Raw genomic sequence first — 72089 nt, 5'->3', positions numbered from 1 at the left:
GATGGTGTAAGGCCCGCCTAGTCTCCATCTTAGTTTCTCAGTGAAAAGTATCTGTCCTTCCCATCAAGCCTGGCAAACGAATTGTCTGTAAGTAGGCCTCTATGATAACATTTTATGAAGAAGCATGTAGGAATATTATGCATTAGATAGCTAGATGTAAGCTATATATTGCTGTACTATGTATACTGATATATATCTGTTTGTATTGTATTGCAGTTTCATAAAATTAAAGTAAATGAGGAAAGACAATAAAGTTCAGAGAATCTCACTCAAGAAGCAGATTTCTCCGCTTATTGGCCTTATTTACAGTGTTTAGCTGCCTGTCTAGCTGCACTACACAGGACAGTGTTGTGAGGACAGAACAGTTAAGCTGACTTGTAGTCAGGTTTATTTGAAGATGTTCCTGTCTATCAGCTGAACGGCTTCTCCCTGTCACCTCCAAACAAAGCTTTCAGCAACCTTTTACTCAGGTTTCCGTTCATTCACATAGACAAACTTTCCGTGTCCCCAGGCAAAGAGCTCCTCACAAACCGACTGTCTGTGCCTCCAAACAGAGCTCTCCCACACAGTCCACAGCCTTTCCAAACAGAGCGGCACTGACACAAACCCCTGTCTGTGTCTCTCCAAGCCAAGCTGAGCCCGCACAGACCCCTGTCTGTGTCTTTCCAAGTTAAGCTGAGCCTGCACAGACCCCTGTCTGTGTCTCTCCAAATTAGACTGAGCCTGCACAGACCCCTGTCTGTGTCTCTCCAAGTTAGGCTCCTGACTGAGCTCCTGGCTCTGTGTTATATCCCCACCCTCAGTATTTCATCAATAATTATCTCACAGGTGAGAGTCTTCCACCTGCTACTTCACACAGGAGAGGAATCTTGGGCAAATATATCTCCCTTCCACCTCCGATCCTGCCTTGGTGTCACTATATATATATATATATATATATATATATATATATATATAAGCATTGTAAAAGTTGAGCATAAGGCTAGCCAACCCTCCTGAGCAAAAATAGCAAGAGTAGCAAAACAACAAGGGAGACAGGTGAAAGTGGAGGAGCTGCTGCCTTGATCTCTCTTTTCCACCCTTCTTCTACCTTGTTTCTCTAATTTCCATTCTTCTTTGCACTGTCATTCTTCTCTTCTCCTTTTTACCCTGTGACTAGCTCGTCTGCACATTGCTTTCCCTTTGATTTTCTCTTCTCTGTTCCTCTCTCCCAAATCCCTTTCCTCTCCACTCTTCCTCCTCCATGTCTCTATCTTCCCCATTCTTCTTCTCCTATGTCCTATTAGTTTCTCTTGGATTGACTCTCTTTTTTCCAACCCTTATCCCTGTGTCTTTCACCTCTCCACTTTTCTTTCAGTGTTTTTTTTTCCTTTCCAACCTACTTCAGTACTGGTTCTCTCTTCTCTTCCTTTCCTCTTTTGTGTATCTTTCTTCTTCACCATCCTTCTACCATGTGTCCACCCTTTTACCCTGATTCTCTCTTCTCTCCACCCTTCTTTTTCCATGTCTCTATCCTTTTCACCTTCATTCCCATATGTGAATTTCCTCCCCACCCTTCTTCTGCCACGTCTGTCTTCTTTTTGCCCTTGTTCTCATGTGTGACTTTCCTCATCCAGAGTTAGAAAAAAAAGCTAGAAAAACAGAAAGGGTGCAGGTTTTAAGGTAATATCCAGGTCCCAATCAAAAGCTTGTATGACCTGTGCTTGATAGTGAGCTACCCTTTGTACCCCTGATGGTGGCATTTGACTTTTGAATGCTGAATAATTTTTAGGGGGCTGTATTGCTTGAACAAGAAATAAGACTTGCCACCAAGCAGCAAGGACAAATTCCAGTCTTCTTTAAAAGGGATTATGTTTTAGATTTTCCTGGGGGACAAAACAGAAATCAAGTTTTTTCCCCTAAAATTATGGAAAGATTTAAACCTCTGTCATAGTTCTAGTGTCCACAATAAAGATACTGACAAATACTTTAAAACCCTATAAGTGCAGGTGCAGGGCAGACAGCAAAAGAACGTTAAATATATTGATATGCTTGCACACCACAATTTATTACCAAAGAATCAATGTACTGGAGATATACATGGCTCCTTTACCAATATGTAAATGTAGATGGATTCTGTAACTGCAGCATGACAAAGGAGATCTGGGTGTCTCGTACATAGTACATTGTTTTTTTTCTCCTATGGATCTTCAATAAACTCATACTTTAATACTGTGCTAAAGTGTGCTGATGTGTTTGATGGGTGTTTTTTTTTTTTTTTTTTGTCTGTACCTTACTTTACCTGCACTTGAATTAATGGCCTACTAATGACTTCCTTTCTCATAACCTCATCACACGCACAGCTCCAAGACTTTTCTAGAGCTGCTTGAATCTCTGGAATGGTCTTCTATGTCCTATTCAGTCTGCTCCTACTTATTACTCATTTAAAAGAGCATCTTTTCAAACTCACCTACCCGTCTTCTTTCTCTTAAACATTTACTACTTTCCACCATTTTATATGCCCCTCCTAGTGTGTGCTAGTTACCCCACCTCTTAGATTGTAAGCTCTACTGGGCAGGGTCCTCTCCTCCTCCTGTGTCACTGTCTGTATCTGTCATTTGCAACCCCTATTTAATGTACAGTGCTGCATAATGTGTTGGCGCTATATAAATACTGTTTATTATTAATAAAAATTTTGATAATTAAGCCATGATTTTTGGTGCTGTCTAGATTCCCTATTTTGTCACCCATATCAACAATTAGGGCAATCTTTGTATGTTTACCACATTGTCATCATTTGCCATATTCCCTTCTTGCTGTTTTTTTTTGAGTGTGGAAGGGCAAAGCCACTGGTTAGCCATTACGTGATCAGAATGATGTTGTGAACATCCAATTACCAAAGTGGCTAACATATCGAAGCAGAAACTAATTTTTTTACCTAATTCTAGAGCATAATCTAAAATTTTAGGACCTCAAGGGACCTCTACATCAAGATAGCAAAACAGAAAAGATTTGCCATGTTCCTCACAACCATCAGCTAATTGATGTGCTCCCCTCTATTTGCCGTAGTAATAGGTGCCCATCAGAGCTTGTCCTAAGGTTTGCAATTTTTGGGTTCATAGCAAACCAATTTGGAACATTCACCAAACCCTAAGCAAACTAAACCTGGGCAGGATTACCTATCACTAATGAAAACATGGAATCCTTGTAATACTCACTTGTGCTGTCTGCATTGGACGGACTCCATCCACAACACAGAAGGAGCAAAACCTTAAGGGTTCCTTTCATCTTGTCTGTTGGTCTGTAATGACACTGAGGTCTTCAGTCTCTGTTTATATTACAGTGGCAGATCAAATAAGCCATTCTCTGGAATTATGACTTTCCATGGAAGAGTACAATCAGTCTATATAAACAATGTTGCAAATATTTCTTTAGGACAATATTCATAACAGCTTACAAACTTTACAAAGCTTGGCAGGTCTTGAGATGTTTCATATTTCCTCAATAACTTCTTCAGCATTGTTAGCATTGAAATACCACATTCCTAATATTTAACAAAGGAAAGGTAACAATTTACTGAACAGTTTATAATCCTAAAAGTAAATCAACCCTGTTGTCAATTAATATCCACACTAATACAGCAGTAGGCTTATTATGTAATGTGTGTTGAACTAAGTATGTACTTATAACCCATTTTGATATGTGTGGTTGTTGGATTGGTGGAGCCAATCCAAAGTAAAGTTCCTGATAAGTCTAAATATACTTGGCTAATAAAAGCCAATTCTGAATAAAACCCGCCTCTCTGGGGAAGATTTTTCTTTCTTCTTGTTCTGGTATCCATTGTCAGGAGGACTGAAAATAAGGCATAATACAAAATTTGGAGTTGTCATAAGAACAGGTATAAAAGGGGAAGTTTTCCAGTTAGGACTAGTGTTGGTCAAAGAGCTCACTATTCGATTCGTCAGCTATTCTCTCGAATAGACCAAAATTATTCGGGTGGTCGAATGTCAGATTCGAACACCATTAAAGTCAATGGGGGAAAAATGTTTTTTTTTTTTTTTTCAGAACTGTGTAGAGCTTTTACAGCTTCCAAACACATGTAAAAAGATGCATAATAAAGGGATACATTATAAAAAGATACATAATACTATTACATACCCCTATCCTTCACATCAATAATAAAGAGCACCTGTCACATCAATATTAAAGAGCGCCTGTCACATCAATATTAAAGAGCACCTGTCACATCAACATTAAAGAGCACCTGTCACATCAATATTAAAGAGCACATGTCACATGAATATTAAAGAGGACCTGTAACATCAATTTTTAAGAGCACCTGTCACATCAATATTAAAGAGCACCTGTCACATCAATATTAAAGAGGACCTGTCAAATCAATATTAAAGTGCACCTGTCATATGAATATTAAAGAGCACCTGTCAGATTATTATTAAAGAGCACCTGTCACATGAATTTTAAAGAGCACCTGTCCCATCAACATTAATAAGAACCTGTCACATCAATATTAAAGAGAACCTTTCAAATGAATAAAAAAGACCTGTCACATCAATAATAAAGAGGACCCATCACATCAATAAAATAGAGGACCTGTCATGAATAATAAAGAGGACCTGTCATTATTTTTTATTATTCATGTGACAGGTCCTCTTTATTATGCATGTGACATGTCCTCATTATTGTGCATGTGACAGGTCCTCTTAAATTATTCATGTGACAGGTTCTCTTTATTATGCATGTGACAGGTTCTCTTTATTGTTCATGTGATAGGTCCTCTTTATTGTTCATGTGACAGGTCCTCTTTATTGTGTCTTTATTTAATATCGATGTGACAGGTGCTCTTTTATATTGATGTGACAGGTGCTCTTTAATATTGATGTGACAGGTGCTCTTTTATATTCATGTGACCGGTCCTCTTTAATATTGATATGACAGGTGCTCTTTAATATTCATGTGACAGGTGCTCTTTATTATTCATGTGACAGGTTCTCTTTAATATTCATGTGACAGGCGCTCTTTGATATTCATGTGACAGGTGCTCTTTAATATTCATGTGACAGGTGCTCTTTATTAGTGTATATATATTTTCCTCTCCCCATCAGTCACAGATCAGTAGAGTTGGTGACTGGGGATACTTATCCCCATTAAACCTCTATTGCCCTGGTATCACCTGAGGTTACAGCTAATTTGAAGGCACGGGCCCCCAATTAGCTGTAACCCCAACCTTCCCACGGTCCGAGGATCCCACAATGACATTTTGATTCATAACGTCAAAGTCGGATAACCTGTAAAAAATAAAAAAAATAGTTAAAATAAAAACACACACTAATTAAATTATTTTAAAATTAATTTTTTTTTTAATTTTTTTTTTCACAAAATTTCTGCAGTTGAATTCCGTGTTTTTCGGGTCGGGTCTATCCGAATTGGAACAGCAACACTAATTAGGACACCTCTTCTGAAAATGAAATTTGTCTTCAAGGGGATTTACATCAATTTGGATAGATTTGTCCTTAATGTTGTTATGTGATAGAAGTTCTAACTATTCCCTACTCCTCTGTCCTCATCTATTATTGACCTCTAAATGTATCTATTTTTCTTTATAATAGTTGGTCAGGTGCAGAACATTTTTCTATGTTACAATATTGTCCCACACACAGGACATTTGGGCCCCTGCACATGTTTGTGTCACATGTGCCACACTCATGATAACATGTGCTACACGTTAAGTGCCCTATTTATAAAACGGGGAATCCGACATTGTTTCAATCATTCCCTTATGGGAATCTTCCAGACCCATGTGTTTCAATGACAGAATCAGGCCCATGTGTTTCAATGACAGAATGTTTTAAGGACTTTCAGATTCCCTGTTTTAGAAATAGAGCCCAAACACGTTTTGCATTGATATTCATATGAATAAATGAACAAAAAAAAAAAACATTTACAACATAATTATCAAAATAGAATTTTTTTTGACAAAACTTTATTCTCAAACCAAGTATAAATTTAAATCAAACTCACGTTTGCAAAGTTAGAAAATCACCTCTCCCATGAGTCAATCCAATACTTTTACCACGCATGCCAATTTTTATTTGGAAAGTTATGTTGTAATTTTTTCTTTCTTTTTGTTTGTAGAAAAATTTTCAAAGACTATATTGTCTTGAAAAAGTCTCATGAAGAAATGGTATGCTAAAACTTTTTTCAAGATAAGTGGATGCAAAATTGAAAAATTCATTTTATATTGTACATATATGTGTTTTTGGAATAAATATATTGTTTGATAGTCATTTGAAATGTGATGATTTGATGCCTAAAAAGGCCCATGAAATCCTATTTTGTTTTCTTTGTATAATTTGCTTCATTAGCTGGTTAGGCAGCAACCAAGACAATCTGGTGCTGCCTGAAAGCTGGCATCCGGGCAATCATCCTTTGGATAAAAGCAGGCAAGCTCCCAGGAGACCAGGTTCTCTACCCCAAGGCACTTTACCTCCCCCATCGATGGAAAGAAGGTGCAAAGTAGCATTAAGATACTGCCTATTTGTTATAATCTAGGTTACCTGATGCTTTCTGGAGTAATAAATTCTTCTTCTTTCATTGGGCACCATGGTACCTCCTACTGACACCTATCAACTTCTACCATGAGCTTGGGGTCAGCAGAAGAAACCGCAATGTATTGGGGACACAGTATATGACATATCCAGTTGTATCATATAGCAATGCCAACCTGAGATCATAATGTACTCACCACCCTCTGGCCTGGACATGCTTCTTTCATGAGCTGCCTTCATTCCTCTTTCTATACAGAGGTGATGGGTCACTTTCAAAAATACTCCATTGAAAATACTCTACAATTGGCTGCACATACTGTAGTAATAAAATTCATGTCAAGCAGTGCCAAGTTTTGCTGAGCTGTTATTTAGAAAATCAAAATGTTTTGTGGTTTGCTGTTTCCTTGTAAGTTACAAAATGCTAATGCTTGTGAAAAAGCAAATCATAATAAATATTATGCAATTCCATGGAAAGTCATTGTTTCCAAGCAGGGCTTGCCTGGTCTGGTGCTTTTAAAAAAGCTGACACTGAAGACCTCAGAAGCATTATTGATTAGGAGACAGGATGAGGTGCCGCTTTAGTGTTGTGCTGCTTCTTTGCTGTGGATGGGGTCTGCCCTATGTATCCAGCACAAGTAAGTATTACTACAACAACATAACATTATTTTTTTATTAGAATTACACTTTTTTCTCGTTTGAAACAAAGAAGAGTTATATTTTTTTGCAGATTTGTATTGCTTATTTTTTTATTATTACTAATATTATATTATTATTGAAATATATTTACAAAGCGCCAACATATTATGCAGTGCTGTACATTTTTTAGGGGTTGCAAATGATAGACAGATACAAACAATGACACAGGAGAAGGAGACGACCCTGTCCAGAAGAGCTAATAATTTAAATTACTTCTTGTCCTGTTGACAAATCTATTGGGAACACCTGTCCAGGTGGAAAATGTTGGGATGTCCTACCAGTAGAAAAACACAGTCAATCTTTGTTTATTGTGTACTGCCAAATGGGCTATTGTAATATGTCATCAGCTTCTATGGCCATAGGAAACTCTGATCAAGAGTTATATAAAACATGCTGTGAAGCTCCAAATTAAACTTACCGTAAATATTATTTTCATAGTCCAGTTTAGAGATAGTACAAGATATGGAATCGTGATACTATGTTAAAAGGTTCTTCTGTGTTTGGTTTGCTTACCTGGGTTTATTCATATTTCTCTTTTTAGATGGGTATGTATATTCTCTTTTTGTGTTTTTTGGCTTTTTTATATTCTCAGCTTGTATTTCACTTTGTTACATTTTAAAAAGGCTGCTTGCCTGTTTTTTTTTATAAAAAATAAAGTTAAAAAGATTCTGTATTATTTTAGGTAATAAACAAGATTATTTGAGGCTCTGCTTGAACTACTTAAAAGCAGTAACAAGTTGAACATACATGACAGCATGGCTGTTTTTCAGCAAGGAAAATTGAGGTCACAACTTTTTAAATATAGTCCCCACAGTGTATGAGTGGGGGTTTTAACAATAGGGACCAGTCACTGCTGTTCTCCCCATATGTGCAGGGTGATTGGTCTTGGATCTGCTCTCTGTAGTTTTCTGCAGGCAGCCTGTAAATGGAGGAGCTGCCCTGTCCCTCTGGAGCTCTGCTATGTGCACAGGTAATGTGCAGCACAGTGTTGATGCCTCTGCTACTTTTCCAAGGTTATACTTAGGTTGCAAAAAGCAAATGCATTTGTTGCGCACAAATATATAATGGATGTATTAAAAGATGTTTGAATCCAAAAAAAAAAACAAAAAACTTTTAACTGGTGTAACAAAATTTGGAAAAAATGCACTAAAATTATTACCATAAGCCTTTGCTTTGAAAAAATTCTAAATCTGTGTATTGTTGTCTTTGCAGGAGAGGATAAGTCCATTTTTTCTGAAACCCGGAGATGTATTTCAATGCCAGGTTCAGTATTTGATTTGTGTAAATAGCAACAATTAAGCAATTGTGACCGATCTGTGTTTTATATTTTAATGTACAAGGTAGTTCAAGTATAGTCAGGTTCAGGAGCTACATTGTTGTATTCTTGATACAAGCTGAATTGAACTTGAAAACATAGCAGGAGTTTACAAATGCTTTTTTCTCCCAACTTTGATTTACAGAAAAACTCCAGATTTTTGAAAAATGTTTCATTTGAGATATATGCCAACAGTCCCACTAAACCCTGAACCCCCTTGTCCCCACACACAGAGAATTGTTTGGTTGCAATACTCACTTTTGTGGCCATAAATTTGTAAATTGTTGTAAATTAGCTTTATGTTTACAAAAATAGCATAGCAAAATGGATTTCTTGAATGTTGCCTGGACCAAACTAATTTTTTTTTCTTTAAAGGGACTGGCCAGAGAAAGTTTGTAGGAGTTCCCATGAACTATTCATACATACCTGCTCTGTCATTCCAGCTGTATATTGTAACATGTGATGAAGCTGCCACAGCAACAGTTACAGTATCCCAGTTCAGGTTCAACAAAACTCTATCTATTCCTAAGCACAGCAGCGGTACGGTGACCCTGGGCCAGTTATATATGGTGCCTGAATCCATTATTACTTCCAAGGCTGTGCTGGTGACATCGGATGTTGCTGTATCTGTCTTTGTCTATCACCATCAATCTGGCAATGGTGACGCCTTAGCCCTTCTTCCAATAGAAGATCTAGGGACAGAATATTTCATATCTACTCCTAATAACTCAGAATCAAGAAAGCAATTTGCAATAGCCAATGGTTTTCAAGAAACTGTTGAGGTGACGATAACAGTTTCAGGATCCATTAAATATAACGGACAAACTTACTCTACAGGAAATAACATTTTTTTATCTCTTGGTTACCAGCAAGTTATCCAGCTTTCCAGCTCCAGTGACCTCACAGGTACCAAAATCACATCCTCAGCTCCAGTTGCTGTGTTCAGCGGCCATAGCTGCTTCACTGGTCTCTCTGGAAATTGTGACCCTGTTGTTGAGCAGCTCCATCCTGTGAATGACTGGGGAACGTTGTTTGCTGTATTTCCTCTATTCAATCACACTCAAGACATTGTTAATATAATGGCTGCAGATCTGGACACGGAGGTAACCGTAAAAGATGTTGGGAAGACAATCCAGCACAGTCTACAGAGCGGATCTTGGGTCCAACTCACATTAAAGAATACCATGGTGGTGAATTCTTCCAAACCCATCATGATCACCTATGTCTTCCAAGACTCAAAGTCACGGAGCTTTGCAGCATCCTATGACCCTTTCATGACTACTGTTCCTCCTTCTCTACATGGAAGAAATTACTACCAATTTTACACAAGAATTATGTACCGCAACTTTCTGATGATTATATCTCAGACTTCCTCATCCTCTGGATTTTACGTGGACCAGAAGCCGCTTAATTCATACAGTTATTCAGTAAAAGAATTGGATGGGTTCTGGGCCTGGGAGATCTCCATAGGTAAAAGTGATGGAAGACACGAGATATACAACCTTTTCAACACATTTACAATCTAGATTTATGGTGCTGGAGTTCAAAGATCTTTTGGGTATTCAATGGGACAGGGAGCTCCTTATCCAGGTAAGATGTAGGGATGAGCGAGAATACTTCTGACAAAAAAATTTCCCTGAACTTCCGATGGGTCAGCAAAATTTCGGCGAACTGATTTTGCCAATTCCATTGAAGTGCAGATTCCCACACTCCCTAGGTTGATAGGTACAGCCCAAGGAGCAGGGAACCTGCGGTCACAGCTGATTGGAGGCGCGCCATTGTGAGTTCATCTGAGTTCAGTTCCCACGGTCCCCGGGCTGTACTTATCATTGATAAGTACAGCCCGGGGAACGTGGGAACCTGCTGTCACAGCTGATTGGAGGCACGCAAATGCTTCCAATCAGCTGTGACTGCAGGAAAACTCCATTGAGAGTTCATCTGAGTTCAGTTCCCACGGTCACCGGGCTGATAAGTACAGCCCGGGGAGTGTGGGAACTTGCGGTCACAGCTGATTGGAATTTCTCCATTGAGAGTTCATCTGAGTTCATCGAAAACACAACCCCGTGGCCAGGCCGTTTTCGCTTACATGTTCTGTACTGCACATGGGAATCATTGATCCCTTTATATCTTCTGTTAATTGGCCCGGTGTGTATTCAGAAGCCAGGCACTCTTGGTAATCCCAACCAGGTTTTATGTGGAGATCTGGTTTTTAAAATAGTTTAAAAGTGACAGACTAGGCAAGATTTTAAAAGCTTGTTACAATGGTTATCTAATCAACAACAAAAAGCTGTACCATCATATCTATTCCAGTGACTCAGACAGTACTGATGACAGACAGTCAACCAGCATTTTAAGCAACTATGTTAGGTTTTCTTTAAAAACAAAAGCATTATAAGTCCACCAACTATTTTTAATAATGGCTGAGAGTAAAATCTTTATTAACCTGTCTAAAATGTTTTTTCCTCCCTACCAGCCCTCTCAGCACTGCGATGCCATCCACATGGGGCTGAGTATATCCTCCCCTATAGTATGGCAGATGAACGTCATGCACCTGATATTAACCTCAAAGACCCACAATGCAAAGCAGAACTGCAGGAGAAAGCAGTGATTGTGAAAATACCACCTAACCAGTGTGAAACTACAATTCAGGTATGAATTACGCCATATTTATGCCTTTCTTCAAAAAATAACAGATGAAAGACCTTTTAAACCCCATTGAAAACAGTGATAAGAGCATAAGGTCAGATTAATATCGACAAAAGATCAAACACAAATTCTGGATCCAATATATGTGAACCATTATTGGCTGGTGGTATCATAACAATGTTTTTGTTTAGCGGCACTAAACAAAAAAAAAATCTCATCTTTACTCCTGCAGATTCTACAGGAGGTTTCCTGGATTGGGTCCACCCATTTTAGCCCCAGGGTGGAAGAACTGCCGGGGACACCCATCATCTTCTTTTTACTGCTTTTGCCTACGTCACCCAATCCCACACTGCGCAGGATTGAGATCGCATGACCTAGCCTGCAGTAAATGGGGAAAAAATGCTGATCTCACTGCATGTGTGGGATCAGCATTTATTTCCCCACATTGAAGAAAAAGCTCCTTCTGTGCACGATGTTTCAAGTGACAGTGATTGGCTCACCAACAGTGAAAGTCACATTTACTTTTTATAAGCATAAAACAGGTTGAAAGTTCATTCAATTATCGATGAAGCCTATAGAAACATACTGTTCAAAACCCCTTGGGTGTTAAGATGATTTACCAATATTTCTTTGTACTAATACCCTTTCTGGGTGGTTTATGTTTGGCCTAGAATAGATGATCCTTTTACTTTTTTCTCAAATTGCTCATAAATATTTGTTTCTTCTTACCCCTTTGCCAGAACAAGACCTTCTTTCTTTTCTAAAAGCCCGTCCATCGATAAATAAATGAGCATTAAACCTCTTTTCTGTTTAATACTAGGGGTGGCAGAATTACTCTTCTCCTGGAGCTATTGGTCCTCCCTTTATTAATTAGGTCTTTTTATATGCTTCATGAACTTACAGTTCTGGTTTTCTTTATGTTATTTAATTTATTCATTTAATTTTGTTTGCTTTTACAGCAAAATGAGGATGGTAGGGCATTCTACAACAACACCATCTATGGAGCAATCTCAAAGGCCAATGTCCACTATTTTGAGATCCCAATAAAATGTGAGATGGGCAATAACCAGAACATCAACATACACCTTTTCCCTCAAGTCACCGGCTCTGTTTCTCAAGGAAACTACACTGTGACAATGACATTATACAACAGTGACACTTTCACTGATCCAATTACAGAATTTCCATTTGAAATCGATCTACCCAGCATTCTATATGTGGAGCTGAAGGTTGAGTCAGCAGAAAAGGACGTGCAGATTCTTGCCGAAAATGTCATAGCTTCCCCATTGCCGAATTACAAAAAGAAAAACTATTATATCATCCAGCCTGGGTGAGGAATTTTATTTCTTGGAAGTAAAAGGAATGGAATCTAGCACAGTGTAGGGATTATCAGCTTGGAAGTTTTGGAATTCAAAGGTATTAGAAAATTAGAGTCACATCCATTCAACATTTTTTTTTTATATTGTGGATACATTGGAGAAGGGTTATAGCCTCTGCCAGACTTAACTGCGGCTTGTGAGCCCACTGGGGTTATTGTATGAAGTTAAAGTAGACCTTCCAATAAAATGGAATGTTCACTTGCATTCTTTGGTCCTTACCCCCTTCTCAGATCACATATTCTTACTAAAAAATTAGAATGAATTTCCTTACCTCAGTTTTCCTCATGGCTGGTCATGATGTCATTGCTCTTCTGGAAAGATTCCATGTAAAGAGCTTGTAGAGCTGGTGAGAAGACACTCAAGTCCAGAATAGTAAGTTCTCCCATGATTTTGGATGATCTACATCCTACAGGAATCTTCTCTAAAGACACTAATAACTAGTGTTGGTGTTCGAATTCGGGTTGTCACTATATTTGACCTGAAAATGTTGATTCGAAGTCGGGAAGACCCGACCCGAAAAATACAGAATTCGACTTTGTGAATTCATGTTTAAAAATATGTTTAAAAAAAAAAGGCGAACTCCAGATGAGTTCATCTGAGTTCAGTTCCCATGGTCACCGGGCTGTACTTATCATTGATAAGTACAGCCCGGGTAGCGTGGGAATTTGCGGTCGAAGCTGATAGGAGGCACGCAAGTGCTTTCAATCAGCTGTGACTTCAGATGAACTCTCAACTCCATTGAGTTAAATTAATTAACCTCTGGTGCCCAGGGATTGCAAACAGGAGGTTTCCCAGGGATGCAAGAACGATTGATAAGTACAGCCCGGTGACCGTGGGAACTTTGCAGTTACAGCTGATTGGATGGAGGCACGCAAGTTCTTCCAATTAACTGTGACTGCAGATGAAATACTGTTCCTTATGTGTTCTTTTGTTATGCTAGGGCTGCAAAAGCAATCAGGGGAGCGGTTCAGCAGTTCTAAACATAAATTCCGCACCCCCCCCCCCATAGACTTTAATAGTGTTTGAATTCGGCGTTTCATCACCCGAAAATATTGGGCTATTCGATCGAATAGCTGCCAAATAAAACACTCAGCTATTTGACCAACACTGATAATAACACCTTTGCCTTGATTCAGATGACAGAAGATGGGGATAAAGTAAAAATCTGGAGGGGTACATTTTTTTTGTGCCAAAACCCAGGCATGAACTGGGAGGGTGATTTTTCATCTACTGAATTTAGGTCATTATGGAGAAGTGGCCTAATGAATGTATTGGGGATATTTCTAATAGTTTTATTTTAGTGAAAGGTCTGTTTTATTAGCTGTGATGTTAGTATTCAGTATATGAAATCCTTTTTTAATTTTGCAATTTATTTGTAGAACAAACTGTCCAGCAAATATACCTGTTACAGGGATTTCAGAGCAAACTAAAAACTGCTTGCATTGATGCTTACCATGTGTATCCTATATTTATCTGAAATATAATATAAAAAATATATTATATTTTATAATAAAGTATAAGAAAAATTAATTCAGTAATGGGCCACATTTTTTGGGCTTTGATTTTTTGTTCCTTTCTTTAATTCTATTTCAAACTTCATGGCTAGCCTATTCACAAGGTGACAAGGCTGTTGCATTGTAAAGAGTATGAACAGTATTGTCACCCTGTGCATAAAAATAAAAAAAATGAACAAAAATAGATCTACTGTCACAATCAATAGGTAAGGTAAACTGAAAATGTTGCTGTGTTATTGCAATTGACAGACTACATTATACATTTTTTTGGCCATAGTTCCACTTTATCAGTTCTAAACTTGGAATATCTTTCATATCTTGTTTTGTCAGATTTGTGGTCTAATGCAGTCAACAAATATGACATTTAAAAGCAACTTTTTGAAAATTTGTAAAGATTTATGAAATAGTTAGTTGATATTTTCTACAACTTTCCTTCAGGTGTCCCAAAGACTCCACCTTGCAGAAATATCCCACTACTGACAGCCGGGTACAGAGGTTCAGCTTCCATGCGTTTAAGTTTGAAGATATCCCAGGAGTGTATCTCTCCTGTAATGTTGTTATCTGTTGCAACGGAACTTCTTCGAATCGTTGTTCTCAAGGCTGTATTTCTGCACGAAGGAAACGTGAAATTTCCAGCTCAAGTCTAGCAGCAGATTCGCCCAGGTTGTCTGCAGGCCCCGTTACATTCCGTAAGTTACGTTAACTTTCTTTCTTTGAGTATTACATGTCATGATATCAGCTAAATTATTGCTGTATTCTGTCTTTGCAGGAAGTCATCCCAGTTCAGGTCTAATTTTTCCGCTCGCTCTCTGCATTGTTGGGGTCCTGGCATTGACAGGTCTGCTGGGTCAGAGGCATTACTATAGGAGGCAGTGAAACATGTTCTTACTTGCTCAGAACTTAAACAAGCCGAGTTACCCTCTGGGTATTCCTTGGCAGGGAGGGGAGACAATGTATTGGGTGATAGGTAATCATTGGCTGTCAATTAGTCATTTGATAGCCTAAAGTTAAGGGTGAGATTATAGAGAGTGTTAAAGAGAACCTTTTATCTTGGCAATATAGAGTAAAGTAACACTGGCTTTGCAAAGGGACCTGTGACCCATTTATACTAATAGTTACAGCTCTCCTCTTCTGCTCCTTCCTCCACTGCAACATGTAGCAGTACTTTTTTGGTATGGGAAAGCATTGAACCTCCGATAGCTAAGCCCTTAGCACTGTCACATGCAAATGGGGTGCCATCATCACTCCCCCTAGTCACGGCATGATGACAGTGTCTCTTCAATGTGTTGCTAAGCCCAGGAACAACATTCAATATATATTGCAACTTAACAAAACTTGTGGTGTGATGTGGTGGATGCACCTATTCTCCTTTTTTTGGGGATATTTCTTTCTTTCATTTTCACCTGATTATTCTGCCACTAAAATGATTCTGATTATAAGGTGACAACAGTCACTTAGTGTACTGAATCAATGGTGGAGCATTGCCTTAGGACAGAAAAGGACCAATTTATTTAAAGATCTCGAAGACTGAAGAAGATAAACTCTTATTGGAGAACCCGGGTGACCCAGCAAACCTGTAATGGATCTGGTCCAGAACTGAAATGATATGACAACTAATATCAAAATACTTCTAAGAAATCCGTGCCAGGTTTGCTGGATAACCCAGGTTCTCCTATGATAGTCTATCTTCTCAAGTCTATGTGAACTCTACTAGATTAGGCCCAAAGTATGTTAAGATTACAGAACACCTTTATTTCACGTAAAGTAGATATTTCATAAAAAAACAAAAAAAAAACCCTTATCTTTACTAGTGAAAAATCTTCAATCCCTCCACAAATCGAGTCCAGTAGGTGTGGCCATCATCTTTCTTCTTCCAGCTTTTGTTCTGTTTTTTTTATACTTTCCAGGAAAGCCCCTTATGATGCATGCCTGATCTCGGGCATGCACAGGCTGAGCATCCCACAGCCTCTGGGATATGTGATTTATGTATCCCGAGAGGCTGCAGGTTACCCCTTCAGTTTTTGAAAGTCATTGGTTTTGGGGCTGGGACACATAGAGGGCAAGAAAAGCAAATGTCATGAGTATGCTTTCTTTATTTGCAAATTGACGCAAAAAATAAATACAGAAGAAATCACTCCTCAAAGTGCAAATCCACGTTGATTCTGTTTGTGTTTTATCATCTGGAGGAGCCTATTTGGCTCCAAACTTTAATTTCGTAAAGAATGCAGGAGGGGTTGGAACCACGGTCTGGTATTTAATATTGTCTGTAACACTGCAGAGATAGAGTCACCCTCTCTATTAGTTTTGATGACCATGATCTTGGAAATGTGGCAATACATAATCACAGTTCAGGAGAACTAAAAAAAAAATTACTGTTTTGAATGTTATTAATGACAGCTGTATTTTTGAGCCCCAGCTTTATACACAAGTCAATGTAGTTCCAAAATTGAAAATTGGGTTGGTCTTCAATTATTATGGGAGATATTTGATGTTGATCAATGTTTTACATTACATTACTAATATATCTATCTATACAATACCAATACATACCATTACCTGGGTACTATCTGTTTGGTGAAACTTGACCGCTTACCGGTGGCAGGGCCAGATTTATTATTATACTATGTCTATAGGTAGAGGCAAAGAGGTGACAGTTTCATCTTTCTTTTTGTTTTCTTATTTATTTGTAAAATCAATTAAAGAGGTGGCACCCCTTTAAAAACTTTGAAACATATTGGGAAGATAGATATTCTCTATAAATTACACTACAGTTCCATGTCTAGCTATCAGAGACACATTATTTCCTATCACCAGCAGGAAGGACTTCTCACATATGACTATTTAAACACTATTATGATGTTCTTAGCCAGGTAGGTTCAGAAAAGCAAGAAGTGTTCTGTATTTAAGCTGTGGGCACCTAAGTCCCTACAGATGTCCATTGATGATCAACCCGCCATGGCTAGGTGGCATTCACATTATAACATAGTTAGGTTGAAAAAGACCCGTCCTTCAAGTTTAAAGCAAAGACAAAAATAAAAGAGGTCCTTAGGACTCCAAAAACACATCTGATCCACTTTGCCCTTTCTTATTAAATAAATATATTTTTAATGATTGGTAAACTCAAGATTAAACATATTTATTGCATTGCATGTTGTGCTAAGAGTGACAAGTCCCTATGACCATGTCAGTCTTCTGTGCACTGCAGCAGAGTGTAATGATGACTTTTTATATAGCGCTTCTGAATTGTCAGGGCCAACACCGTCATTAGGGCCATCATACCAATCACAGCCACAAGCACAAAGGAAGGAACATTATGTGAGGTCTGGAGTTCACCTGCAGAGAAAAAAAACAAAAGTGGAATTATAAATGGGTGTTTGAAGATTTATAATCATCTGGGTGAAAAAAAGGTGATTATGTGTTGTGGAGTTGGCGCTAAAGCGCACCGGAGGAGACAAAGCACATATTTGCTATATTGGTAATATAACGTGCGCTAATGTCCTTTCCATGTAAAGTCTGCAATTATATATCTACTCAGGGGTAGCCATATATGACCATTACAAGTCCCTCTCTTACCCAGCTCAAAGGCAGCAACCTTCCATATTGTCTGCAGCCTGGTCAGTAAAAATCTTGTTAAGGGCTGTGTGCGCATTAACCTTGAAGGTGACATTTGCACACTTTAATGTGAAAATGTGGACACTTGATCCTACCAGCTATGTTGCAAACAACATGAGAAACTGCCAGTGTTGGAGGTGGTATGTTATGTGCCTGCAAAAAAAGGGGAGGCTAGGAAAAATTATTTAATTTGTTGTTTGTTGAGACTGCATTTATGTATGGGACTCAGATCCAGATAAAAGTTAAAAACAAACTGAAAATCTCACCAGATTTAAACACAATAGGTCCCTGAGACAACTTGGCTGCGGCCATATGTACAGACGAGCCCCGAGTGTCACGTCTCTGCCGTCTGAAGCACCCTTGGGTACACCTATTTGGAGAAGTTCCATTATGACACACAAGGACATTACAGGACAGGTACACCTCCTCGAAACTGTTAAACTTAAAAACATGGAGGCTGAAACGTTCCAATCTTTGGTCAGAAACCTTGTGAGTTTGCAATGTTGTGTCTTGGAGGCATCTAGGGATTAAAGAAAATGTAACACAAGGTTTAAAATATTGAAAAATGGGAAGCAAAGTGAGCTTTAGCTTACTGTACATGATAGTTACCCTTGTTGGATGAGACTGTAGATCTGTTCATTGTCTTCTAGAGACGGAGAAGCCTTACAGTTTTCAACAAGTACCTGCAGATTTTGATCACTGGACTCCACTTTAAACTCAACATACAACCGTCCATGGATGTCGACCTCATAAGGGTATGCTGTTATCAGATCACTAAAGTCTTCGCTCTGGTAAAGTTTCAGGGAAACATTATAGTGACCTAAAGAGACCACATCTGTCACTTTAGGGTGAATGCTTATCCCAAGGGTCTCATTCATTTCCATTTCACACTTTACTGGGATTTCGATTCGATGGATGCTGGTCCCTGGGATTGTTCCATAGATTGTATTTTCATAGTAGGTTTTTCCATCTTCAATCTGTGGGAATAAAGATGTATTTCTAAGTACTGGGCATCAATGAGTACTGCTCTGCAAATTACCTATCATTTATATGTGTTTATAGTAGTAAGTTTAAGTTTAAATTACATTTTTATCCAATATTGGCTAACTTAGCTTGAAAAAGTTACCTAACACATCTCAAATGCTTATGCCAGTAAAAGAAGCAAACCCAAAACAAGTGCAAATAAAATTGAAAAAAATAGATGTACACAGACCAAATAAAATGCCACCTTTATTGGGGTACGTTTAAAAAAGTACTTAGACAATTTTTAAGATTCATACATTTTTTAATTGAATTTAATTTAAAAAATATATGAATCTTTGGAGAAAATCGTGTGTAAACCCCTAAGAAGAAAAAGAACAAATAACTTGTAATACTGTCCAGGAAATCTGCACCAGTCTGCCTATTAGTTCTGAGTTCCCTCTCTCATTTTAAAATCCCCAAATGATAATATAAAAATGTACCTGCAAAGAAAATAAATAATATAGTTGTGTGAAAAAGAAAGTACGCCCTGCCTTAACGCTAAGTTTTTGTGAATCAATACATAATGAAAATTCATTTAGTGCTTAACAGGTTTTAAAATATTTAAACCTAACCTTAGCTAAAATGTGTGAAAACATAAACACACCCCATTGATTCAATAGCTTGCAGAACCATGTTTAGTAGCAAGAACCAGATGATTTTTTGTAATGTTCCGATATTTAAAACCTTGGAATTGTAAGGTGAGGAAATCTGCACTTTCTTTTTCTCTTACTTGCTCCTCTAAACCAATGCACCTAGAAAAGAATAACATTGAGCTTCATAGAGTTCCTGGGAAATGAACAAGGGTAAGGTACTCTATGTAAATTTCATTTAACTTTTTACCCCAAAGGTCAGTTTTTGAAATACTGTCATGCAGTGATTTTTACAGGGTCAGGGGGCCTGGACCTAATATGCCGACCTTGCATTTTGCTACAGGGTCCATTACAAGGAGAACCTACCACTCTTAAGGGTATCAATAGTTTCATAAGTCCTCACCAGAACACTGGATCCACATCCACTGAATGGTATTTGAATGAAAGCAAAATCTTCATCAGTCACTGCCTGGCACAGTGGGTCTTCAAGGTGTATATCAGACACGTCCAGGTGAGCTTCTAATACCATATTCATAGGAAGCTGATATTCTGCACCATTAGAAAGACATTGCAGTATTCCTTCTGGTTTATAGCCTTCTGTCGGATTTGGCAAAGGTGCATCTGACAAAAGAGCAAATTACCACATAAAATAGAAACTAACAACGAGTGTATATAAAACAATAAATGAAGTGTGCTGCTGTCTATGTGTAAGTGAAAACCAAGAAAAACATTTAAATATATATACTGTGCCAATTATAAAAATACAATTTGAAAATTCATCTACACAGTACAACTCTAATTGCTTAATTACTAATTACCCAATTCTCATATTAGAACAAAATGATATAAAAGATGAAAAACAAAAGTATTAAAAGAATAAAAAAATGGTCTGCAGAAAAGTTCAAATTCCGTATTGTGTTCCTATTCAAAGAAGTACATATATCAATTGTTATTTGCTGGGAAAACTCCATTGCATTAAAAAAACCCTCAAACTCTTGCTGAGACTAACACTACGGAGAGCCAGTTGCAATCTTTAGATCAACCGATCCTAAAATTATAAATTGAAACTGTCTGGTTTTTAAATGACCTCTCTCAGATGGATGACTGGAATATAAACCTTACTGTATTAAATTTCAGCTAGCTAACCTAAGCCATTGTACGTTTTATATTGAACTTTATAATGGGAAACAAAACCAATTCTGGATCCAATGACTTACACATTTTTCAATCAATTGAAACCTGACATTGGCTCCAAACTTTTCCCAGCAATAATAAAGGACGTATATACATTTAAAAAGTAAGGCAAAGAGAGTGGGTTAATTTACTAATGAAAGAAGATCGTCACTCATAGGCAACCATGCTTTTTAACATTTTTTGTTCATGATTGGATATTCTTTGCAAATTGGATTTTTATTATATTAGAATAAATATTTTTTTTAGATTTGCTAAGCTAAGTGAATCATGTCTTGAAGAGTTATGATTGACTTATGTGAACAGAATTAATATAAGGGAACTGCCTAAATTACTTTAGTTAATCAAACCTATATTCTTGGGAATGCGACATTTGTGAAATCATATGACCATCACTTGAAATTCTATTATCCAAAAGCTATCTTCCCCCCAAGCATGGAGGCCCTTAAAGCTGTTTATGTTGCAACTTTACCTAACAGTATGGAAGGAACTGGGTCAACTTTTCATACAAACAGAATATGGTAACTATATTCTAAATTTTCTTACGGATAAAAAAAACTTTAGTATTCCTTTGACCTGAAAAAATAACTACCTGGATAGATAGTTTCTTGGCCCATTGAGTATCCATATGATGCAGAACTTTCAGCTCCGTAGACATAAATAGTAAAGGGCATGAATTCATGATGTATTTCATGTTGTCCTTCACTTTTATCCAAGAGGACATCAAATGCTCTGTAATCATAAAAATTTTGCACAGAATAATTGTACAGACTTAGTGGGCGATGATCCAGGTAGAACCCATCTGCTGAAGTCGCTTGAGTCACAATTAGGAGAAAGTTGAAGTATGTTTTCTGTGTAACAAATTTATAATAGCTTCTTGCTACTAGTGAGGGAGGAGAGGTCACAAAAAAGGGGCCATAACCAGTAACTATACCAGGCTTGGGTTCTTCTACGATGTAAGTGACCATAATAGGTTTGGAAGCGTTAATGGTAGACATTTCCTTTAAATTAACTCGTAAACTGGTTCCACCATCAACCACAAAATATTCATTGGGTTCTATAGCATTGTTAACAAACACTTGGGTGTTAGGAGTCGATGTTACAATAGTAATAGAGTCTTGCGTGTGATTCATTATTGGTACCACAACAAAGAAGTTGCCCCACTTATGCACAGGATACAACTGCTCAACCAAGGTATCACAGTTGGTGTTTATTCCGGTAAAGCATTTGTGGCCACTGAAAACTGCTACAGGAACCGTGGATGAGATTCTGGTGCCAGTCAAGTCAGAAGAACTTTGAAACTGAATAGATTGTTGGTATTGGAGACTGACTGAAAAAGATTGTCCTTTGGTGTACTCCACTCCATTATATGAAATTGATCCTACAACGGTTACATTGACCAAAGCTGTTTCTTCTACACCATTGGCTACAGCAAATTGTTTTCCTGCTCCCATTGCAGCAGTTGATATGTAATATTCTGTGCCCAGGTCTTCTACAGGTAGGCAAGCCATGGCATCGGCAGTGCCAACCGCGGTGTAGAAAGCAAAGACAGATAGGGCAGTGTCTGATTGGACCAAAACAGCTTTGGAAGTCATGTATTTTTCTGCTATCATATAAGTGTAGTTGAGGGTCACCATGGCATAGTTGTCTCTCCCGATGTGCACAGTCTGGTTGAATTGTGGCTGGGACACAGTAATGGTAACTGTGGCTGGTTTATCGTAGGTGACAAGATACAGCTGAAAAGTTGTATCTTCGGATACATAAAAATTTTCCATGAAGGCTGTTACAAATCTTGTCTGTGCCTCTCCTGTGGAATTATAACCAGTTTTCCAAAAAGTGTTATTGTTTCTTGACTTAGGTTAATTGATGCAACACCAAAAATACTTCATATATAAATCTTTTATAAAGAGGATACCACCATCTGTTAAAGAGAACCTGTACTCAACGATTAACCTACATATATTTATCAATTTTCCCAAAATGGATAAATAAAACACTTTATTAAAAATGGACAAATTGCTTTTTTTCTATAGAAAAGCCACATCTAGGCTTCTCCCAGGGCTGAATGCATGAGCAAAAGCCCAGTCATTTGGTCACATGGTTGCCTTTGATGGGGAGGATCACAATCCACATTGGCTGAGCTCCTCCTTCAGCAGAGATCACGTGACCATATACTTTGTCTTTTGCCAGGGTCAGTGGTGTGATTCACAGGGGAGACACTGTGAATCAGCAAATTTACTGAGAAATGTCTTACCTTACCCTGGAATTGTTGAAACACATTAGCGTGATCTACAACTTACATACATACAGCTACATATTCCTTTAAACAAAAACTCTGCAAACGGTAGAAATAAACACATGTCTATTCACTTATTATTCACACATTTTGGCAGAGACAGGGAATGACTCCATTTACTCTGTCGGAGTTAGAGAATGTGGTGTCCCCCAGCCTGCTGAATGGACAGTAAAGGAGCAGCAACACAACAATATGTGTCAAGTTCTGCTCACTCAGTTCTCTTCTTTATCAGCACATGTGCATGCAGCAGAATCTGATTGGTTTTTGGTGCTGCCCCTCCCTTTCACTTTCTTAGTGCTATTCTGCATTAAGATGAAAGCAACTGATATCTAAACAGTTTTAGTACATTACATTAATTAACAGTTGCTGTAGTTATATTCTTTCTTTAAGCCATGCTGACTATCACTTATAATATTATTTTCTAGCAGAAACGCCTCTATGTGGTTCTTGGTAATGACTTTGCTACCTTTTTGAAGATAGAAACCACATGACTCAATGGGCCCGATTTATTAAAGCTCTCCAAGACTGGAGAAGATACACTTTCATCAGTGAACCGGGGTGATCTATCAAACCTGGAATGAATCTGGTCCAGGATTGAAAACATTTAAGAAATTTAAGAAATGTATTCCAGGTTTGCTGGATCACACAGCTTCACAGATGAAAATGTATCCTCTCCAGTCTTTTAATAAATCAGGCACATTAATTAGACTTAAAATAAAAAATCTCTTGTTAAATCCTCTGGGAAAGCTCAGTCTTACTCGATTGAAAACAAGAGAAATTGGCTAGAAAAATCTAAATGAATCATTCACCGTTCTATAGACTGCCTAGACATGAGAACTGGCATTTTGTTTTGGTAATTAATACCTATCCTACATATAATATTTACCCTTCCATAACATAAAAGCTCATCAATAAATATAAAAAAGTATTTAATTTACCGGCATCAAACATTCCCATGAAGAGAAGGAGTATAAAATATCTTCGGAGGGTTCCCCAATTGTGCTGCTCCATGGTGTGTTCTTTTTACTGACACCTAATATCCTAAGGGTGGGTAGAATTTTATATGGTGTCTTATCGTTTTATATTTAGCTTCATTGGACTGTTATACAAGTAGTTAGCCTAAGAGCTCATTGATGAATTAGGTTTATATAGTGATAGCGGATGATTCTTGCCAAAGCAAAGCTTGGACAGCCTTGACATTACATAACAGCAACATCTGTTTCTAAGCATGTTTAGTTCTTATGAAATAACAAACCGCATTACACTTGTTGTTGGTTATTAAAAGTGAAACTCGTAGTTACTTTAAAAAATTCCCGAATTCCAGACATGATTTACAGTGCAAAGTTTATGTAGAAAGGGCCAGATTTCTCACAAGACCAACTAAACCATGGCTTAGGCTGCCATGGCCAATAGAGGTGGCATTTCTACCACTATTGTTGCTGTAATATTATCTTTTTAATACATAAAAATGCCTAGCATAGGGCTTTTCTGCCCACAACCATCATGGGTTCCACCAATGACCTTCCACTATCATTATGGCTGCCCTTCTATATTCCCCCCTTGGGCACAAGCTACTTGGCCTAGGGGAGAGTTGAGGTTGGACTATGCGCAGGCCTTAGTTCCTTATTATCATACTAGTCAAACCACGTCCTTATAGGCTGGCTTTGTTAACAGGGGTCCAGTCATGCTGGAGCAAAAGTGGTTTTCCACAAATGGTTGTCACAAGGTTAGAAGTACACAATTGTCAAAATGTATTTGTATGGTGTCATTTTTATAATTCCCAATACTGGAAACACCTAAACTGTAATGTAGGTGTGATGGTGAGGTGTCTACATACTTTGTCCTTGTAGAATAAAATTACTTTTGTTTTTTTTGTAAGAAACAAAATTATGGAAACTTTGCAAAAGCGTGTTTCCACAATATGACACATTAAAAAAACTATTTTGAACATCAGCACCTGACCTCACAATGCGTGTTTAGCTTAAATGGGCCCACAACGTTACCAGACAACTGAGGGCTGGTATAGCTACAAAGTGGGGGAACCGACTCCATATTAATGGCCATGGTTTAAGAATTGGATCTCCAGCAAGCCCATATAGGTGTGATGGTCAGGTATTGGCAAACCTTTGGCCATACAGTATAGCACTGAAGGAAGTTTAAAAATCCAAACCGAGTACCAATCCTTTCTTTTGCCTAACAAATGTCTCAGCGGTTATACTGCATTTAGATCATTATGTTCCATTTTCATATTGTTTACTCCATATCTGTACAAGGTTCAGGTGGCTGTTGTTACTTGCGTATCACATATCTACTTGTTCTGATTAATACAAGGAAATGAGCTTGATTTGTTCATGTTAAGTGACATGTGAGTTTGGCAGGTGTAGATATGGACTATCCTGTTTGCAAAAAGTAATCAGACATTCGTTTCTTTTCATGCAAGCAGAATTTTTTTATTTTACCATAATTATTTCCCCTTAATTTATCAAAGTGCTTTGTCATATTTTAACAAAATGTAGCAAGAAGGAATAACTTTAGATGAACTTTAACACCAAAAATAATTAATCATTCAGATCATCCAGAAATCTAATTAATTAGAATTATACTTTCACAAATGAATACTTAGTTTTGTTGAGCACTGGAAGTAAAATAAGATTGTATTCATTTTATTTGTAAAAAATACAATTTTCCCCTTATTTTTGCATATTCTGTAGACTCCTTGCATGAACTTCACGTAGATGTAGTTGCAATCACTGGCCAAATAAACAAGTAGGTCCTAATTTCCTGTACTACATCTCTGATATCCACATACACTTTCCAGAAACAATAATATGGGACTTTGTAGGTTCAATATTAAAAATTACAATATTATTGAAACATGTTTCAGTAAAATTTTAATTTTTGATAATTGTACCTAAAAAGTCCCATATTGTTGTTTCTGGAAATTGTAATTACTGGTGCCTGAAACAATAGTTCATGAGCATTTTGGGTGACAGTTTAGGAAGTATTAAAGTATGGAGGTTTGGGAAATATGGCTGTACGGACAAGCTATTTGTCTCTTTGCCTAGCAGCCTTTTCTGTTCTTTAGGTCAGGGAGAGGGAATGATGAATATGAAGCACACCATTGCCTTGGTATTCAAGTAAAGCATATCACAGTAGCAGAAGAATTATGATGGGGATTTTGTTTTTTAGGTAAAAGGTGACTCCCTGAGGCTGATTTAATCAAAATTTGACAAGAAAGAAAGCAAAAGTAGAATCATGTAAATTCTTTTTATATTTGTGGCTTTTGTATTTTAGCATTGTGTAGTGTTTTTCTTATAATAATGTCTCTGTATCACAAGGACCATGACTGATAGAAGCCCCAGAACAGCAATCACAGCCACAAAAACAGAAGAGGAGACTGTCCGCGGGGCCTGGGTGTTCTGTTGCTGGTCTCCTGATAAAAAAGAAATTGGAACAAACATTGTAAAAAAAACTTTATACACGAGGAACCCTCTAGAGAAGAAGGATGTAAAATTAAAAAGCTTTCTGATGAAGGGTAAAAAAAGGAAACTAGGATGGCATAAAATATAAACTACAGCTTTAGGACAACGTTGAATAACTCCAGTGGCATGCAGAATTTGGCAGCTACAGACCTTAAATCCCAGGGCTGTCCCGCATTGTAAGAGACAGTATAGTACAGCACATTTAAATATATTGTACTGACAGCCACTACCATATCTGCCTCTTAGTGTATTGTTTAATGTGGAATTTGAATATCATTTTGAATTTGAATAATAATTACCAACTCACCAGATTTAAAGACAATGGGTCCCTGGGATATTCTGGCTGAACCCAGTTGACCTTTAGAACTATAAAGGTCACGTTTTTGTCTTCTGCTAAGGCAGCCCCTGGTACAGCGATTTGGGAAGGTTTTATTGTGACAAACAATGACATTGCAAGACAGGTAGACTTCCTCGAAATTATGGAATTTAAATGCATGGAAACTGAAACGCTCAAGCCTCGGGCTGTAAACTAGATATTTCTGCAAAGTAGAATCAACTGGACACCTGAAAAAAAAAAGGGCATGAGCATTTTGACATGAACCAAGTCAATTTTCAGAAGTTGTGACACAAAGTATTAATGTTTCCTTGAATTCTTTACATGATGACCACCGTGCACCTATCAACCAGCCCCATTCTTTGCCCAATCCATGCCTTTCCCTGATCATCAGAATGGGATTCACAAATACTGAATAAACATCAATCAGAAATTCCCCTATTTCTAACAGATTTACCTTGTATTCAGTATTTATATCAAAGCATTATGAAATATTGGCCAGTGTATGGCCAAAGTGAGCTGTGTGTCTTGGGGTCTTCTATTAAATAAACTTTCCATCTATTGCTATTTATGTGCTGGTGTTGCTGGGTCTACAATGGGGAAGAACCTGAAGCAACCCAACCACTTCTGTGAGAGCAAATCCAATCCTTGACCAGATCCATTCAAGGTTTCCGAGATCACCAAGGTTCTCACAAAATAGTCTATCTTCTCCAGTCTTGGAAAGCTTTAATAAATAACACCCTTTGACTCTAAGACCCCTTTTAGACTTGCTGCTTCCAACTGCTGCTAATAGCCCAGCCTCCCCTCCATGGTTAAACCCTGCAGTTGTTGTGTCAATCACAGCGGAACCTCAACTCTGTGTCTGCCCATTGAGAGTGGCTGAGGTTGTGGTTTCCTGTGTATTAATTTTTCGGGAAGTTGATGGATCTTTCTTCAGCAGCAACCACTTTCAACTGCCAGACAGTGAGCTGCAGTTGAAGGCTGCATTAAAGTCAAAGGAAACTGGCCACTCAAGGGCAGGCAGCAGCAACACACCTCAACCCCAATCCATCACAACCGACTGCAAGCACCTGCACAAAGTGATTCCCAACCAGTACCATTGAGTTAAATGGGAATGGTTGGGAGAACAGTTGAGCCTGCGATAGACCACTATGTACCCCAGCAGGTCTGAAATTAGCCTGCGACTATATGTAAGTTTTAGAGATAGTTAGAAGAAGCTGGTTTTCTCACAATGAAGATATGAACATTACACATAGGATTTGATGGCCAGGTTTTGACATGATAAGGCCTCTACAAGGAAATGTGCGTGAAAGAAGAAAAGAAAAAAACAAGTGCACCTGACTAAATATTGACAACAAAGAGTTTATGAATAAAAAAAATATCAAGAAGGAATCCAAAATACATTGATAACATTTGGGCTTGTGTTCCTGCCCTTTCATATGCCTTTAAAATCTGTACATTTTTTTTAGGTATACCTAGTCTCTAGGTTTCTATATGTTCCTCCATAGCAAAATGGACAATTATATCACAAAGATGTGATACATGCTAAACAAATGAATTACCCTTGTTGGATGACATTGTAATTCTTCTCCTGGTCTTGTAATGATGAGGAAGCTTTACAGCTCTCTACAAGTATCTGAAGGCTTTCATCTTCATCAGCCTGCACTTCAAACTCTACATAGAGCCAACCATGAAGGTCAACCTCATAAGGAAATGTTGTAATGGGATCAGCAAAGGCTGCAGTCTTGTAGAGTTTCAGAGAAACATTATAGTGACCCTGGGAAACCACATCCGTTATCTGAGGGTGAAAGCTCCACTCAAGGGACTCATTGGCCGCCATTTCACACTTTAGCGGGACTTCAATACGATGGACTCCACTTTCTGCCACTGTTCCATAGACAGTATTACTATACACTGTCTTCTCACCCTCACTCTGTGTGGAAAGAAAATTTCAATCAGTTTATTTAAAGTAAAGAACTAATATAAAAGTTTTCAAGACTTTTGTGAAAAAAGAAACTTCATGTGTGTTTACAAATGTGATAGGGGCTTTGAGTGAGACAATTGGCCTGAATTATTAAAGGTCTCTAAAGACTGGAGAAAATAGTTTTCCGCGGATCTAGTCCAGGAATTAAAACAATTGCCAACTAACAGCAAATGATTTTAAGTAATCTATTATAAATTTGCTGGATCATCCAGGGCCACCCATGATAGTTCTTCCTGGTCAGTCTTGGAAAACTTAAATATATGACTGTTCCATTGTTCCTCAAAAAGCCTCTGAAACTATTACCAAAATACATGCCAAAAATTTAAAAAATACAATTTTCCTTTAAATATATTCTTGGAAACCATTCATGTAGCTCACCAGAATGTAGGATCCACATCTGTTAATTGGGATATTAATGACCACAAACTTCCCCTCCAGCGTTCCCTTGCACATGGGGTCTTCAAGATGGATATCAGATACATTTAGGTTGGCTTCAGACACCAAAGATAGGGGCAGGTGGAATTCAGCTCCATGTGGAAAACAATTCAACACAGGTGAATTTTTTTCTTCTGTTTAAAACAAAAATGTTTTTGATTAGCTGAAGTGATCGATAAATGGCCATCCATTACTCTTTGTGTAATGTTATCAGTAATTAGTGTCCCACTTTTTTTATTATCTTTTTACCCATCTTTATGTATTTTCCTGACCATTCTATTTACTAGAAGCAGCTACACCTAAAAAGAACAAATGGAGTTACTTGTTGGGAGCTTGACAGAGAAGGCATGCAGGCAGCAATGGAAAAAAAACATGTGCCTGGACCAAGTTTTGTAGCAGACCTTTTACAAGCATACAACTTTTATTCTCCATTTCATAGAAGAGTGCCCCTTCTCTCTTGAAGCAGAAATTTAGCCAAAATTATTAAAGATAAGATAAGAAAACAACCTATGATGCAGTACTTTATTTTCTACCACTAAAAGTCCTCAGTCTGAGCGCCTGCATAATTCAATCTACAACCTTTAAGCCCAGACTATCAGGGACCCACCCCAGAATATGACTGGGCAGTGAAGGAAGATGTAGCAGATAAACTAATTTCTCTCTTAAGATAAGCATGTGAAATGATTCCCGTGCCCAAAAGAGCCCAAGATTTTGACATGTGTACATGGGTCACCCATCTTTGGGCCCACCATGGTTTATCATTGTTTTTTTATTTTATGTTCTATAGAATACAACCATATAATTTTGTTTTTTTACAGTTTGTGTCTCTATGCTTTAGTATGTTTGTAATATATACCACCAATATTTTTTGTTTTTGTTTTCTCTATAGCTTTTGATTCCCCTTTTTTGTTCTTTTACCTTTTGTAATGTTTTGTTGTTCTGTTTTTTTACAAAAACTTTAATAAAAAGATTTACCCTAAAAATGCAATTTGTTTACCTGCAATTAAAGTTAAGTGCAGATATATGATATATTCAGCTTTAGGTTGCCAATTTTGTGGAAAGCAAAACTCTTACAACTATTTTTTTTCCTAGTTGTACATTTAAATATTAATTCTAAACCAAGTTAATTTAGTTACCTTCATATTTGGTTTCTTGTCCCAATGAGTATCCATAGGAAACATCAGTTTCAAGTCCATAGACATAAACTAAGAATGGTGAATATGTGTGGTATATTTCATGTTGCCCACCAACTTTACCCAACCAAACTTCCAAACCCTTGAACCCATTCATTTCTTTGGTGGTAAACATGTATTGGTCCAGAGGTTTATGATTGAGGTAGAACTCAGAGACTGAAGATGCATCAGACACAATCATGATGTAGTTTTGGTAGAAAGCATCTGTCACAAATTTGTAGTACTCCCTTCTTAGTGGATTTGGTGGTACAGATAATAAAAAAGGATCATACCTATAAAAACCTTGCCTGTCTTGGAAGCTATATGAAATCATTACAGGCTTTGAGGCTGTTACGACACAGCTTTTCTGCAAAGTAAGCTGCACATGGCCCCCTTGCAGAAGAACATACTCTGTTTCATTAGCTTTTACGATGGTGCCTGTTTCTGCAGCCATGATATCAATGATATCACCAGTATGATTGGCTAAAGGAAACACAGTGAATGTTCTTCCCCAGCTCTCCACAGGATAGAGTTGCTCAAAAAGAATATCACAAGTTGTGCTGGGTCCTTTAAAACATTTGTGACCGCTGAAAACAGCCACTGGTGCTGATGTTATGACTCTGGTGCCGGTTAAGTCACTGGAGCCTTGAAACTGGATGGCTTGCTGAGGTTCAAGAGAAACTGAGAAAGTGTCCCCACTGGTGTAGAACTTTCCATTGTATGTGATAGATCCTGAGACTGATACATTCACAAAGGTTGTATGACCAACAGCCGAGGCTACAGCAAACTGACTCTCTGAAGGCCCTGGACTGGCTGTAAATACAAAGTACTCTGTACCAAGTTCATCAATAGAGAGAACAGGTGAGGAGTCCACAGTGTTTGCCGCAACATTGAAAGCAAATACAGAGATATCCACATCTGATGTCACTATGACTGCTTTGGATGATAACTGATTGCCAGTAATCATGTATTTGGAGTCCAAGGTCAATGTGGAGGTGCTCATTCTTTCAACAAATACTCTCTGGTTGAATTGTGGGTCAGAAACACTGACAATGACTGAAGCTGCTTCATCAAAGGTGGTGAAGTACAGTTGAAGAGATGCAGGAGAATAATTTTCCATAAGTACTGTGATAAAGTGTTTCTGAGCATAACCTGGTAAAAAAAAAAGAAAACATGGAACTGTAGATAAGTTCTGCATTATGTAATAAACACTCCATCAGGAATATACATACACACAGGGATATCCATCTAAAACTATGGTAGCTCCTAAAGGGTGATTCTACCAAACACCAGGCATGCAGGTAACATGGTGAGTACAAGGAGAATATGTGAATTGTACTAGGAGAAGGAGCTGGTAAGTTGTACCATGGATCTCTTACACATTCACTTAGAAAGCAAAGTCAAATCAAAGCCCATTTAGGCTAAAGACAGGCCTGGATTGAGGGCACAAAGAGGGGACAGTGTAAGGCTTGCATGACTGGGAGCTGGCAGAGCGCAGGCAGTAAAAGGGTTAACGTTAAGGTGAGATTAAGGGAAGGTAGCAAAGGAGGGTTGAGGTTATCTGGATATAGGACAGAGAGAGAAAGTTTTATAAGGAGGGGGCAAGGAAAGGGTAGGGCAAACGCTAGTGGGTCAGAAATAAGAGAAGGTTGCGCCCGCCCTGTTTTCTTTTTTTGGGGGTTTTTGGTATGGCAGATGATAAGCGGGGAGGTCCTCGAAGAAATTGGTTGTTGGTATGGTTTTCTTTGAGGGTAAGCAACCCATCTATGGTGTAGATTTCCAGAATGTGATTGGTCAAAAAAGGCTGGTTTGAGAAGTTTTGGTTTGGTGGGCTGCTAGTATTTAGTGAGAACGTTCCTGAGCTGGATTGATGCGGCTGGCAGCATACATATCACAGTGGTGCAGACCCATTTAAAGAGGAGGGGTAGTCAGAAACCAGGGGTGAGCCTTCGAGGACAGATAACCAAGGGTGATGTTCTATGGTGTAGTGTTACTGGATAATCTGTGTTAAGATATAGGTATTTATGGTTTAATGTCATTTAAAGATATTTATGTTTGTATTAAAAGCTCTACGGGCCATTTAACCATAATGTTGTGGTGTGTTATTTGGGGGGGGGGGGGGGGGGGGGGTGGATACATCTCACATCTTTCTCCATTCCACCTTTTTTTTATTCTTAAATACTTGTTGGAACAATTTAATACTTCCCTCAAGTCCATTATCATGGAATTATCATGGCAGAACTTGGGTGATCAAGCAAGCCTGGAATGGTTCTGGTCAAAGTCATCATTTGACAATTAAAAACACATTCTTGTTAAGAAATCGATTTTAGGTTTGCTTGATCACCCAGGTTCTACCCTAAGAGTCCATCGTCTACAGTCTTGGAGAACTTAATAAATCAGGTCCACAGTATACATGTCATGCCGGAGGTACTTACACATCCATTGAAAGACCCTTCTACTGAACACATTAGAACATAGAAGAGAAGGCTTAGGACAAGAATGCCATGTAAACAAATTCAGGTAATGGAAAAGGGATATTTAGGAAGTTTTTTTTATGGCTGCGATTAGTAGGGGATGCAGTTTGGAGAGAAGAATTTCAGATCAAGGAAATTAGCCAATACATTTACCTGTTCTATTGGATAACGATTGCACATAACCCACATATCACCCTAATAACAAAAAAAATGCAAGAAAAAAGCGGAAACTATAATAAATAAAATGATCCATTGCTAATAAGAAGGTCAGAACCTCCCATGCCTGTTTGAAACAGGGTAATCTGAGTGGGCAGTCTTTTTCTGACATGGCAGCCTCCTACATAGTAGTCAAAAGAACATAATAGAAATAACAAATATATTAATATTACAGCTCTGCATGTTCTATACATGACATGACCTTTTTACGGTATGAATACTACATATTGTATAACAAGGGTAACATGCATCCCCACAATGATTAGTACCTTCAAACGTATAAATCATACATTTCTGAAACAGAAGATATCATATGGATAGATCTCCTATAATTATGATGAGATATCCACATATAGAGAACTTGTATCTCCACAATTATTTATATTATGAGAATAAATACACAATTACATTTTTGTGTCATTTGTTTGGGTATATCACATTTATCTACATGCACTCCTTGAATATAAATGAGATGTTTGCCTTTCAGTTATAGTAGGCTTGATTTAATAAAGCTCTCCAAGACTGGAGAAGATGGACTATCAAAAAAGAACTATAGTGATCCAGCAAACCTGGAATAAATTCGGTGCAGGATTGAAAACATTTGCTAACTGATAGCAAATGATTTTAGGAAATCCATTCCAGGTTAGATGAAATACCCAGGTTCACCCATAAAAGTCTATCTTCTCCAGGCTTGAAGAGATTTTTAAAATCAGGCCCACCATGTTGGTTATGATATAGTCCATTTGGATAATCACCCTCAGCTTTCTAACATCAGAAAATGTCTTTGTGTGAAAATCAGATCAGTCTTACCAGTGCTTAGGAGTCCTATCAGAAGCAGGACAAGGCATTCTTTTTTCACTGTTACTCCACCACGGGCCATTGTCTCAGCTCTTGTTCCCATAAATGGGAGATGGGAATTTTATAAGTCTCCTTATCTCCTTTATTTACCTTAATTTGCATTGTTGCCAAAAAACAGTGTTGGTCTGTTCCCATGTCAATAACTTGATTCAGTTTATTCTCTTCCTGATTTTAAAAGTGTCATACTAGCTATTCTTTATTTAGGAGGAATTGTAAAAAAAAAAAACTATTATCCTCATTCATTATGTTTTATATTTATCTTTATATACATAATATCTTACACAGGCAGTGACATGAGCATGGACATATTTTTTATGCCCCAGCAATCAGTTAAGGGGGTGGGAAGCGGTTATCATTATCACAGAGACCAGCTTTAGTAAGTTTTGGATCTTGGAGTCTATATGCTTTGGTGAGCTTTTTGCGTGTTGACATTTAAAGCACATTTACTGATCCATAGTCTACTTCATCAGGGTAATACCTGTGTAATATGAAGGTAGTTTGTTCTAGGATCTAAGAAAAACATTTTTTCCTGATTTATTAAAACTCTCCAAGAATCTCCAAAACCTGGAATGGATTTCTTCAAAGTAATTTTCTTTTTGCTAGCACATGTTTTGAATCCTGAATCCTGATACACATGAAAGTGTATCCTCTCCAGGCTTGAAGAGCTTTTATAAATCACGCCAATTGTGTCATATTTGTCATTAACATCAATTGTGTTTGCAAGGCAAATTAAAAAAAAAATCTTGATTTGAAGAACCTAAACTGTTATGTATGCAATAAGCTACATAACATCAAGCCAGAAGTCAGGAAACTGGGATTCATTTTGATAGTTTTAAATGTAAGAAAAGATACAAACTCTCAAACGGACAAGCAAACCTTTTGTAGTAGCAATGCTTACATGTGGATTGTTGCCAAGAGAAGGACTTTCCATTTAAATACATAACAATTTGTATAGAAAGGATATACTGGGTGGCTCTGAATCAGACTCCTCTTCCCATGGGTCCTAATATTGCCAACATTTTCCAGAAAATATAGGTACACACACTAGAAAGGTGACATTAAACATTGGGTTTTATTTTCACTTCACATACTCCCCAGTATTTGGCAAATTATGGAACATCTGGTATTTTATCTTTGATCACCTGCCAATGTGGTAGGTTTTATGTGGGAACAAAAAGAGCCAATCAAAGCAGTTATTTTCTATGACCATAAATATCTGATAAAAAACGGGAAATTAGTGACATATTATTAAGCATGTAAGGATAATCAGTAATTTTATTTATTGTCCTTGTTAGAATCCATTGGGAACCTTGTAGATTTAAAATTTATGTAGGAGAAGCTAAAAGAGTTGCCTTATAGGGCATTTATATACAACCAACCCCCTATATATAATACAATTGAAAAGACCAGTAAACCTGGGAAAGTTTTAGTTATGGTGAAAGGGGGGGGGGGGGTAGTGGTTGATACTGTTAGCCTGACGCATTTCGCAGTTTTCCATCTTTAGGGAATGTAGGAAAATTAGAAGTCAGGCAGCTCAAGAATCATGCCAGAAAAAAAGATTGGATGTAGGTCAGATAATGAGAGTTGCTTACTTCTGAGGTGGTTAGATGTTAATGCTGATACTTAAACTTCATAACTATGCATGTTTTCGTCCTTACTAAACCTTTCCCAGGTTTACTGGTCATTTCTATTAGGTTTAAAATTAGCTGACCCCCAAAATGTTCCATTGAAGTCCAAAACAGGTTTTAAAAAACTGTTTTACAGAGAAGTATATGGTGCAAAATTGCAGGATGATTGGAGAAGCTCTGAACCATTTCCCTTAATAATTCTGACAGGGATGCTAAAATAAAAAAAGATGCTAAAATAGAAAGATGAGACTTGGTGCCACTGGAAGTTGGGCAAAGTGGACCCAGCAAAGGGCAAATTTGCAGATCAAATCTATAGCTGATCATACCGATAACAATATGGCTGTACGATGGCATTTTTCTCTACCAAAATTAAGCAGTTCTAGGTCATGCCAGATTAGATACATAGTAAATTCATATTTGAAATAAGCCTTTATGCTACATTACTGGGTAAAAAACTCTCTTTCTTAAATACAGATTCCCTTGAAGTACCCCAAAGAATGGTCTTTTAATTGCTAATTCTTTGAATTCCCTTGTATTCTGTTGAAAAGATCAAACACTTTGCTGTTTTAGTTCTGTGGCAATGTGGAAAGAATACTTTTATGAACTCCCACATGTGGGGATCTCCTGTTTTCTTATGAAATATTTTCTACTGTTATTAAGAAACAATCTGAGTTATCATTGCCAAGAGCTTACATTTCCTTTGCCCTTTGATCTTACACAGAGCTGAGGAGTTTCGTCAAAGTGCTGCTGAGTTCCTGAGTGTCCAAGTAAAAGTCATAGGTGATGTGGGATTCTATACACTGCTATGGGATTGGCATTAAAATAAGAAAAAAAACATTGAAAATAATATATTAAACCAGAGTAACAGTGCATTTGGTTAGAGCTGTGTAACTCCCTGGCAGTTTAGAAGAAAGGATGGACTAGTAGGCACTTGGTGTCTAAAGGGCCAAACCAGCAAGACTGCAATGTCTGGGCACCCTACTAGTCGAAGCTCCAAAGCCCCGCACCCTCTTGTATAAAAGTTCCAGAATTGAAAAAGTCTTCTTAAGTACCCCACCACCACCACCACCTTAGTCTATCCTGGCAGCCTTGCATACCAGTGTTACAATGATAAAATATACTGAATATACATGATGGATTTTACAGCTGATATGAAAATCATTTAATTAGTAGTAGGTTTAGTATTTTAGCTCTTGCCATTATATATAAATCAGCTGGCCTGTTCAGATTGTCCAAGACAAGGAATCAGGGGCCAATTCTGCTGCTTGCCTAGGGCCCAGTTCTGCATTAAAATTGACATATTGACACATTTTTTACTTTTTTTTATAAAAAAATGACTAATCCTTTTATATAATATTTTTTTTATTTTCTTTTTAAATACTGTTTTATTTAATTTGAAAAGGAGACCTTTTCCCTTCTGTCTTTACCACTATGGTGGTAAAGACTGAATGGGAAACTTGCAGTCTCTTGGTATACCTACGTCACTTATCCCAAAAGGCTGAGGGCTGTTTTAGAAGAAAGCCCCTTGTACACATGCCCGAGATCAAGCATGAGCAGAAGGGGCTTTTCTCCAATAAGGGTTTGCCACCTAACCTGCACAGAAGGAAGAAGATGGCGGTGCCCGGTGTGCAGTCTGCACTGGAATGAAGACAGGACGGTGGGACTAGGATCACAAAGGGATCAATGAATGGTGTGTTATTTTTTTTTTCAACCGAAAGTTCCGATTTGTTCCATCTCTATCTGGAAAGCAAACACAGCCACCTACCTCTACTGTAGGTTAAAAGTGCAACATGTGCCATCGTGTTGTTCTGCTAAGCATGGTTTGATAGGAGTTTTTATAGGACATGGAACACTGTGACAACCCATCAAGACTCCAAATATCATATTCCTTTAAAGATTCTGGCATTTCCACACATGACATCTGAAAACCACAAGGGTTGTGGGAATTGGAAGACTTCTTTCCAGTCTGAGTGGGATGCAGGTAGTTTATACCAGCATACGTCACTAATTGGGGGTCTCATTTTGATTGATGTCTAAATAGTGAAAGATCTCTACTTAAAATAAGTTAAAAAAAAGAAAGAGAAAAAAAGGAGAAGTAGTAAAAATGTAGTGTATATGATTCCGTTTGACAAATATCTAATTGATAAAAAAAGAAAACCTTGATCATAGATATAGTTATAAAATGTTGTAAAATAATTAATCAGCAAAAAATCTATAACTTATTGCTGTGTAATGTGGTATTTATCATTCTTTATCATTCTTTATCCTTTCAAAATTTAAGATAAGAGATAGAAATGTCACCATTTTCACTAATAGGCTTCCCATTACAAGAATGCTTAATTACAGTATATGTTCTTGTTAGGGGAAAGGCTTCAGAACAAAGCTGATTTTACCAGAAAGGGTTAAAATGAGAAGAGATAACATCAGTATGGTAGCCGCTGAAGATTTATAAAAAACATTTTCAGTGTTTTATTGTGATCATATAAAAATTCTATTATTGAGAAATAAAAAACAACATATACATAAATTTCTGCAGTTTTTCCTCTTCTGATGAAGCCATTTTTGATTGTTGTGAAACACTTTGAGATTGTGGGGAGATGTGTAACTTTTATACATATTTATATACTGGCTTAGATATTTCATCCATTCTGCAATCAGTATTAAACTTGTGTCATTTTTGGTTTGTTCTACATTTGTTGTATCATGGAAAATATTTATTTTATGTAATCAGTGTTTCTTGATATTCTTATATATAGCAAAGCTTCACTTTATTCACTACATTAGGTGAATACTATAGTAATTACCTTTTTACTTGAACAGCCTAATTTTCTAAAGTTATTCAATCCCAATGTTTATGAAATTACCAGCATCTTCCCTGCTGCAGGGGTGATGTCCCTACCCCTGCTAAAAATGCTACGCGGGAAGGATAGGAATCCCAAACCATACAAAATTTAAGAAACCTGGGTACGATAAGTTTACATTTTATTTATTTTTTTCTATAGGTTAATTTTTTATATTAGAGAGTTTAGAAAGGTGGAGGATGCCCAGATCTGATGAATGTCACTTGCTTTCTAGTGCAAGGTTGCCTTTAATTCGCACAGCAAGTTCAACAAACTGCCCACTTGATGGCAGTATTCTTCTTCTGCTTGTATCAAACTGACAGAGGCATCTGGAATTGTTTTAAATTTTATTTTTTATTTTTTTTGTGCTGACTAGCTCTATTTTTTTTTTAATAAACTGTATTTGAATGGCACCAACATATTACGCAGTGCTGTACATTAGGTAATGCCAATGTCAGACAGGTACAACCAATGACACAGGAGGAGGAGATGACCCTTCCCAAAAGAGCTTACAATCTAAGAGAGTTCTAATGTGTTCTATATATAGTACCAGGTAGTTTGTTTTATTGCAGAAAAGACATAGTCTGTCCCATCTGCAAAAAAATAATCTGTCTGCTCACAATTTTTGGGTTTTAGTTCTGCTGTAAAAGGTTGCTATTTTTCATCAGCCCTTTTCTCATAGATTGGCCATTGATCCTTTGTTCTGTGTCTCTCTATGATTGCATGGCCAGATCAACTCAAAAACTCACAGTAAACCTTTGCCTATAGGCAGCAAAGAAAAAAAGTAGATTTTCCTCTTTATCAAAAAAACAAAAAAAAAACAAACACAATTTATTTTACCACAAGAAATACAGCAATCTCACAGAAGTTTATTTACATTCTGCTTCTATTTTCCAATCCAGTTCGTCCCTAAAATTAAGACTGGCTTCAGGAAGTATGATTAGGCGAGTAGGATGGACTAAAATCTGGTTCAGCGTCTGTTTTCGAGATCATTGTATTCTCTTTTATAGTAATGCTTTTGTATCACCAAGGCGATGACTGAGAGTAAACCCATGACAAGGATCACAGCCACCAACATCGAAGACGGGACCGTATGCAGGGTCTGGTCATTCTGAAGACGTTCTCCTGTAGAAGTAGAGGTGAGGGACATGTTGAAGATCAAGAACAAATACTTTCTTCCTGTTCAGATTTTATTTCAAAAGTGTAATATTCATTGACATCCCTGCCTGATTTAAGTTGGACGTAAGAGTTCAGACAACTCCTGCCGAATAAGGGAGATGGTGGTATCTGCCCACTGTGATGAGACCCAACACATTCTTCTCTAATTGTAACCCAGAACATGCACTGTACTAAAAATCCTTCACTCATCATGTAGAAGAGCCAACATTCAACCAACTCATAAACAGACTTTCCAAGTGGGAAATCTCCTTGAGCACATCTAATGGCCCGCTGTGTTCAATGTCATTGTCTTGTAAATCAGAAATCGATCAGCTAAATCATGCTCAAAATTGGATTATCACTTGCATTTGTCAAACCCTTTATTGGCAAAGAAACTCAGGGCAAGAAGATCTTAAATCTTCCACTAAGGGATGAGGTATATGAACTTGGTTCTATCCAAACTTCCTTTTTAATCTCAAGGAGATTAGCCCTTTTGTTTCTTGTCTGGGGACTACACATCTATTATGTTGTGAAGAAGAGACACAATGTTTGTCAATATGTCAACTCTTGAAGAGTGAATGAAAAGTGATGATGCGTTTCGCAGCACAAAGTTTGCTTCATCATACCAACATACAGAAGACATCAAAATTCAGATGGTATCTTTTAAGCTTTGTCGAAAATATGAGTTGTATGAATGACATCCGCCTGGTACAATTTTAGATGTAATAAATGGATTTCTTTAAAAAGCATAAGAATGATAAACTCCTAACTGGGCCCAGTTCGAATCTCGGCCAGGATACTATCTGCATGGAGTATACAGGTTCTCCCTGTGTTTGCGTAGGTTTCCTCCCACATTCCAAAAACATGCAGTTAGGTTAATTGGCTTACCCCTAAAATTGACCTTAGACTGTATTAAAGACATATGACTATGGTAGGGACATTAGATTGTGAGCCCCTTTAGTGACAGCTAGTGAGATGACTATGGACTTTGTAAAGCGCTGCATAATATGTCGGCGCTATATAAATATTGTGTAATAATAATAATATTGTGTTGTATGAAAGGAAAGAAGGTTAGCACCCCCCTTTCACAAGGATTGAAGAGGTCTCTGTGACCTTTATATATTTGGTTAAGGCATTGCTACTTATGTCCTGACATCTCTAACCATGTAATCCTTTCAGCCTGAGTACATCTCTCGAAAATAATTGAAAAAACAACATTTATCTAAGGATGGGATAAAACTGCCCACCATATTTAAAAACAATGGGTCCTTGAGACAAGCTAGCCGAGCCCAGTTGAAGCTTAGAACTGAAAACATCACGTCTGTATCTTCTGGGGAGGCAGCCTTGGGTACATCGGTTTGGGGTGGTTCCATTGTGACAGATGATGATATTACAGGACAAATAGACTTCCCCAAAATCTGAGAATTTAAATACGTGTAGACTGAAACGTTGCAGCCTGGGGTTGGAAACTTTATATAATTGCAATGTAGAGTCCACAGGACACCTAAAATCAGAAAAAAAACAAAAATGTTAAATCTCCTAATATCCTAATATTCCCTACAGCCTATAACCTGCTGGCCATTGCATCTCTTTTATCAGTTAGCTCATCTTCCTGGTGACTTCGAGTATAATGTTCTATGGTTCTGAGTGATCTGTATGAATTTATAGCTATTTGCCTTCTTTATATATTACTAGATTTGTTGTAATATGCTGTGTTACAGACATCAGTGTCACAGGAACATCTCAGTTACCCTTCTTGGATGACATTGTAACTCTTGTCTGTGTTCCCCAATGATGGAGAAGCTTTGCAGCTCTCTACAAGTATCTGAAGACCTTCATCATCAGACTGCACTTCAAACTCCACATACAGCCAACCATGGAGGTCAACCTCGTAAGGAAACATTGTGATTGGATCAGTGAAGGCTTCAGTCTGGTAGAGCTTTAGGGAGATGATGTAATGGCCCTGGGAAACCACATCAGTTACTTGAGGAAGAAAACTCCACCCAAGGGTCTCGTTGTTGGCCATTTCACATTTCAGAGGAATTTCAATCCGATGGACTTCAGTTGCTGGGACTGTTCCATAGACAGTATTGACATACACAGTCTTTCCATTTTCATTCTGCATGGAAACATATTAAATTGATTTGTCAAAAAAAAATATGTAAAAACTGGTATGTATTATAAATAATTCCGCAAATGGCAATTTTGAACCTTCACACAATCAGTAAATTATTGTAAGACTTGGATTTGCTAGTTGAAAAGTTGGTTGAAATTCCAATGATTGAAAATTGAAATAATTAAAGATTGGAATGTCCTAAAATTTGGATACAGACTTTAATTAGAACCATGCATCTCACCAGAACTTTAGAGCCACATCTGTTGAACGGCACATTAATCACCACCACATTCCCCTTCTGAGTTCCCTGACATGTGGGGTCTTCAAGGTGGACATCAGACACGTTTAACTTGGCGTCAGTGACCAAGCTTAATGGCAGAAGGAACTCACCTCCGTGTGGTAAGCAGTTCAATACAGATGGACCCACCGGCTCTTCTGCTCATTAAGAGATAAAAGAACTTACATGTGACGATCAGTTATCATACAGAGTTTGATATTTCATATGTGTACATAATGCTATTTCAGTTATATTTTAGATGACTGCTCAGGCAAAATGGACTTCTGTGTTTTGAATGTAGTAAGAAAACATTTATTCACCCTCTGGATCTTCCATGCTGTCTACATTTACAAATACCAGACTAGTGCAGGCATCAAAGACATTTTTTTGTCTTTGTCCACATTTCCTGTCCTGGAGATGCACCCAAAAATAAAATGACATTTTAGCAAAGTGAGCACAAATCCCATCTTTCAAAAACATTTGTCCCCATTCGGTGATTATCAATAACTGTTTGATTTGCTGACATTGGATTGATCTGCATGATCATTGGATTTTCTTACTACTTTTGGGTCACCAACAGGGGCACATTAAAACAAATTTGACAGAAGAACAAATCTTTCTCCATTTTCTCTAAAACAACACTTTTATTTACCTGGATATTTGGTCTCCTGTCCCATTGAATATCCATAGGAAACACGGATTTCAAGCCCATAGATATAAATTATGAATGCTGAGAACCTGTGATAGATTTCATGTTGTCCGCCAACCCTTCCTAAAAAGACTTCCCAGCTTCTGAATCCACTTATTACCTTGGTGGTAAACTTATACTGATCCAGAGGTTTATGATCGAGGTAGAACTCGGAGGCCGAAGACGCCGTAGACACAATAGTGATGTAATTGTCATAGAAAGCTTCTGTGACAAATTTGTAGTATTTTCTGTTTAATTGAAAGGGAGGCACAATTATAAGAAAAGGGTCATATTCACCAGGATATGCCCTGTCTTGGAAGAGATATGAAACCATGACAGGTTTTGATGTAGTCACAAGATCACTCTTCTCCAAAGCAAAACTGAGATGAGAACCTGGTTGAAGTCGGTACAGAGTCTGGTTAACATGAACTTCAGTGTCTGGGCTTGCAGCAATTATATCAATAATGTCTTTGGTGTTATTGGCCAATGGAAACAGCACAAACGATGTTCCCCAGTTCTTCACAGGCTCAAGTTGCTCAAATATGACATCACATTTTGTGGTGGGACCATAATGACATTTATTACCACTGAAAACAGCCACCGGTTCTGAGGACACAACCCTGGTTCCAGTTAATTCACTAAAAGTTTGAAATTGAATGACTTGATGGCCCTGTAGAGAAAATGAGTAGGTGTCTCCAGGATGGAAGGACTGCCCACTGAATTCAAGAGATCCACTGAATGTCACATTCACAGCAATAGTATTATCTGCACCATTAGCCACGGCAAATTGGTTATATGACCCTGGGCCAGGGGTAAAGATATAATACTCTGTACCCAGATCTTCAATAGGGAGAACAAGACCAGCATCCGTTGTGTAGTTCAATGAATTAAAGGCAAATACAGATATATCAACATCGGATTTTACTGTTATGACTTTGGAGGATAACTGATTTCCAGCAAGCATGTACTGAGTGTCCAAGGTCACCGGGAGAGTGCTGTTTCTTTCAATGTGCAGGGTCTGGTAGAAATGGGGGTTTGATACACTGACATTGACTACAGCTGCTTTATCATAAGTGGTAAGATACAGATCCATGTGAGCGCCAGCCTCTGGGGAGAAGTTTTCCATAAATACTGCAACAAACTCTTTTTGAGCATGGCCTGATGAATAAAAAACAAATGTAAGCACATAGTCTGGTGTAACCACCAATGTAACCACCAATAGCCAGGTAGGCTCACAAGCTAGCTGTAATGGACCAGTGTCCCACATGGCAGAGTATCTTATTTGGCTGATATGGCTATTGTCTATTTATAGCATAGTCTATGGTAGTCATTCCCCAATATTACTACAGTCTTCTTCTTATAGGAGGTTCTTGAACAGGATTGAAAGGAAGAACAAACAAACATCGCACATTCATGACGATCCCTAACACATCTCTCTGCAATAAGATGGTCCCTCACAGGAAAGTCTCTCTCCATAAGACACCAACCTCCCCTGGCTTCACACAACATATTATAGTTCCACTTCCATCATGTTAAACCTAATTTCCTTCAGGCTTACAATGACCTGCATTTTGTCAAGCTTACAGCCCTCTGAACATTTCTCCCACAACTCAACGAGTGACTTCTGGCCATGTGGTTGCTTTTTTCCTTGGGAGGAAGAACCACAGCCCAACCACACTCATTCTTACTCAAGTACATGACAAAGTGGTTGTCAAATGCAGTTGATGAAAAGGAGCAAATGGAAACAGATAACACCTAAGGTTTTAAAGTCTGAAAGGGGCCTTATGTTACCTTTCTGTTGACTATTCCTCCCTGCACAACAACTCCATCTACAAGTTCCCAAATGTATCAAGTCATGAACATACATACCAGAACTTATGTGTCCTATCAAAAGGAGAACCAGAAATGCATTTCTCCCGACCATTACACTGCTACAATCCATTGTCTCAGCTCTAAGCAAATATTCCCAATGATACCTGAAGGACAATATATATTGCTTCTTATCTTTCCCTATAATAATAAAATTTTACAGAACTGTCTAAATTTCATAGCTCTTTCCTTGTCAATAATATAACATTGGTCATTTTGAACCTGATCAATAAGGGACAACTGACACATTTGATGTTTTTTTTAATAAGTTACTTATAACTGATAATTGGATTGGATAAAACCAATAACTGTGCCTTCTTTGGCACCCTCTCAAAGGTGCCATATCTTTAAGGTGTGTGTGTAGGGGGTGAGGGGTTATTGTAGCCATGAGCTAAAGGAAAGAACAATGTTCTAATACTAGTTACCAGATGAATAAATGGAATAATAAGGGTTACAGGAACCCCTTGGTTGTGACCCCGGTTTATGTTAAACAGAAGAAACTTTCTAGATCAACATACTGAGGTGGTGTCAATTTTCTTGGACTGCTGGGTGGGGATAGGGTAAATGGGCTGGAGACTAGGTTTGAAATTTAGCCATGCCATTGTTGGGTTGGGGTCTTTTCTAAATATGGCTTTATTTGGGATAGTGTACACTTTTCGTTTATAAAAGAGATTTGTATATACAGGAGAGGGGGCTCCCATTAAATAGGGATTTCAACTCTTTCCATTTGCAACCCTCCTCCCTTCTCCTTCTCACCGAATACAAACCAATGAAAGGGTTGTAACCTTTTATTTGTCTGTTGGCAATGGAAAGGTGTAGAGTGAAGTGAAGGTGGATTTGAGACCTTCAACCTTCATCGATGACTGGGGGGGAGTCTCTTAGAGAGCAAAAGAATAAATATCTCAAATTATTAAAATAACTATGTGGATAAGAATACAAAACGACAACATGTCCCATCGGCTTTCTCCTTGCTGGCTGCTTCACATGATTTATTATCATCAACTACAGAATTTATGAACGTTTTATAATACAACCTTTCAGAGAAATCATTAGACCTTTGGGGAAGGCCGGCAGGTCAGATGGAATCAAATACCTATCAGTCTAAAAAATATGACATTTTATTATACAAAGGAAAATATTTCCCCATACCATGACAACACAGATTTACAGAGAGATTGCCCATTGTACAACTACATGAAGAATATCTGTGCAGGAATACTCAATTACAAAGAGCTGCATTGCTATTATTTTTTAAATAGCACCCAAAATGCACCTTTTTAGCTACACACTATTGCATGCTATTCTTTTTATAAATAAATCATGCATGCACTGAAACCTTCCTCATCTCCACCTCACAGTAATGCTTGCCATACACTATGCAATTCTCTCAATTGAGTGGACAAAAACTGCAATTAAGCAGCTATGTTTTTCTATTGTTCATTGGTGATCAATCCTTGGGGTCTTTTATTAAAGCAGTGAATTTGACATTCACTAAACATTCTCTGGTGCATAATCACAGCCATTCAAATCACATGAACCTGGAAGATTCTCTACCACAAAATGTTTGCTGAATGTCAAATACCCAGCTTTGTAAGTAGACCCCATTGAGCACAGAAACCTTTGGTCCAATGTTTATGTCAACTGTACACAAAGCATACGGGCCTGCCCCAGGCCGTTAACAAAAGTCCTACTCACAACAAAACAAGCGAGTCCTTGCAAGCACTTTTACTGCATTAGAAAAAATTGCTTGCGATACCTAACACAAAGCTCTTTGAAAAGAAATTAGTCATAATGGTGTCACCACCAGCAGATGATGAGGGCTCAGGAGGACAAGTAAAAGTGAGCTGAAAAATGACATTGTGGAAAGATCAAATAACAATCTGGGAGGAATGCCGGGGCAATTAAGATGCCACCTGGCCGAGGTAACGAAGGGCCCATTGCCACAGGCTGTTGTTCAAGGTCTGACCTAGGCGGCCCTTGCAGTTGACCCCATGATTCAGACACATTCCACACGGGCTGTTCACCTGCAGTGAAGATGATGCTTTCTTGACACAGAGCTGCCCAGATCCATTATCCACGCCATTGGATGCCTTGAGAAAGCTATGTCTGGGAATTTAAAAAACTAAAAAAACATAAGGGTGACTCAGGGAGAAAATGAGGAGCAGGCGTAGTTGTGTTTACTGACAACAATGCCATCTGTCTGGATGGGGAAACACTCGGCTGCCTGTGTTTCGGGGCCCGTGCGGACAATCAGGAATTGTGTCTAGATGTTGTGACCTGAACGTACCCCCTGCAGTCATATTTGTGTTTTCAGCTAAGAAAACAGCCCAAGGTGGCACAAAGGTATTCAAGTCATTCTATGCTGGCTTGTTTGTTCTGTTATCAGCTCAGCAGAAAACAGATAAATGTTTGGGGTTAGAAAGAGAGAAACTCTGAGATGTAAAAACCATCCGACATTTAAAAGCTATCATTATCACTTCCATTTCTGTTATATTTCTTGTATAAAGACCCAATCGTTCGTGGGCACTGTATAAAATATGAACATACATTCCACATGTACTATATACAAGACAGATAACAAGAAACATAAAGACATAGATCAATATCATAATAAATATTATTATCCCTTTTTTTTGTACAGCGCTGCGTAATATGTTGGTGCTATATAAATCATATTTGTTAATAATAATAATAATAATAATTATATTAATGATTTTAATTCCTATTTTTGTATACAGACCTGATCATTCCGGGGCACTGTATAAAATATGCACATACATTCCACATGGGCTATATACTAGATAGATATATAGATAGATAGATAGATAGATAGATAGATAGATAGATAGATAGATAGATAAATAATAGAATTATTATTATCTTGTATTGATATGGTGCTGACATATTACACAGCACTTTATAATTAATTTTATATAAATCATTATAATTCCTACTATTGCATGAAGATTGCACACTGTAAAAAAAATATAAACATACATTTGACATCGGCTATATACAAGATAGATAGATAACGAGATACAAAAAGAGATAGATCAATCAATATAATTAATATATAGATTTTTATCATTCTTATTGTATAAAGACCCAATGGTCCTGGGGCACTGTATAAAATATGAACATATATTCGGCATGGGCTAGATACAATATAAATGGATAGTAGAGGAGATTGGGTGGTTTCTTTCTGTCCTCTCATAAATGGTTTCATGTTTTATTTATTTACTTGTATTTATATAGCAGAGCTTTATAAAGTCAATAGCCACATCAGTAACTGTTCCTCAAAAGAGCTCATAATCTAATGTCCCTTCTATGGTCATACTATGTCAATAATACAGCCTATGGTCAATTTTAAAGGGAACCCAATTAACCTAAATACATATTTTTGGGATGCGGAATGGAAACCAGAGTACCTGGAGGAAGCCCACGCAAACATGGGGAGAACATACAAATTCCCTGCGGTGTCCTGCCTGAGATTCAAACCTAAGACTTAGCACTGCAAAGGCAAGAGTGCTAGCCAAGGAGCCAAGCATGCTTACCTTCTACACCTCCATCCTTTTGTTGTTTTAATCACAATGGGTTTTCCTATTACACCTTGTCTGAAAGTATTTTGCCTTTTCCTTTATTGCCTCCTCAAGTGAAAAGTTGATTATTTCCCTGTTTTTGCTCCTAGGATGTCCCTGGTTAAGTGGGTTGTCCCCCCTAGGTATGATAAAACTGAAATAGATAGACCAATAGATGGATGAATAAATAAATACATAGAGCAGTGTTTCACAACCTTTTTAAGAAAGGAATGCTAGAAATAACTTTCAGGCCTTCAGGGAACCCCGGCTACAAATACCATGCCCATAACTCATAGTATATTAGTGTGGTGGTCGAGGAGAAGAATTCCACATTGCTAGCCATTGGGAAGAATATCACCCTTAAAGATCATCGGTGTCACCTAAACTGACCTTCAAATTGTTCATTACTCAAGGAACCTCTAGCAACCTCTGGAGGAACCCTGGTTGGGAAACTCTGACCTAGAAGAATAGATTAAATTTAGAAACTTGAGTAGGTAGATGGGGATAACAAACAATAAACATGGCAATGTACTGCAGCCACCAACACATTGCATCATTTTTGTTACACATATTGTTGTTTGTGATTGTCTTTGCTTTATTGTATCGTTATCAATACAATTTTGTACATCACCACAGCGGATGATGGTGGCATTTATAAATAGCAGGAACAGCAGGGGGTCACATTGGTTCTGGCAAAAAGGAAAACTGAACTCAAAGTTCCTGATCTGTTCTCAGTATTCCTCATTCAGACTCTGTCAATGATTTAGATGTTCAAAATGATGCGTTTGGGAACTTGTAAAACTTTCATGAACGGCATCTGTTGTGGATGGTACATAATTAAAGTGCACAAATAATTGATGACTAACATCGGTATCGATAATTCATTAAGCTTTATAGTGCATAATTCATCAGATGTTACTGTCTGTGGATAATTCATTAGGGTATTGTATCCATGAGTGGGAAGAATTGGACTTGGTGTTCAGCAGAAGCCCAACTTGGTATTGTTGTCATGAATATCTCAGTTAATTAGTCCGCTTTGGAACCTTTCATTTAATTCGCTGCCCGTTGGAGAAATTTGGTGGCAGCTTACCAAACACTAAAAGACAAATTGGACTTTCAGCTGAGGGCCCCATTGACATTTGTGCATGTTGTCCATGCAGTACCACATTGCAAAGAGATATATGCAAATAATTTATTTATTCTGAATGGCACCCCAGTGCAGCTTGCCAGCACACCTTCATTGTATTATATCACAATATATATTATACCATGGCCCATGCGTTGCAGGTAAACAAAAAAAAAAGGGCATTCGATTCTTTTCATGCTTTGTCATCTGGTAGGCAGCCCATTTAAATGATTGGATTGCCTTACCTGACTGCTCGACAGAACAATGCACATCTATTCAGTTGCATTTGTGGTTGCATAGGTGTGAACTAAGCTCATCCTTTATCAGTGTTCTGCAGTGAAGGACCCTTGTTCTTTGTTTAGAAGCAGTGGTCTCTCTGCAGATGTCAGGCAAACCCCGTTAAGTCAGAGCTACAGCCAGCAGGGCAAATGCTGCCATTGATTGGAGAGCTTGAAATATATTTTTAGGATGGCCTGAGAATTCTATGAGTTGGTTAGAACCAGGGATATAGGAATGTATCACACTTGAATTTTTATTTTTCAGCCATGTACAAAATTCAGGTGGTCATTCTCGCCTAGTCAACTGACATTATTCATCAATCCATCCTCAATGATGGAATAAAAAATGACTGATCAGGTACAGCCGCTATGAAGGAGAGCACAACGGCCTTTAGGCTTGGGCAGTGTGCAGTCAGTCCTAGGTGAATATGCAACGTTTCTGGAGATCTGAGATCACAGTGCAGTGTTTCTCAGCCAGGGTTCCTCCAGAGGTTGCTGGGGGGTTCATTGAGCAATGAACAATTAGTACCTCTCAGGTCAGTTTATGTGACACCAATGATCTTTTTGACTATCTGTAAGGGAGACATTTACCCAATGGCCAGCAATTATTGTAATGTAAGAGACATTCTTCCTAATGACCACCATACTAATACACTGTGAGCTGTGGATATAGCAATTATACCCAGGGATCCCTAAGACCTTAAAGTTATTTCAAGTGTTCCCCCAAGTTTAAGAAAATCCCAGGATCCTTGATACTTTTGTCCCTTGTGTTAAAACACACTTTGCCAGCAGGGGGCACTGCATACCAGCCTGAATCAATGATATTGATTACAGCAGGGAGTTGATCTCATTCTAATAGTTTCCGAATGTTGTAGTTTCTCCCTTGAGAGCAGAACATATAAACACTGCATTCCCTACATAGTTTTTCTATTGGTAGACATATATGGGAGATTCCGGACAACGCTTTATAGTGATATAACGCTTAGAGGAAGAATGAAAAATGTGTTGGTGCAGAATAATGGCCACTATTTGTATCAGTGTTTTCCCTGTTGTGTCACAATGTGTCATCACCTGTGTTACATGGACAGTGATTGATGGGTCAAAAAAAAAAAAAAAAGCATTGATAATGATCTCCAAGTCTTCAGCTCAGTACAAGCGCTAGATTTTAGTTGCCCAAATGTTCATTTGTGATTGACTGGAGTCCCTGCCAATCACCCCTATTGACCACCACATTAATGTACTGTGAGCTGTGGATATAGTAATTATAGAAGGGGTTCCCTGAAGACCTATAAGTTCTTTCAAGACCCCCGCTCCAGATAGAAAGGTCAAAAATAGTTAGAGTTGTGTCATTGGTGGGAATTTAATCCAAACTTCCCACAGCTTTAAAATTTCACCTTGCTGCAAACATGTTCCCATCAGAGGCCAGCATTGGACAAATGACATTGAGGAGCAGCTTTGCTTGTCGTACGGTAGGGAGGAAGTCAGCAGGAGTAAGAAAGAGGGAAAGTAATACTAATTCTTCCTTTATTTGTCCCCTGGACAAAATGAGACTTTTACCCTTGCAGTGTGCAGAAAGGGAAGAATTATTGGGAAGGATAAAACCAAGACCCCCAACATGACATGCTAAGCATTTGGTTATCACACTAGTAAGTGATTTGAACACTTTGCATCTATGAAGTTCTGAGCACGTGAAGCATGGAGTTTGTATGTTCTCTATTTAGTTTTCAATTTTTCTAATTTTTCTAATTTCCAGCTACAATAAAAAAAATGCACGTATATGATATAATGCTATAATGTAAATATATAATGAATACCAGCACTACTGTATGGGATTTCGCTACTTTTTTAGGATTCCACATACCCTGAAAGTAGCACTTGATACCAATGAACATTGACATATACTTTAATTGGACCATTTTCACTCATTTCGGTTTTTGTTTTGTTTTTTTGTTTGTTTGTTTTTTACTATTTGTCCTGCTCTATGTATATTGATCTCATACCTGTATTGCCATGTTTGTTTGTTTTTTTGTTCCCGTTCAAAAATATATATATATATATATATATATATATATATATATATATATATATATATATATATATATATATATATATATATATATATATATATATATATATATATATATATATATATATATATATATATTAGATATAATAAGGCTTTGCTTTACTCATGTAGGATATAGAAACAATTGCTTTAATGACCATTCCTTCCTGAACATACAGCCCAACTCTCCATTCTTCACCAGAAGCAGGGGGGAAATGCCCAGCTCCATGGAACATGTGATTCACTCCAAGTGAAAGCATCTGGGCCAATCAGAGCTGTCAGAGTGGAGGTCCAAATTCTATTGTAAACTGTGACTCACAACTTACACAAGACTTTCTTTTACGTGTGTCACTTGATTGGAGGGAAAGGAAACCTGCGTGGACAAGAACAATTCACTTTAAAGTGTATGTCAAGGCAAAACACCCAAAAAATCTCTCTATATAAATATTTTTAAATTATATATATATATATATTCCCTTTCCATTGAACAGATTGACACTCTGTTCTTCTGTCACTGGAAACAATCACAAGAGATCATTTCCAGCGACAATCAAGCGGCTTTAGTATCTGATATGATTGTGAGCTCTTGGGGATACAGGCACCAAAATGAACATTTTGAATACTCCATACACGGGAATTATCCCTTCAAATACTAAATGATCTCAATAATTCCTTTCCATTGCCCTGCAACTTTATCTTATTATTATATATTCCGGTCACTGCAGATCACATTGCAGAAAACTGAAGTGCTCCATTATTATGAGATTAGTGTCTGAAAGCAATTAATCTGATCCACCTTAAGCATTTAATCAGCAGCTGTATTGTTAATGTGTGGTTTTGTGGATCTGGCATTCAGGGAAGTGTGTGATGCACAGGGGCCCCTGGGTGGTTTAGGTGCTAAGGAATGTGACACATACAGGACAGCTGTCTGACAACCCTGGGGATCTGTCATCAAACAGATGTCCACATCACATGCAGACATAGACACATTTGGTGTTAAGCAATCGTTTTGTCTGCACATAAATGTTTACTGTTGGGATGATTGCACTGTTGGGATGAACAGAAAAATGAAACAGCAGCTGAAATATTAAAACTTCTTAAAGCGGAACTAAACTTTATACTCACCTGTCCCGTTCCATCACGGCCGCTGCCATTTTCTCCCTTCTTCTCTTCCGTATTTTGACCTTCAGCTATCTTGATTTGCAAGGCAGGATGATCCCATGCAGGCGTGCAGCAATTGCAGGGCATTTTGATAGTTCAATGGAGCAATCAGGCAGGTAGGAATGGATATCACCTGTTCCACTCTTCAATAAAACCCTGCCTGTTTCCAAATTTTTAAAGTGGAACTAAATTTTATTTATACTCACCTGTCCCTGCTCCATCACCAGCGCTGCCATCTTCTTCTATTCCATATGCTGACCTTCAGTCATCTAGGTTAGCAAGGCCAGATGATGTAACTCTTGCACAGGCGTGCAGCAACTGCAGGGATTGCAGGGTAATTTTACAGCCCCATGGAGTGATCAGGCAGGTAAGAATGCCTATTCCAAAAGGGTTATCACCTGTCCTTTGCAATAAAACCCTGCTTGGTCCCACATTTTTAAAGTGGAACATTCAGTCCAGAAAATATTTTTAGCTTTTTATGATTTGGTATTTGTTTTTGCAATTCGGCAATTGTGTTATTTTTTTGCTTATCATTGATATTACCATCACATTTTTTTGGACTGTAAAAAGACCATTACTGAATATGATCCAGCTATATGGAGACATTAGATTTTCATCACACGAGATGAAGATTTCTGATCTCGTTGGGAAACAATTTGGCATCTCTACAGCTGCTCCCCTGTTGCTCCGGTCTGCAATATGACCAACTGAATGACCGACAGCCAACAATTACAGCTGTTTCCTATGGGAAAGGTCCAACAAGCTGCCTCCCACTTGCATTCTCCCCACAATTGAATGAATAGCACGGTCTCTACAGCGAGTTTGTTCTTACTGCTGTTGGAGGTGATCGCTAATAATTGTTCTAATGACAATTATTGCAAATGTGTGCATAGTTTTAGTTCTTATGCCTGCAGTTGGCTTTGGTTTTAGGATGGCAGCAACCTGAACTGTAGGTAACTCAACCCTAACCAACCTTAGAAGCAAACCTTTATCCTTGAATAAATGAGAATGTGCTTACTGCTAGGGCTAGGCAAGGCAGTCAGCCAGCTGCCCTGCAACGTTGACCAAAGTTTTCCATATCAGTTAGGTTTTATGTCCCTGCATGCCCAGGAAAATATTTACTTCCCATTGGCATTCAATCAGATAAAAATATTCTGATGCAAGTTTGAAGGGAATTCTCCACTGATCAATTTTTTGGTTTCTGATAGGTTGTGGATAGATTGGACATGTAGGTAAATATTAATTGAAAGAACATAAGTTGTATCTCATGTACAAATGATCAAATATGTCTGGCTGGACTTCCAGTTTCAATTCTAATCAGAACATCCAATCAATTGTTTAGGTGTCACCAGGTTTTTCAGGAGATGTTAGCCTCTTCGATAATAATTATATTATTGGGACATATTTTTCACCTGCTACAAATTTATGTTCATGAGTAAGCCCGGGGACAGGTGATATACGTAAATCTATGTACACACGTCAAATGATTGTCAACAGAGTTGGACAGTGGTGCTCATTTTGGGTGAAACCTAGTGTGTGAGACGTCATTCATCAGTACAGAGGGGTCCTGCTCCATTATCCACCCCATCCCCTCTACATTGAACAGATTGGCCCAGTGATTGTTTGTTCATTTGTCAATGGAAATGATCCCAAAACATTGTTTTCAGCAACGGTAATCTGACATCTGTAGAGGGTTTAGCAGAGCCTGTAAATGAGATTAATGACTATTGTGTGACTCTTTGATACAAATTGCAGTTTATGGTACAGCAGTTGCAATAACATTTCTATTTGGAATATAGACTTCGTGATGGGGTGCAGCTTCTTTACTTTTCTGGTAATCACAATTAGTGCATTGAATGGTAACAGGCACACCACGCCTTTGCACATAACGGTGCCAGTATTTGGCAGCCCAATGCACTCTTTCAGCACATGTGCATTGCCAAAAAAGATTTTTCCATGCTTTTGGGATGTTTGGCATCCTATTCAAGTGAATAGGCTGCCTATCAAAATGCATGTTAATTCACAGCCACAGTGAATCTGGTGGCACATACATCTAATGGGCCCTTAGTCATTGTATTCAGAATAATAAAAAATATCATTCTAAGTAGCCCCTGATTGCTTAAACAATAAAAAGTACAAACATATAACATGGATCACTTGCGTTTGCTGTGCGTTTTCCAGTAGGAGCTGGTGGAGTCAGCAATTCACAGGTCATATTGCAATCTCAGGCTGAATGTATTGCAGCGTTTCCTGTAATCATGTGTCCACACCCGGCCATTGTAACTGATCCATTTCCTGTGGTCTCCACCACTTACAACCTCAATTCAAGGTTATGATTATAATTGAAAGTGATATGAGGTTGGAGCAGAGGCTAAGCGGAGGAGTAAAACAAAACCGGGACTTCTGGGATGACCCCACTTAAGATGCAATGCACTTAGCTTCTGAACTACTTCTAACCTTTGTGATATACACCTGGTAGGTAAAAAAAACACCTTCAGTTGAGTAGATTAACTCAGCCCAGGGTATTTTAAAATCCAGGAAAGCTCTGGAGGGGTCAGGAGAAGTAAAGAACTTTTTTGTTTAGTTCTGCTTTAAGACGTGCCATCAACGCACCTCCGGGTCCTGGACACGGCTGATGTCAGTGCCAGCTGTGAGGGAGGATGGACAATGGGAGAGCACAAAGGAGTGCAAAGTAAGTATAGGTGGTCCAAGGGGTCATTGGCAGAGACACGGTGGCAATGTTACTTTGGACCAACCTTTTTCCTCTTTTTAACATGGTGGAAGACTTTCAGGTCTTAGGGAACCCCTGACAATAATAACAATATCCAAAACTCACAGTACCTTTGCATGGTGGTCAATAGGATGATTGTCGCTTACACTGGCCATTCGGAAAAATTTCATCCTTACAGATAGCCAAAAAGATCTTTGGTGTCAGTGGTAACTAACCCGAGAGTCACAAACTGCTCATTGCTCTAAGAACCCCAGCAACCTCTGGAGGAACCCTTGTTAGCAATGGGTTGTACCATCTTCAGAAGTCATGGATTACTGCAGAAACTAAAGAGTAACTGTAATAAACAGATCCGGAGGACTTCCCAATTAAATGCATAACTAAGGACTAGTAAAGTATCAGTTTTGGAGATAAACTAAAGCTCATCAAAGCATGTCAGACACGAAAAAAGATTTAAGGTGACATTTTTCATTTTGGCAGGCTGGAAAGTTGAGGATTAGGTTGCGAGCTTCACAACTTTTTTTAAAAAAGATTTTCAGCTGACGCATTTTGGGTCCTTTAAGTTACTCCTACTCAAATCTTCCCGCTGTGTGCAGAAACGGTACTTATCTTCCATCGATAAATATAGTCATTTTTCCATCTAAATGACAAATTGTGTTTCCTGAATTAGTTCGGAGGATTTTGTCTTGTTTTTTAGCTACCAGAAAATGACTAAGGGCTGCTTTATATCCATGTAACAAAGAAATTTATTGCTATTGTCAAGCCAGCAGTAAAAAAAAAGCTAAAAAGGATTTCACAACCTACGATTCACATTAACGAGCAGCTGCAGGCACCAGGTAAAATCAATCAGCAACCATTGTCACTGCGCTAAAGTCAGAACATTCAGTAAATGTATTTTTAAAGGATATGTAAATCCAAATGCTTGGTACACACTTTCAACTTCCATCACCTGAAACAATCGTTGGTGAATGTTATAGGTGGATGATTGCAGTGTAGACTGGCTGCTGGGCTTTCTGATTAGAAACCAGTTTTGTTCTATAGAGAGGGGAGGTCAGGGGCGACTCATTGCAGAGACATTGCAAAGAAAATCACAGCAGCAATTAGCATTGATTCCAGTTCTTTCTGTGAGCTACAGATCACCCCTACCCCATGCTAAGGTAGGTACATACCCTAGATTATTGTCACCACATAGACATAGAGGCCAAAATCTTGCATGTGTAGAGTGGTTCAATGACATTGTCATTATATCTGTCCTGCTGGATCAAAGAATGACAAACAAAGATGCACAGTGGGGAGCAATTTGCTCACCCCCCCCCCCCCCCCCCTGTGACCCCCCCCCCCCCCCCAACTCTCTTCATAAAACAGAACATCACTGTGAGTACAGCGCTCGTTTGCTCTCGGGTCACTGGAAATGCCCCCAGCAGTTCATACATTACAGTTGCCCTGTGCCTGCTGCCAGGAGTAATCAACATACACTGCTTGGCCAAAAATTTCCCCAAGCCTGTGGGGGCAGTGTTGTGATCTGGGATGTCTGTGGGGGCTGTGTTATGGTCTGGGGTGTCTGTGGGGGCAGTGTTATGATCTGGGGTGTCTGTGGGGCAGTGTTATGATTTGGGGTGTCTGTGGGGGCAGTGTTACAATCTGGGGTGTCTCTGGGGGCAGTGTTATGATCTGGGGTGCCCATGAGAGGCAGTGTTATGATCGGGGGTGTCTGTGGGGCAGTGTTATGATCTGAGGTGCCCTGTGGGAGCAGTGTTATGATCTGGGGTGCCTGTGGGGGCAGTGTTATGATCTAAAGAGCCCTGTGGGAGCAGTGTTATGATCTGGGGTGTCTGTGGGGTAGTGTTACGATCTGGGGTGTCTGTGGGGGCAGTGTTATGATGTGGGGTGCCCATGAGGGGCAGTGTTACTAACTGGGATGTTTGTGGGGGCAGTGTTGTGATCTAGGGTGCCTGTGGGGGCAGTGTTATGATCCAAGGAGCCCTGTGGGGGCAGCATTATGATCTGAGGAGCCCTGTAGGGACAGTGTTATTATCTGAGGTGGATGTAGGCACACTGTTATGATTTGGGGTTGCTTTAGTTGGTCAGGTCTAGCTTCAACAATATTATGTGCCCAAAAAATTAGGTCAGCCGACTCCCTGAAAATACAGAATGACCAGGTTATTCCATCAATGGATTTTTTCTTTCCTGATGGCACAGGCATATTACAAGATGACAATGGCGTGAGGGGTTCAGGGGGCATGAGACATCCTTTTCACCCATGGATTGGCCACCACAGAGAGCAGACCTGAACCCCAATGAGAATCTTTGGAATTTGCAGTAAGACTTTACACAGCACCGACTGTCCCATTATCAACACAAGATCTTGGGGGAAAATATACAACCTGGACGAAAATAAATTTTGTGACATTGTATCAGCCTATTTAAGTGATACCATGGTGAATGTGTGCTGTAATAAAAGCTAAAGACTAAAGGCAGTCCAACAAAATTAACAATATTCTTCACTGCAACACCTGATCTCCCAAATTTGGAGAAGGGTCCACATAAGTTGGGCACCTGGGTAGGTATTTGATCATTTATTGTTTTTGTACAGCAGGCAGCTTAAACAGAAGAAAAGCTTTCTAACTCACTTTGCACCATAAATAACCTCATCAGACAAATCTGTGTTAACTGAGCCTTTAAAGCACTTTTGCTGGATTTGTGTGGTTCTGCTTAATTGAAACACAACATTCCATAACCTCTGCTGTACAATCCCCCCAGGCGATGTCGGGCACATTCTTTGAATTTTGCTTTTTGAAGATGGAGCTTATACCTACAAATATATGTGAAAATATGCCATAAAGTATGTGGGTTGGATAGATTCCTACTTGTTTCCTACTTGTGTACTTAATTGCGATGAGGAGGTTTGACAGCTGGAGTAAAACACTTTAACACAAGCATGTTTAGGCACCGTCCTTACCAATTCCTGTCTGCCTGGCATGTCATGGGATGTCAAGCTACTGGCAAAGCCCCTGAGCGGCCCCTTGTTTGGAGATAACATGGCGGAAGAGTCGGAAATGCATTAGGATTAATACTAAGAATTACTTATCTCACTGTCAGAGTTCACTTGTGTGTTTATATATATCCCCAGTGGCACCGCAGAATATTTGATGTATGGATGAAGTGTAAGGGGTCCTAGAGATTCTGAGATGTAATATAGAAGGCCGAGGTTAGGAGTGGCAATGAGCAAACTCTGATTTGGAAAATTTAGGTGAAATGATTTACTTATCAACAGGTACCAGGGTTTGCTTCTCCCTCGTAAGGAAAATATTACTATTAATATTATTATTATTATTACACAGTATTTATATAGCGCTGACATATTATGCAGGGCTGTACAAAGTCTATACCTACTAGATTGTAAGCTCTTCGGGGCAGGGTCCTCGCCTCCTATATAACTGTCTGTATTATTCTGTCATTTGCAATCCCTATTTAATGTACAGCGATGCGTAATATGCTGGCGCTATATAAATCCTGTTTATTATTATTAATAATAATAATAATAATAATAGTCATGTCACTGGCTATCCCTCGAAGGGTCATTACCACTATCTAAGGTCAATTTTGGGGGGAAGCCAATTAACCTATCTGCATGTTTGGGAATGTGGGAGGAAACCAGAGTACCCACAGGAAACTCTTGCAAACATAGGGAGAATCTGCAAACTCCATGCAGATAGAGCCCTGGCTGGGATTCGAACCTGGGACCTGGGATTAGCTCTCATGGGTTACAAATTTTTAAAGTAGTTTGTGAATGAATCTTTCATTCTTTTTGTAGTGCTCAGAATGATTGCACAGTACAGGATCGAGTGGCAAGGGATCACGGAGCAACCCATTGCTAAAACACTACATGAAGTGTGCTCACCATCCCTTTGAATAAGGAAGGTATATTATTGGCCCTGCTCCTGCACCACTGAAGTACCCCTGAACCCTAGCACACCTAGATAGTAATCTATGTACCTGTCCTATGCACTGTTTCCAATCCTTCTAAAGGTGCGTACACACTTCCAATTTTTATCGTTCCAATCGAACGACGAACGATCGATTGGGCAAAAAATCGTTCGTAAAAAAGTAACCAATGACGCCGACGAACGAGGAAAGTCGCTGGAAACGAACGACCGGACCGGCGGATCGGATTGGACGACGATCGTTGAACATCGTTCGTGTGTACGGTCGTTCGTTGATCGTCCATGTTCAGAGCATGCGTGATGAACGAACGTCCATTCACTTTCCTGTCGTGCACATAGTTCCTCTATCGCTTAAACGATCGTATCTATTGTGTGTACAATATCTATGAACGATCGTGTCGTTACCTCTATGTGCAGGATCGGTGCTATACGATCGTTCGTGTATATCGTGCATGAACGTTCGTCGTTCGTTTTCCAACGATAATAATTGGAAGTGTGTACGTAGCTTAACTGTCCACCCAAATCCTTATGCTATCATTTAGGATGCCAAGTTCCTGCTGCAGCACCACCCTGAAACTCTTTTTGTTGATCATTTTTTGGACACCTGACTTTTCTTATCCCAGTACACTTGCAATGTTTTTTTCAACAGCTTTAAAAACTATAGAAGCAGCCATTGCTGTCCTCCTTCTTGTGATGTGGCTGTCATGTTATTTCCTGGCTATAGCAAAAGCGGCTGTTTTTAGTGTCATGTACTCCAAGCTGCAATGCAGGGAATTGTATGGGCTGAGGGACCTCTCTCACCCATTAGGTAAAACCCAAGGCTACTGCTAGATTCCTGATACATTCCTTTTGCCGGAGCACTCCTCCTGTGTATGGGGAGAGAACAGAGTGTATTTTTTTCCAGTGTCAAAGACCAAAAACAAAATCACATCCCGGAAACTAAGCCACATGTAACAAAGTGCACAGTATTTTCCATAATTAAAGAAGAACTCCAGCCGTTGCTCAACTTCAACGTCTGATCACCATAGAGTTCTCCACTTGGCAAATGTTGCCTAAATGGCACCTTAATAATATTGTGATCTCTGTCATTCAACAGTGAAAGTTGCACTCTTTTAGTCCTCAGCTTATCACCACTTTTGCCCATAAGGCAAACAGGTCGTGGCCAGAAAAAATGATTTGCATATAACAAATGTGGGAATATGACCCCGTCCTATGCTCCTGCACCAGCCTAGGGTTCTACTTTAAAGTGCAATTGGCATTCAGTAGGCAGAAGTTTTGCATGTGTTGGCCACATTAGTTTTCTGTTTGCAGATGAAGCATTGTCAGCCAAGGGCTATAAGTTTGTTAGGGTTGCTGTACTCCTCTGTACACCAAAACAAAAAAAGACGGAAGGTTCTATAGTCCACAGAGGAGAACAAGGCAAGCACTACACAGGCAGATTTTGAGCTTACAAGATTTCTTGCAGCATCAATAGGCAAGTTTTGCATCAAGCCAATATAACAAAATTGCTCTCAATGAATATTTACCAGACCTAAAGGGGGAAAATAAGAGTAGAAGTCTATCAAGTGCCAAAATATACAACACATACACATATGTAACAGAATTTACAGACCTTTTTATCATATGCCATGTTTTCATAGCAATAAATAGCAAAATAGTTGGCTATAAAAAGAACCACAATCAACAGAATAAAACTCGATAAAGCAAAAACAACATAACTAAAAAATTCAGATAAAATTGCACGCAATATGAACAGAGGAAATATCGCATGCTATGCGCTGCGTCTCAAACCTGGCATCACTTTCAGCAGGTTGAGAGGTTCAAGAATTTCTGCGCATTGCATTATCGCAATGAAAACAATGCAAAGCTTATCAGGGCCTCATACAGTAAACCATTACATTGTGCCATCGCTGACCAAAAATAATACAACTGTGACCTATTTATTTGGGGAATGCGCTGCTCTGTGACAGCTTAATCGTTGTGCATTTGTCACAAGCCAACAAATTCCAGAGGAGGGTCTGACCGGGGAGCATGAATGACACGGATAATGGCAGATTACTAACAAGAATTTGGTGCATATTGGAGATATGAGGAGGCGTCTGTCCTGCTTCCCACATGATTGCATCAGGCGTACGTCATGGAGAACCTCTATGATTACCTTAGCCTTAAAGTGGACCTGTCCTGTTTTGGGAAGCCATTTAAATCTTAATTCCAACTGAATAATGTATTTTTTGCTAAAATAATTACACTTTTGCACCTCGGTATGTTTTTCTCATGCAGCCACTTTGCAACCCAAAAGTGATAAATACAGGACATCATGTCATGTGTGCTCTTACTTAAATAAAATGGTGCGCTGTGTGTATTTCTTGCAGATTTATGTAGTAAAACTTTCACCCATGCAGGAGCTTCCTGTAATGAAGTCCAGCCCCTGCTGCTCTCTCTCCTTCTCCAGGGTGGCTGGTTTTGTATCCACCCCTTTGTAGTTTTCTGCAGGCAGCCTGTAGTGTGTTGGGCTTCTGGGTCTCCCCCACAGCTCTTCTTTTTGCACAAGTTATGTGCAGCACATAAATGATGTCACTGATTCCTTTTTATGGTAAAATCTAGGATTACAAAGTTGATTGGACAATGCACACAGTGCACCAAGTAGATTATGGACATGTTGGAGTCACAGAAATCCTCCAGACATGTCATTTCCTGCTTTTGTGATTGGCTTGCTGAATTTCCGAAAAGTCTGCCCAAATTTAAGGGATCCCTTGCAACAGGAAACTCTTTAAGGTTTATTAGTTCTAAATGATGCAGACACTGTGACTTCCCTCATTGGAGCATGAGAAGTGATGAATATTTAGGATACGTTTTGCAAAACACATGGTGACACCAACAACTTTTTCTGCATCAAGGTAAAAAGTAGAATTCTGCAACAAAGTTTGTTAAAATCCTTGCAATGTGCAAAGATCATCCAGAGAGGACTGTGTTTTCCCCAACTGGAATGGAGTTACATTTTTAAAGTTTTTGTGCCATTAGTCCAGCATTAAAGGAAAACAAGTTCTGCAATACTTTCGAGAAGCTACAAATTCAATACAGCCTCAAAGTTACAAAATAGTCCCTTTGGGTTATTATTTCGTTATTACCTCCAGCTTCCAATTTGGGAAGAGCTGAAGTAATGGTCATTTGTCAAGTGATTCAGAGAATTCTGGGTAAGATTCCAGGAACTCCTTCAGGTGCCATTGGAGGGAGAATGACCTCAAATTCAAGGAACAGAAGAGCAGCTTGTGTGTGGGAAACTGAGGCAGTCAGGACATCGTGTGTTTATCCACGCTCAGTAGAGGTTTAACTGTTCCGAAACGAAGCACTGTCTAGAAACAAGCCACCAGAGAGTATTCCCTTAATCGCAGCCATAAATCGCGTCCGATACGGCCGTCATTGCCTTTTTAACTTTTATGAAAAGTCTAATGCTTCTATCCATAATGAGGAAGAAGGCAGAGGGGTGTTTGGACGTGCTTCTTCATCAGTCCTCCAAGGAGAACACATCACACCAGCAAATGTTTGGCAGATGCTCCTCATCTTTTCGCCGCCCTTTAACAAACACTCCTTAAATTCAAAGCATTAGCAGGTCACTACAAACAAATATCAGGGGCCATCCTCCAGAAACACAGGGAACAGAGGGTTCTGTACCATATTCTTCAAAACAACTGCATTTCCAAGAATAACACATTGTTTTCTAGATTTTCCTGTTGCCATATAATGGATTCTTTCAAATGCTAGGAATGCAAAGAATTCTAAAAGTAATAATTAAAACAAAAAAAATTATTCTGAATTAAATTTGGATGTCATATTAAAAAAAATAATGATGATGCATGTGGTAGTAATAATGCAGACAATAAGGGTTGGTAGGATGGAATGCTTGGCAAAATTTAGGATTCTTCTCATTAGCAAAAAAAAAGTTATAATAACAACAGCGAAACAACAACAAACAAAATAGACAAAAGTAATGTATTATTCATTTAGCTTATTAACTTACATAGGCCCGGAAATCATGTAATTTCAGCAAATTGGCTTCACATGAATATTAGTAACTTGGCAGTTGGCAACATTTTACCAAGATTCTCCATTTCATTCAGCTTGGGTTTTTTTTTAAATATATATACCGGTACTTTTTTTCCAAGGTTGTTTTTTAGTTTTAGTGGGGTCATATTTAGGAAAGCTTAGTTAAATTTTGGGGCGCAACTAGCCAATTTATACAAAAAGAGCAAATACAACCTTACATTTTTTTTGTGTGCATGAAAAAGTTTTTTTGTAACCTGCCTTTGATGGTTGAATGCAACACTCTCAAGTGTCCAACAGACACCTTTAAGGGTATTTAATACACAGGTTGGTGTATTGGTTTGGCAATGAGTATTCATCTGGCTAGTGGTTGTCACCAATGGCATGCAATCACTATATTGTATAATCTAGCTATCACATGATTGGGAACCAAATGAACTGCTTCGTGTCTTGAGTAGCTTACATGACATGAACCCAATCTAATAGTTCTTAGTTGTTAGTTCTACTTAAGAAATTTTATTTGGGCATCTAAAGCATAAGGCAATATGCTGATGATGGTTTATATAGGAGGTGGAATGTCTCTATCTACCAATATTTTCATTTTCTAAATGACATAGATCCAAACCTGCCAAAATGTAGATTTAAATAAGAAACAGAAGGCTGAAGTTCCAACCAGAGGCAATGGGAGATCATATTTTATGGGTAGCAGAATCAGTGCGCTAATTTGACTACAACTCTGTGACTTTGCCAGCATCCTTAACATACCTCCCACATCCCTCCTTTAAGAAAGCCTGACAACTCTGATTGAAATTCTTAAACATGGTTACAGTGTTGTCATTCTACAACAGATTGAGCCCTGGACACATTGGGTCTGATTTATTAAAGCTCTCCAAGACTGCAGAGGATACACTTTCATCAGTGAATCTAATTGATCCAGCAAACCTGGAATGGATCTGGCAGAAGACTGAAAACATTTGCTAACAAATAGCAAATGACTGGAATTCCATTCCAGGTTTGCTGGACTACCCAGGTTCACTGATAAAAGCGTATCTTATATCTCCAGCCTTGGGGAACTTTAATAAATCTGGGCCATTGAAACTAGTAAACAAGGAAACAGGCAGAAAGAACCTAAATAAACTTTATAAAGCAGTGAATCTGACATTTAATGAAACATTCCCTTGTGGTAAATCAATTCCTGCCAATCATATGGACCTGGAAGATTCTCCTCCAGCGAATGTTTCATTGAATGTCAAATTCATTGAGTTACTAATTTGAGTTTAACCCTATTTGAAACTTTTTTCTATTTTACATGCGTTTTGATTTTTTTACCTTTCTATAAACTTATATAATATGTTGTTCAGTTATTCCATCTTGTTACATAAGCACATTTTATTTTAGAACAGAACTGTAGATTGAGCGGCTGCGATTTGATAAAACTGCAATTAATTGCATTTTTCATTACTATTGATGTGTGTTTCGTGCAGATGTGAGCAGAGGAATTCACCCAGGGAAAGCTATCTTATACTGCGGAATGTCTGAGTGCTAAGCGCTCTTAGTAATGCAATATATAAGTAACTTATTTCTGTCTACAGATATTCGGCTATTTCTAAATTCCAGTAAGAAATGATTTAGTCATTGCTTTTGACTTTGATCCTCTAACAATACCGAGCGATGACTGTAAGGTGAAATCAGGATATGAAAACAATTTATGTGATGGATTAGAAAGTATGGGAGCTGTAATTATAAATAGTGCAGGCCATGATGGATGGGTCCTACCTGGAGACATTAAAGAACTTTCCCATCCATGAAGGAATTCTCCATATTGGTTAACAAGGAAATGGCTTTGCTGTTGTTCAAGATCCCAAAGGGGAGATATCTGGCCAACCTTGTAAGTGTTCTCTAGTTCAGTGTTTCCCATACAGGGTTCCTCCAGAGATTGCTAGGGGGTTCCCTGAGCCATGAGCAATTTGGACTTCTCAGGTCAATTAATATTGACACCAATGACCTTTATGATCTTTATAGCTTTTTTATGATCTTTATAGCTATTTGTAATGGTGACAGTTCTTCTCCACACTAATATACTTTGAGCTGTGATTATAGTACGGTAATTATAGAAGGGGTTCCTTGAGGACCTTAGGATAAATTTCAAGGGCCAGGAAAAAAGTCAGGAAAGACTTCTCTAGCTTATGCTTTAAAGGAATATATATATACAGCAGGAGCAGTGATATCTAATAACACATCTACAACTGCTATGAGACCACTGGAGGAAAGGGGGATGGGGTCTTCTCCTGACCTGATGACCTAATGGGGGATACAGCCTTGCCTCGCTCAACTAAAGAATTCTTCTGACTATAGAAACTCTTTTACTTTCCTATATCTTAGGCTGTCAGAAAACGCACAAGGTCACCAATTATCAATTTGTAAAAATTTGCCACTCTGTTGCCTGTTGTTAAAATTCTCTGTTAAAGTCACTCTGTTGCCTAAAAAAAGACTGTAAAGAGGACCTGCTGGCTGAAGAATCTGACGCTTGCAGATGTGTCCATTGCCTGGGGTCCATTCTTCCCTAAACACTACAAGACTACTGTGAAGACATTGGACCTGATTTAATTTTATTTTTTTATTTTAAAGCTCTCCAAGGCTGGAGAGGATACACGTTCATCAGTGAAGCTGGATGATACCACAAACCTGGAATTGATCTGATCCAGGATTCCAAAGATTTGCTAGAAAACAGCAAATCACGGTCAAGAATTCCATTCAAGGTTTTCTGGATCTCCCAGGTTCACTGATTAAAGCATATCTTCTCCAGCCTTGGAGAACTTTAGTAAAGCAGGTCCAATTAGTCCAATCTAATGTGTTTGTCATTGAAATCAACAGAAGTGCTTCAATATATGCCAGTATGCGTCAAAACATTTCAATTTACATTGCAGCACACTTTGTAATGGACATTAACATTTGTCATGTTGCACATCAACACTTGTTGACAGCTATCATGAAGTTCTAACATGTGTTATGAATAAACGACGTGTTGCGATGCACATGTGTCCTAATGCACGCCCTTCAATGAAGTTTTGAATAATTGGACTTGATGAATATTGAAGCATGTTTGTTGAATGAATGAATGCCAAACTTTACCCAACTTCAAAGAACATTTGTTGAACCCTTCAAGACCTGAACTTGGACAATGTCACCTGTTGGTGTGCCCACTCACCTGTCCTTTCTAATAGAAAGAGGGAAACCCCCATCCACCAGGTAGGTAGCTCACTGGGGTCACAGGGCAACATAAAAAATGCTGGTTTTAACTTTACAGTGTGTCCAAGAATATGAAATAATAGCTCAGAGCAAACCATCCCTTTAAACAATGACGATATTTGGAATTTCCCATATGAATCTCTGTGAGTTCTTTAGATTCCGTGTTTGAATTCCTTGTTTTCCCCTAAAGACAGATTGAACTTGTTGTAGTTCCTGGAAAGTTGATGTACATATTGTAAACTCCCAAATAACCTAACAGTGTACAGAGGCAGAAATTTGGCATCAGGAGACAAATTATTCTTCATAGAAGAATGTTAAGGTCAATATAAACCCTAAATGAATGGCAATGGGGTTGACCACTAAAAATTCTCATATGATCTTTACTTTGTCAATATAATAAAATATACATGTTGATCTTTTTTTAATCAGAAGCTTTTAATAAAATAGGGCTGTTGAAAACCAAGACTTTTCATTCTTGCATCTCACCGTAGTGGATGACATGGAAGCCTTGTCGCAGACACTGTCAATATACACCCCAATGATGGCTGCATGGCATTTCTAAAGGTGGGCTTCCTAATGGTGCCAATACCAGTGGACCATACCAGTGGGTCATGACCATGCCAATGTGTCCACTTGTACATCAAACGCCTACTGTATAAAGGTGACAATTGAGGAGCTCAACTGTGAGACATAGCAATGTCACTGTATACCAGGACATGCCTGAAAAGGGACCTCCATGGCAGCATACCAAGTATTAAGAATGTTGCAGAGTTAAAAATAAATAAAAAAACATGACTAAGTGTAAATCCAAAAAATAAGGATTTGCTGTGTTACATAGAACATCTAAAAAATTTATTGTGGCTAATTATTACTGTATACACAGCACTTTTCTGATTCATGGAGAGGCAAGGGTAATGACCGGCACCCCGCTGTGCTTTCCTGTGGAGCTCCTGATCTGGGAGGATTGATGAATGACATCAGAAGACTATTGTACACATGCCAGTTTTTCACCTGAGATAAGAATGACCATTTGTCTTGGGTGACAATCATCTTACCTAGTTTATCCCCAGGGGATTCTGATTAGGGCCAACTATTCACTATGGACTAACTGGTCAACAATTTAGACAATCAATTAAATTAAATTAAATTTGATTAAATTAATTATTCAAATTATTAAAACTGATTTTCCTATTATTCATTTTGAATCGGTACATGTCAGAATGTGATTTGGCAAGACAAAATGGTTTGCCAGTTTGCCAACTGTTTTTACAATTGGTTAGTTGAAATCAAAACCACATTTTGTGTTGTGATCATTATTCAGTCAATCGCTATACCATCACTAAAAAGGAAGTGTTGAGTTAGGCATCCACTGGAGATACTTTTTCCACTTTAGATGAGATATAATGGTAAAACAGTATACAATCTGGAATGATTATTGAACAAGTGAATACTTGTAGTTGAACGCAAAGGATAAATTTGACTGTTGATTAATATAGTGATCCTAAATAATCTTGAGAGAAAAGTTAATAGTGTATGCCTAGCATTAGTGATGTTGGCTTTCGGTTCCCCTTTCTGCCTCTACCAAGATGGCGCCTCCATTTAGAGACACGGTCCGGAACAAGGCATGGGAAGCTAGCAATTTAAAAAGATTAGCTGCAGGGAGACCACAGACAATATTGTTGTCTAGACCTTTGTCTTCTACTGGCCTTCTTTGGCTACGGCTTCCAAAATTCAGTTCCACTTTATAGCTTCAGTAGGATTTTATATTTACATTTGCATAAACCTTGAGACGGCCAAATTTTGAGACAGGTCTGCGTACGTTTATCTGACTTCTGAAACCTTTCGATTCCTAACTGGAACAGCTGTCTTCTGTGGCTACAATGGGCACTTTCTTCTACAGTGAGAAAGGGATTTGGAATTTCATTCAGCCCTGGGGCTACAGACAGTGTTTAGCACCCAGCTGTGTGACTCAATGGGCACCTCTCCTAAACTCCCTCCTCTCTCCCTGACTCACCTTTTATCTCTATGGCCCACAGCTGTCGGCAAATAGCAGACACCAAAAAAGCTTGACACAAAAGACGGAGAAGGTATTTGCGGTTAAGAAATTTTCCAAATTGGTTCCAGAATTATCAGCAACATTAGCGAGAATTAATTCCTCCATCTGAAACCTAAATAGGTGTAGTAGTTATCAAACGCCTTGTTAACAATGGAGTGGGAATTTTTTGACGGGGGTCGCCAGTTTTTTTACCCAGAAGTAATGCAGTGACTTCATCATTCTTTGTATAACATGTTATTGGCTCTGTTTAGGCTAGGTTAGAAGCACATTTTATTCATTCTGTGTGTTATGAAAAATGTTGTTCATCTCACACATTACAAGGTGCATACCAACATTCCATTTTAAAGTGAAAACATTCTCAACCCATTTATGTAGAATGAAAAGCATAGAGAATTAGGAGAGACATAGACAGACAGATGCTCCACAGACATGATCCATGAGCATCCGAGTGACATGCAAGGGCATCAGGATTTGCTGTGATCTTCAATGGAAAGTTAATTCTTCACTCGACTGCATGGAGAAGTGAAGGTTGGCACCATTCACTAGCTGTAAAATATAGACATCCTTAATAGCTTGCAGAACCAGCCTGAATTTACATCCATTGCAAGCTTAAAGAGACCCTTTCACCAACCTACAAAATTGCACGTAAAAGCACTTGCTTAATTGAAGTTTTTACATTCCATAAATTAGCCTTTCTTGGCCTCCTCAACATGGGGGAGCCATTGAAATAACTTTCATGTCTTAGGGCACCCCTGCTACAATTACTATATCAACAGCAGTGAATTATTGTGGAGGTCGGAGGGAAAACTGCCTCTTATATTGATAGCAGCAGGAAGAATGCCACCCTTACAGATACCATTAGTTTCATTTAAACTCACCTGAGAGGTCCAAACGGCTTATGTTTCAAGGAACCCCTAGCAACCTCTAAAGGAACCCGAGGGTTCAACAGAACAATGATGGATAAACATTGCCATAAATGATTATGTAATAATTTGCAATGGACTTGCTAAAGTGTTACCTGTGTATAGCTTCTGACCTCACATCCAAGATGGCGGCATCTTTCAGCCATATTGGGGCTTTTGGACGACTACACAAAGGAGGATTATATAAGAAAACAACGAGCATATATTGGCATAGTGGTTAAACTTGATGGAGTTTTTTTCAACCTAACTATGTAACTATGTAAAATAAAACATGCACATATAATGGGAAGGGTGTTGGTACAAAAAAAAGTACTGGGGACAGGCTCAAAGTGAACCTATGTTTTGCGGGTCAAAAAGAAATCAAATTGGTACTACCCCACAATATCAGAAGTGATATATTCACCTCACTGGGGGCCTGTATATGGTACTGCCCACTGTTCCAATGCTGAACCCTCTGCCAACATTTGGAAGTATAGAAGAGTCATTACCCTGTGTCCCACACCATATGGTATGGTTCTATGGTCCCCAACCCTTATCTCACTGCTGAGTCTTGTAATGATATCAGGGTCAAAGGATGAAACCATAGGCTCTTTGATATTCTTGGAAGTTTTGGACTTGGTTGAAAAAGACAAAGACTCCACTGACATTGTTCATCTTAGACCCTCAGAATGTTGAGTACTCCAGATCTCATGAGACGATGATGCAGAATAATGGTGTGAGCTGCTTATTAGTGATATTTAGAGTACTCTCCAGTCTCCATTCCCCAGATCTGGTCGGAAAGAGGATGACATTAGCCTTTCCTTAGCATCAGGGGTGGAGGCTGGGAAATGTGAATTTAATAATCTTTTATTACTGTTAGTGCCTCAAATGTGATGGATGGACCTTACTTTTTAGGTGCAAGGCCTACTTTAAGGTAAATCACAGCTGCTATCACAAACTTGAATTACCAATGCAAATGTATTTTTCTGAATCTAGTAAATATGAGTTTTTCCATGGTCTTAAAAGTCAATCTACCTAAAATATATAAAATAGGAGATGGAGGAAAGGAAGCTCCTAATAGTTTGCATTCTACTAGTAAGATTAATTATTGTTCTTCCTGCTTTCAGTGAGTCAGGAACTTCAGATTGTTCCGGGATGTCCTAACAGGACATAATCAGTTGTCATGAGTCTGCTTAATCCTGGAATGATGTGGATAATTGAATCCCAATTCCTGGCATTATATAAGACATAAGGTCCAGCTCATCCGATTCTAATACATATCCCAATTCCAGATCCATATGTGGCCCAGCCTGCCGCCAGGACTGGTATGATCCACATATTGTACAGTATGAGTAAGGAGGACGTTGCATAAAGCGAGGGAGTCAGAGATATATTTGACCCAGACTGTTTACGGATAAATAGTTGTGCTCTTGATAACCAGTTGCAGTCACACTATCCAACACATTACATTAGCCATGAATGGAAATAACTCAGGAATGTCTTGTAATTACAAACAAAAATGCCAATGAATGCTAATAACGGCGCCTTAATCATGTTTATAAAGACTCTACTGCATTTTGTTGCTGCTGATGAAAGTTTCCGTGAACAGTGTTTAGTTTTATTAGCATTGATGACTGATTTATTTGTAAAGCTTCTACCTAATAAATTTTGCTGTATTAGTGACAATTGCAAACTTCACACCAACAATATAGAAGCGCAATGGGGAAAGTGAAAAGGGTCCCTGCTGCAGACTAATGCAGTGCAATATTGTATTTTTTCATGCTTTTATTCACATTGCATCTAAAACCAAAAATGTAATATATATCGGAGTATTAGTTGGTAATAACAGAAGCTGATAGGGTTTCCTTTTCTCAGGTTTTTCTTCTTCTTCTTTCATCTGGTAATCCTGACAGTAATATATTTCCTGTCCTAGGTTGACAACACACCAAATGCACTCTCGTTGGAGGAAAAGCGTTGTCACCTTATACTGCTCAGTGCTGATTTGGACTACAAAACTTGCCCTTATACTCATTCCCATCCAAATCTCATTACATGGAGGCAGGATGATTTTGCAGAAGTGAACTGAAAACTTTAACAGTAGTGAACTGAAAACTCAGATAATATTGTTTAAGGTTTTAATGCAGAGTACAAGAAGTTATGAGAACACTAGGTTACTGCTAGAACAAATTTCTGTACTTGTAAGATGCAAAGTATAATCTAATACAGCCACATCTAATTTCTGATAATCTGCAACGTTCTGTACGAAGAAACATACCTACACTTTTTTGGCTATGCCGTGCACCATAAAGCTATGTACACACGTCGGATGATTACCCCAAGAAAAATAGTTTTGCAGGTCTTGGGGGGAAATCTAACGTGTGTACCTGATGTCCTTCATCAATCTGCCACAATGGACTGGGAACAATCACAGATCACTCCTATTGTCCTATCCTATTGCATATTCACATCCACATTTTATTGGGCTTGTTCTCCCTGCACCCCTCTCCATTGAACAGAATGGCTCTGTGTGTACAATGCTCATTCACCCTTCTGTCACTGGAAAAAATCACAAAAGATTATTTCGAGCCTCAAACATCTGCCGTCTATCTCGTCTCTATAGGGC

The 72089-nt window shown here is 38.5% G+C and overlaps 3 protein-coding genes and 1 non-coding gene across 5 annotated transcripts; 1 reads left to right on the top strand and 3 right to left on the bottom strand.

Annotated features, from left to right (window-relative positions):
• Positions 1-17215: 17215 nt before the first annotated feature.
• Positions 17216-23884, bottom strand: LOC140337107 (uncharacterized). Its single transcript, XM_072420650.1, has 6 exons — positions 23746-23884; positions 21104-22318; positions 19724-19941; positions 18317-18684; positions 17974-18227; positions 17216-17428 (listed from the first exon to the last, which is right to left on the bottom strand). The coding sequence occupies exons 1-6, from the start codon at positions 23816-23818 to the stop codon at positions 17280-17282; spliced, it is 2277 nt and encodes a 758-aa protein (XP_072276751.1). The 5' UTR covers positions 23819-23884; the 3' UTR covers positions 17216-17279.
• A 4297-nt stretch (positions 23885-28181) lies between these two features.
• Positions 28182-33784, bottom strand: LOC140337461 (uncharacterized). The gene is made up of 4 exons (XM_072421210.1): positions 33715-33784; positions 30179-31366; positions 28986-29176; positions 28182-28556 (listed from the first exon to the last, which is right to left on the bottom strand). The coding sequence occupies exons 1-4, from the start codon at positions 33782-33784 to the stop codon at positions 28182-28184; spliced, it is 1824 nt and encodes a 607-aa protein (XP_072277311.1).
• A 4925-nt stretch (positions 33785-38709) lies between these two features.
• LOC140336244 (uncharacterized) lies at positions 38710-44656 on the bottom strand. Of its 2 annotated transcripts, XM_072419239.1 has the most exons (6): positions 44339-44656; positions 42434-43627; positions 41746-41939; positions 41140-41507; positions 40636-40892; positions 38710-39355 (listed from the first exon to the last, which is right to left on the bottom strand). In XM_072419239.1, exons 1-6 carry the CDS (start codon positions 44409-44411, stop codon positions 39201-39203), a joined length of 2241 nt encoding a protein of 746 aa, XP_072275340.1. In that variant the 5' UTR covers positions 44412-44656; the 3' UTR covers positions 38710-39200. The 2 variants fall into 2 exon arrangements, with proteins under 2 accessions (XP_072275340.1, XP_072275339.1); XM_072419238.1 differs by lacking the exon at positions 44339-44656 and having other exon boundaries at positions 42434-43934.
• Positions 40437-40562, top strand: LOC140337552 (U6atac minor spliceosomal RNA). The gene has a single exon (XR_011922091.1). It is a non-coding gene; the product is annotated as a U6atac minor spliceosomal RNA (small nuclear RNA).
• Positions 44657-72089: the final 27433 nt, after the last annotated feature.

The sequence above is a fragment of the Pyxicephalus adspersus genome, chromosome 8 (assembly GCF_032062135.1).
Source record: "Pyxicephalus adspersus chromosome 8, UCB_Pads_2.0, whole genome shotgun sequence".
Taxonomy (NCBI): Eukaryota; Metazoa; Chordata; class Amphibia; order Anura; family Pyxicephalidae; genus Pyxicephalus; species Pyxicephalus adspersus.
The sequence above is the reverse complement of the archived record's forward strand: the minus strand, read 5'-3'. Positions and strand labels throughout refer to the sequence as shown.

Bases quoted from the DNA above. Each gene is read 5' to 3' on its own strand.
- LOC140337107 (XM_072420650.1), bottom strand. From the start codon at position 23,818: ATGGAGCAGCACAATTGGGGAACCCTCCGAAGATATTTTATACTCCTT. The intron at 22,319-23,745 runs GTAAATTAAATA...ATAATTCCACAG, and splicing joins CATGGGAATGTTTGATGCCG to GAGAGGCACAGACAAGATTT. The intron at 18,228-18,316 runs GTAACTATCATG...TTTAATCCCTAG, and splicing joins TACAGTCTCATCCAACAAGG to ATGCCTCCAAGACACAACAT.
- LOC140337461 (XM_072421210.1), bottom strand. From the start codon at position 33,784: ATGGCCCGTGGTGGAGTAACAGTGAAAAAAGAATGCCTTGTCCTGCTT. The intron at 29,177-30,178 runs GTAACTAAATTA...TGTTTTAAACAG, and splicing joins ACAAGAAACCAAATATGAAG to AAGAAAAAAATTCACCTGTG. The intron at 28,557-28,985 runs GTGAGCTACATG...CTTTCCACACAG, and splicing joins GATGTGGATCCTACATTCTG to AGTGAGGGTGAGAAGACAGT.
- LOC140336244 (XM_072419238.1), bottom strand. From the start codon at position 43,736: ATGTGGGACACTGGTCCATTACAGCTAGCTTGTGAGCCTACCTGGCTA. The intron at 41,508-41,745 runs GTGAGATGCATG...GTTTCCATGCAG, and splicing joins GATGTGGCTCTAAAGTTCTG to AATGAAAATGGAAAGACTGT. The intron at 39,356-40,635 runs GTGGGCAGTTTT...CTACTTCTACAG, and splicing joins ACCCATTGTTTTTAAATATG to GAGAACGTCTTCAGAATGAC.